The sequence below is a fragment of the Parasteatoda tepidariorum genome, chromosome 1 (genome assembly GCF_043381705.1).
Source record: "Parasteatoda tepidariorum isolate YZ-2023 chromosome 1, CAS_Ptep_4.0, whole genome shotgun sequence".
Classification (NCBI taxonomy): domain Eukaryota; kingdom Metazoa; phylum Arthropoda; class Arachnida; order Araneae; family Theridiidae; genus Parasteatoda; species Parasteatoda tepidariorum.
In genome coordinates, this window is record NC_092204.1 from 37,989,559 (window position 1) to 38,061,647 (window position 72,089).

The following is a 72,089-nucleotide window of genomic DNA, read 5'->3' on the forward strand; positions in this document are numbered from 1 at the left end:
ATTTTTCGCCAGAATATTTTTAATATTTGTTTTTCTTTTTGTATTTTGTAGAGAAAGAAGAGAACAAAGACGGTTTTGAATAAAGCCAGGTGGTGATTTTCACATTCTTTCTGAAATTCTCTCGAGTTTTCTGTTCCATTTTATTTTTGCTTTTATAAATAAAAGTTCAATTCAAAGTGAACTTTGTGGTTTGGTGAAGAATAGCTGAGCATGCATTTTCTTTTCCTTTTTTTTTTTATTTTGGCTGAGATTTTAGGAATGAAAGATACAGTGAAAATATGATAACTATGTATTCAAAAACGAGTAGTGAACGTCAATGATTAATTTCATAGAAAACTTTTTTTCCGCTTATGATAAGTTTTTCTTAGTTACATTTTGCTAAAAATGAATGACATGTTTCAACATTTATTTATTTAAAGAAAATATATTTACGTAATTCAATTTTTCTTTACAATTTTTCCTGCTTAACATAAATTAATTTAATGCTACAAAGTTCAATCACGTCCGCTTTCTCAATGATAAGCCTTAAAAAATAAAAATACAAATTTCTTGTTATCACAGCGCAGATAATTTCACATAAAATCAATGAGAGCACAAAATCATATGCAAAAACAAGTGTCCCCAGAAAGAGAATAATTGTAAATATTTTTATGATTAAATTTTACAATTAAATATTTCACAGTATATAATAATCCTTAGCATTTGTATTTTTCTGCCACAAAAAGTACACGAACAGTTGAAATGAATAATAACTATTCACTTCGATGTACCCTGACTTTGCGTAGATGTATGAATCAATATCATGAATCAATTGAATAACTAGATATCAATTGAATAACCAGAATAATGCTAATAAAAACAGCAAAAAAATAGGTAGCTAACTTAAAAATTTTTTTTAAATCTTTTAAAAATTTTTTACAATCTTTTTCATTAGAAGACTTTGTATATTAAATGGTGAGATAAAATCACCCTAAATTTATTTTCTGCTCTGTTTTGAAATTTATTTATTAAAGGGAATAAAAAAAAACTTTCGTAATTCAGGATGTCATAGAATAAATATTATTGAATTTCTGTTTTCAACTAAAATTTAAAGGAGAATTCGTCCTTTAACAGAATTGTTAAAGGGCGACTTAATTTGTCTGAAAAACAAAATCAATTATAAACATGTGTTTAGTCCAACTTTATAAAAATGATTACCCTTTTTATCAATTTAGTAAATTCAAATTACCACTTCGATTTACCGAATTTCCCAATAATTAGGATAAGTAGAAATTTAAAATATGAAATAAAGTATCTGCATCCATATAGTTGGAGAATACCAAGATCCTGATAACATTCTGTGATTGATTGATTGATATCCAATATTTATCTAAACAAACAAAACATGAATTTCATTTCACACTTAACAGGAACACTTACACACTTACAAGTGAATGGCAGGATACCAATTATTTGACATAATTTCCTATAGGCATAAGGTATATGTTTTTGTCTTTAGTCAATCTTAACTCTTCAAAGTGCAAAAATTATGTTAATGTTTTATGCAAAAATTATGTTAAATAACAATGCATTTTTTTAAATGAATAATTAGCGTTTAAAAGGTATGTGAGAGCTACATTTTGCACTTTTATGAAATTAATTATGCTGTTATATGCTAGCTAAGCTGCAAATGTTTTTAACAATTTTTAGTTTCTGTTATAAATTTTATTTATAGTAATTTGTAAACGAACTAAAATTAAGTAATTTTCTCTCTCTTTCTCTCTTCGTATGCCTGTTAAAGCAGAGGGGTGCGATTGTTTATGTTTTCCAGTGGCGCCATCTATCGCCAAGAATTTGACTTATGCCACACCATACTCACACCCGTTTATAGGGCGGGCCCATTCATACATTCATTCATTCTTCCACAGATCGTAATTTTGATCTGAATCTGAGAACGAAGGTAATCTTACTCTGAAAATATGAATCAAGTAATCAATGATTTCCTTAACTTTAGTGTAGTGAAACATAAACGAAAAAAAGAAACAAAATATATCTCAAAGTGGTACAATCAACATAATTTTGAGGCGGCGTAAGTAAAGTTTGAGAGAAACTTCACCTTCTGTTAACCGTTTTCTACCTGTCTCCTTCACCTCCTCAGCCTAAACCAGAGGGGGGGGGGTCGATACGGAATTCTAAATGATTGACCTCCATTTACTTTGTCTTGAATTTATCGAATATATTGGCCAAATATTTAAATCATCGTAGTGTTCAATTTGAGTCTTGAACCAAAAAATTGTTTGTTTAACAATCTAAAAACAACTTTCTTCACCAATTACACAGTCGACTATTTCTTTCACAAAGAGTTTAATTTGATATTCTACAAGTTGTGTGGTTTTCTAGATCGTGCAATTGTTTAAAACAATAGTTACTGTTGTGTTTTCATTTCAGGCATATCTGTCTTATTTATCGGAATGCCAACTAACTCTCGAAATTACTGTATCTCATCTATGGAACCTTAGAGTCTCGCGGAACACTGTTTGGGAACCTCTAATTTAGCCTATTGTGAAGCTGCTTATCATAGCTCTCTAACTAAGCTAGATAAATTAATTCCACCGTCTATGAAACTCCACAATATTTAGCTTTGTTATTAGTCCATATTAAGAGTTAATCCCAGTTCCTTTACTTCTGCTTTATTAACATTAAACATACGAAACTAACTATAATTTTACTTAAGAATTCAATTCACTGGTAATTCATATTTGTTCTTTTTAATTGTACCAAATGTAATTCTTATACTTACCAATTCAATTATCATAAATGCTCTTTTAGAAAAGCTTCGACCTATATAATCAAAAATTCCATCTATTTAATGAATTATATATAAATAATATAGACTCTTATCTATCCCATTGTCACTTATTCAGATTCATTGGACATAATAGCATTTATCGTATTTCTTAAACTAAGTTACATACTACATTAGCTTGAATGCAAGGCGTTGGCCCATTAAGGAAAAATCTTGACTGGAGATGTTTGTAAAGGTAATCATAGAGAAAAAGCCTTCGAGGTAATTTGAATATGTTTTGTGTCTTTATACATTCCAAGTTAATTATAAATATTAAGTTGGAATGTTAGTTAGTATGTTGTATGTTAGTAGAAAATGACATGTCGATACTCCTAACACTATGAATGATACAATGTTGATTATACATTGTATATACAGAAGTTATCTATGGTGTCCTAATTGTTTATAATATTTGCAGAGGCATCTTCACAGCTTTCTAATTTTGTAAAAATTTAATTTAAAACAGAACTATTTCAAATTGTCGATGTATACGTAAGATAGTCTACATAAGTAATCACCTAAAAACAAAGCTCATAAGTAAAAATGAACTGTTTCTTTTTATGATGATTTTTTATAATCTATTGCTTATTAGCTCCATAAGAAAGCACGTAGTTATAGCATGAATTAAACTTGAACATTGACCTAGTTGCTTACGCAGAACTAACAGAACTGTTAGTTCTGCGTAATATAAAATCTAAATCTTGGCCTGAAATATTTTTTATACTAGTCTTTCTGCATATTAGTACTAAGCATTGAGTACTTAAGTTGTAAATGTCCTAAAAAACAGACGTATGTCAAGATTTTTTTCATGGAAAAAATTTTAGTGTTGCAAATTGACAGTTAAGAATTTATTTTCGCATATTTGTACCACAGTATTTGTAGTTTATAAACATAAGTATTTCCTATGAGAATACCATTACGTAAAAGGGAGTCATTTTGCGTTTTAGATGTTGAAGACGATGAATAGAAGAAGAATCTTCTGATTTTTTTTTCATGTGTACCTTTTTCTGAAGATAATATAAAAATTTTACAGATTTGTAATGAGATCTACCACTTCTGGACACAAGTATATTTTACGAGTTTTATTCTATTAAAAGAAGATATTGCAATTGAGAAGCATTTTTTCCCGAAATAACATGCCAATGACATTTTTAAAGAAAAATTGGCAAAGTTTCAAACGACTTCAATATCGTTTCAGAAAATAGTTTTAGAAAATTTTTTATGTAAATATTTTTTTTATGTGGAAATGTTGTATCGATGTTTTCTATGTGGAAATGTTGCATTGATGTTTTTGATTTCATTCCATGAAATTATATTACAATAGAGCCATTAAAGCTGTTACTGCTTTCATACATAGCGAATAAATGTTAAAATTTTGGATGAAAACATGGCTAAAATTTTAACGATACAAAGGAAACTTTAGAAACTATCTTTTCAAATTTGCAAAAGCAGAAGTAAATCAATTTTAATTTCAATCGTTTATATTGGTTTATTATACAAGATTTAAAGTAATACGAAGTTTGTATCTTGAAATCATCATTTGATAAAAAGCTACAATTTATTTTTTAAGTATAACATATAATATAATTTATTGAATATTACATGAATATTAAGCAGACTATAAAATAAAGAATAAAATGTTACGCCATTTATTTTTATAAACTGCACGACAATAAATTAAAATCAGAATCATACAATACCAGTATAATCATATTTGTTAAAAGCTAAATATTCTGAAAGAAATCTCTTCTGTTATTTAACTGCACTATAAGTCTTTTGAAGCTAAACAAATTCTCTCAAGTGTAGCAGATAATGTTTTTGATCGTTCGAAACAGTCTCGTAAGAACTATTTGTTTCGGAAGAGCTCCCATGAGATCAATCTACTTCAGAGATTTGAAGAAAATTCGAATCACGAAGTCACTTTCTTCTATGCAAAGAAAAAAGTGAGACTTAAAGAAACTACTTCAAATGTCCTTTGAAAAATATTTCATTCTGGATACAATCTGCGTAGAAACATGAATAGAAGCTTTAAGAACACCTCAGAGAGTAGAACTTTGTAGCAATAACGCAATCGTGCAAAATGATAAAACTACACAATGAAATAAATATAAAAATTTCAAAATTTATACAGAACAACGCTTAACTTCAAATATTTACTGCTAAATAAATTTCTAAAAGAAATTTTAATTTTCAAAATCGAGTTTAAAACAAGTAAATTTTTGATTGATAAAATTACTCGTTGATTTACTTTAATTAACTCCAAGTGTTACTTATAAAAATTTTATAATATTAAACATTTTAAAAAGTATATAAACTTTTTGAGTACGTATAATATACGTGCTCGTAAAATCTGTGGAATCGAAATTCCTGTGATCGGTCGCTGAGCATACATGGATACTGAGCATGTGGAGTAGCATGGATACTGAGAGAAAATATAAACTTATCTTCCCCTTCAGATCTATGTCTAAATTGAGTAAGTGCCCTCCCAAGTGAGTGGTGCTGCCATCTATCCGTGGAGTTCTAAGCTAAGGCGCAATTTTTCCCCACCTGAGATCTCTTGACCAACAAAAGACGTTTCTTCCTGACTTAATTCGCAAAATGCCAATGGTTGAAGAGCCTGACTTGTCCAAGTGTCATTAGAAACAATAACAAACACAAGGTTAAATCTTATTTTGAAATCTGATCAATTTGTTTAAAGCATTTATTTTTATATCAACTAGCTTATAGGTACCAAAATCGTCCATTTTACAAACAGTATGAGTTATCCTTCACAAAAGTAGAGCTAAACTGGGATGAATCATAAAATAAAAAGCTTTTGAGCTTTTTTTTTCCTGATTCATCCCAGGTTGGAATCCTGGCGATGGCTGTTAGATGATACCCCAAGTAATATTCAGATCAATGAGGTAAAATTCTCTTAACAAGATTCATAAGTTCGTACAAGTATTCACCAATCACTTTGTGAAAGGTTCCAGTTTATCCATAAATCTTTTTTTCAAGAATGAACCCTATTTTTACAGAACTAATACGAATCCATTGTACAATTTCGGTAATAAAATAAAATAAAGTATCAAAGTGTTTTGTGAATATGGAAAAAAGATCATTCAAAAGCTTTAAAATGTTTCAAAAGAGTTTTAAACAAAACACTTAGTTTTTAATTTATTTAAGTATCTTTAGATTTTTTTTCCTTAAATAACATGGAAGCCAGCATTCCTTATACCAAAAACATTTCTACTTACCACTTTTTTTATGAAACATACTGAATACAACTAAAAAATAAAGAAACTCGACAGCATTTTGCATTGCATTTAAAAAAAAGATCAAAAATTTCAGAAACACTTGGGGAAAGTTCTCGATAACAAATTAAATATGTGCATTAAAAATACAATTAACTAAACTGCAAAAATATAAAATTCGCGAAAGTTTCTCATTTTTCTTTTTGTCGAATTGAAATAATTTAACTGAAAGTTAGAAATAGTGGCTTGTTAAAAAATGTTACTTCAATTAGAATGTATTTGGCAATTGGCATAAAAAGTTGTCAATTTCTATTTCAAATAAAAACTTTAATTTACTATTTTTATTAAGTTTTAAAAACTTCTAGAAAATTAATTTTTAAGTCTTCTTAGAAGCGATAAAATTTAATTCCTTTTCAATGTAACAAAAAAAATTATTGCAGAAATAAAACATAAATAATGTAAAAAGAATGAGGAATGTTTTTTTTTATTCCTTGTTTTAAAAGTTATCAGCTTTTGTTGGTTTTTATAAAAGTAAGAGTGAAGTGAAAAAAAGTAAAAATGAAGACAATATATATTCTTGTTTGCATTAATTAAAAAAGTATATTAACACTGGTATTCTTTATGATAGTTTACCGGAATATGTAAGATATACAAAGAAAACATCCTATTTTCATAACTAACATCATTCATTTGCTTAAATCAACTTGAATTTTTTATAAGATATCAAAAAAAGTACTTTTTTTAAGAATAGCAATATTTACCCCCTTCAAAATTGAACTAAGCAAATCATTTTATTTTTATTCAGCATTTTGGAACATTTTACCACTAGTGTTCATAAATAACTCTATTACATGATTTCTTTTGGCAGAAATATTTCTCACTGAGTAAAATATTACTTGTGGACTTCTTTTATTTGCTTATAAATGAAATTTTAAATTAACAGAATGCCAGACCATGTATTGAAAAACAGTGGAACGACATGGTAACCAATCTGGTAGCTAACAGCGGCTAGTTTTGTTGGTTTTCTTTTATGATATTATTTTTTGGGGGGTATTTTATAAAATACCAGTAAAATCTATGAAATATAATACCAAAATACTAAATATAATTCCAAAACAAATATAATACCCTATGATATAACATATAATGCCATATAAGAAAATACCAAAAATATAATACCAATAAAATACCATCTTGTGTTAGACGAATTGTTAATTGTACCATATAACCATATTTTATTTTTTACACGACGTCTAATTATTGTGTGCTCGTATAACTGTAAATACAGCAAAAGCAGTAAAGATAAATACCTAAAGCCCTTTTTTTCTACATTTTATGAAGAGCATCTCACTTCTTATCAATAACCTCTTCACTCTAGTTTCATCTGAAAAAAAATAACCTGGAATCTGGGTCAATTCCGCAGGGTCTTTTAAAATACCACTTCAGTTTAGGTAGCACGATAAAGTTTAAAAAAGTTCAAAAGAGGATGAATGAACATGTTTCTTTACTTTTTCACTTTAAACAACAGTATATAGAAATTCTTTTTTTTTCTTTTTTGCACCACACGTTTCGTCGATTTCAGTTCTTGGCTTTACATCAGGTAAGTGAAAGAACATGTTGGTAAAGCACATGGTAGCGAGACCATTTTTGGATTCCAGAAATACATCCGAATTCCATGATTGATGACTCGGTGCTATAAATTTCGAAGGAAAGAGTGGCTGTAAATTAATCTTTATTCATTCTATTTCATCATTTGAATTTCTTTATTGCTTTCAAATATACATTGATGAATTTTTCATTAGAATATATCATAATATAAAATAAAAAAGACTTATGGTCGTAAATAAAGTGGAGGCGGTTTTATTGATTTATCGTAAGGGAAGGGAATTTTAGACAAATCTTTAAGTTTTTTGTCAATAAAGTCTGAACAATTAGAGCAAAAAAAGAAGCACCGCTTGCTTAATTTTATTGCTCAAAACTAATGTTAAAGTAATTACTTCCGAAAACATTCCACATCTAAATTATTTGAAAAACAATGAAAGTAACAAAGATTCTTAAACACCATAGTTATTTATCATAAATATTTCATAAAGCAAATTTTTCAAATTTCCTTTGTTTAAATTATTTTATTCGAATATTTTGGATTGACATAGTTTCTCATACATTTTATTAAAATGCTTCTATAATAAATTTGTCTATACATTTACATATGCCCTGTGCCATATATTTGACATTTCAATAATTAAAAAAGTCTTGGTTTTTTAAACTGCGCATCTTAAAATATTATCTCGATGTACTCATATCTAATTATATCATATCGTGAATGTGCCTCATATGTACTCTGCTAAAATATGCATTTAATCGTTGTAATATCCACTGAGGCTTATACAAAACGTATAGAATAGCATTGAAATCGCAAAAGCAGATGACTTTAATGGATTTAAATTTGTGTCGATGGCAACTAAATCTAACAATATCATATACATAATTAGAAATTTCTCGGAAAAAATGGTTAAATGACAATTTATTTAAATGTTTGCTTTTTTTTTACCATATTCCAACAAAATAGACAAATTATAAATAACTTAGTATTTTAGCTGTTAATTGCTATCTCATCCACACTTGAATGGCAGCGCCATAAACGTGCTTAACACAAAAATATAGTATTTCCCATATCTTACGATTGGTGAAACAACCAGCTAAACTAATTAAATCACATTCCCTAGTTTGCTTAGTTAAAAAAAAAACTCTGCCACGACATAACTACAAAGCCTAATGAAAACTCTAGCTCAAAAACCCTTTTATTTCCTTTTTCACAATTTTGAAACCATAAAAAAAACCATTTTGCTGTATATTAATGGTTTTTAAACCATATTAGGTTTAAATAGTTTCAAAACCGTAAATGTAGAAAATGTTCTTTAACGTAAAGTCGTAAAGTTTGCGACGTTTGATGGAGTGGACAGATTGCTGCAGGCTTTTGGGTTTTTTTTATTGTAATTTTGAAATGAAAATAATTTCAACAATGGATGTTTAAATACGCATACACACATATACATAAAATTGGATAATGTTTTAATTCTTCGTTATGAATGCAATAAAAAATGCATTATTTTATCTTTTTCTTTTTAAAATGTCCACTATGTTGTGAGAAAAGCTGCATTTTAAGAAATAATAAAAGAATCTCTGGGGATAAAACAAATTATGACATGAAACAATATACTAAAAATAAGAGGCGTATTTTATTATATGCATTCAAAAAGAACTCGATGTTGTACGCCAAGCAATTTTTTATATAAATTTCAGATATTTGATTACAAAGATAAATCTCATGAAATGGTTGTCTTTTCAAACTTTTTTCCGATAATGCAATAAAGCTTCATGCATTTTCAGTGCTATGAAATTGTTATTTGCGACCAATAGGATATCGAAGAGAAGATATATTTATATATTTTTATAAGAATCTCTGAGAAATATAAAACGCTTCCAGTTATTTTGGATCAATAGATTTTCTGTATAAGCTTTTTCTAGATATGCTTATTTGTTTTATCTTTACCTGATTTAACTTTCAAGTCGATTTTTGTTCTTCTTTTTTTTGAAAAAATTACTTATTTTAATGCATGTTTGTTACTCGCTGCAAAAAATGGATGTTCACCGTTGAAAAAAAATTATTCAATATTTCATCATGTTGAGGTGTTTGAAAATTTCGTCAAAAGCATTAGGCTTATTCATATACTGTTAGAAATTTCTCGAAAAAATCATTAAATACCAGTTTATTTAATTGTTATTTCAATATTTTCGAACGAAACAGTCTAAATGTCATAAATAAGATGGTATGCAAACTGTTAACTGGGAGAAAACCTGTTTATTAACTGCTTTCCCTTAATACGGTATTAAAATTTACAACCAAAAATTACAAAAAATACCAACTTGACCCACCTGGTGAAGCCACTTAGTTCATATAGGTACATATTATAGCAAAGAGTGCTAATTTGTCAATCTCATGACCAGCAGAACGGGGGTTCGAGTCCCGCAGTTGACACCACGATATTAAATCCATTCTCTTCAGCATATAAAGAGTTTCCAGTGTCCTGCATTCCCCAGTTTCTGACACTGGGCTGTCAGAATGCGATACTCAAATTCACGCATAGATGGCAGCACCATAAATCTGCTAAACTATCTCCAATGTATAGTAAAATCTCTTTTTTACGGTTTTGAAACCATATTAATTGTAAATAGTTTTAAAAAATATTATTTTGTATTATGTTTGTTTTTTTAATCCTACTAGTTGCAAACGATTTCAAAAACGTAAAGGTAAAAAAAATTTATTTACTGAAGACTTTACTGTTAATTAAATAGACCGACATCTGCCGAATATTTTACCATAATTTTAGAATGAAAATTTTAACAGTGTATGCTAAGCCATTTTAATGAAAACTTATTTTAAATTTTTTTTAAATTTTCAGCGATAATATTAAATTCTGCTCACTCCTAAAAAAATTTTTAGTTAGAAAATCATTCTGATTCAAAAACAAACATAAATTGAAACTATGCCTGCTCAATAAACTGTAAAAGAAATCTTTGAAATTTACGAAAGAAAACTATCAGCTGATTTCCTAGTATAAAAGAGCTTATTTTCAAAAAAAAATACTGTTATTTAAAAACAGATGCCTGTTTTTGAAAATATAAGTACTGTTATTTTAATATACAAACTTCGTTATTGAAACAAACTCTGTTATTTTTACAAAAATTTCTATAAAATAACTACGCCAATATTGTGATCGGCGCTAGCTGCTTTGTCCTCTGAGCTACCGAAGCTCGGGAGTCTCAGTAAGAAGAATCGTAAAATGTTTTTATCTTAAAAGTATTAATTTTTGAAGAAGAAAAAATTATGTAAAATAGTTAAAAACAATAATAGCTCACCTGTATAAAAATTTCCAGCAAATGCTTTTCCAAACAATTATATCTAAAATGTAATAATCAGGTGGAGTATTAATTTGACAATAAAATCGAATCACAATTTTATTTAAACTGTAGGGGAGAGTGGGGTCAATTGTAACATTTTTTACTTAACTATTTTTAACTAACAAAAAATCCAATATATTATTAGTATTAATTGACAGACGAGTAAAGTAGACTATCCTCTACTAGAAAAAAAAATAAATACCTTATTTTAAATGTTATTATATTAGTTATTAACAATTTTTGACAGTCGTGCACTTGTTACAATTGTCCCCACTTACGGGGTCAATTGTAACAGTTCATAAATTCAACTAAAACATAGTTAATTATACATATTATCATAGTTGTGATATATTTTTTTATTGATCAAAATAGTAGTGATATTTTAGGAGTAAAAATAATAATGAGCAGAGACCTAAAGGGTTAAACTTTTAACTTTAAGGGGTTAAAAATTTTAATTTATGCTGTGAAAGGTGACAAATAAAATAATGCACATGCAACATAATATAAATGCTATAGGAAACTATTGGTGGTTCTTAAAGAGTTAAGTAATGGTTTGTAAACATAAGATTATTTATTTTCAGCTGTTACAATCGTCCCTTTACTTATAGTTACAATCGTCCCCAAGACGCCATTTCAGCTTCATTTGTTAAAAACAATACTAGTTAATTAACAAAACATTTTTTTTATTGAAATGTTAATTAAGGTGTCCACTTACATATTCGGTTAATGATTTTTATTTGTACAAACAAAATTACTTTGTTACAATATAATATTCTAACATCAAAGAAAGTACTTACGTAGCGTGAAAATAGCTTTTGTGATTTAACTCTTTCAAAATTACATAAAAATGGTTGCCAGCAGGGGTGTACATGTAGATTTATTAAATACTCCTTGTGCGCCACCTAGGAACCAAATCTAGAACCCGACACTCAAAATTTTTGCTCAGTTACAATCGTACCCTGTTACAATTGACCCCACTCTCCCCTATTAAATAATTTCTGAAAAATAAGAACAAGTATAAAAAATAATCGTAAAATGATTTTAAAAAAAGGACAGTTATCGTACGGTAAGCAAAAGTGCATATTATTTATTTAAAAGTATAATTTGAACTGACGACTTTGATCCGTTTATGATTCGGATGAAGAATTATCTTCGGATGAAGATTTCTCTTTTCTTTTTTAACATAGCTTTAAATCGTCAACTGTACAGGACTGGAATATTTCGCAGTGTGTGTTTACTAAATGTAAAATACTAATGTTTACTAAATGTTACTATGCGTATAAATGTAAAATACAACTGTTTCTGAAAACTTTCATTTTGAAATGTGCTAACAATATTAACATTAAAAAAAATTACAGAAAATTTCTTTAGCCGCAAAAAAATATTTTTTGGTCCAATAGCAAATCTGCACTTTAATGCATTTAACTACCTATCCAGTAAAGAGTAATTTAAACCAAATCCAAATCAATAGTTACATGAATTTAAACTGGATCACAGATCACAGTAACAATGTTAGCAATGATCTCGCATATAAATTGGCCAAAGTATCTACAAAATATATTATCCTGCAGCAAAAGTTAAAAATGACTTGAAAAGAAATGTACGAGAAAAATGACATAAGGGTGGACTAAAAGGAAATACTGGCAGTCAGCTATACGAAATACATACAGAAATTCCTATAAAAGATTTATTTTTTTAAGAGAGGAAACTTTTTTTCATACGGTCATGGATCTTAAATATCTAAAACGTTTCAACTTAATTGACGAGGAAAACTGCGTCTGTGAAGAAATTGATTCTCTTATTCATTACTTAAGAGACTGTACCCTCACAACTTCCTGGAACACAAGAATACCATCCCCAGAATATAACATCAAATGGAGAAACTTAATTTAAAATTCTGTTAAGATGCATAAGGAACAAATGGACAGTTAATAAAACATCCACTACCTCATTTCTGATGTTATTCGGCATTATAATTTTTATTTTATTTCTCATACAGATTTTATTTTTTATATACATGTTCTATCTATTATTTAATCTTTCTAACTAAAAGATCATCATGCATTTTTAAATACTCACAAAAGATTCAATTATTCAATTGATTTTAGATTAGTGTATGTTTTTATTTGCGTATGTCTACCTGCTTTTGTCCTCTTTCTTTGTAATTTTGAGGCTATGTTTTATTTGGTTTTGAGAATTTACTTAATGTATGTTTCTTAATCTTTTCCTTACTCTTGTATTCTCTAATATTTTCATCACTCATTCTTTATGCGTGTTGCATCCTCACTCATTATCAGCGACGCTTACGTAAATCACTATTTTCTATCTTTTTTTTTAAGTGCCAAAAAATTAAACAAATAAAATTGGAAAAATTACTCTTGAGAAAATGTCACACTGGAAATAAAATTTAAATTTGGGACCTAAAAAATTTTATTCAAAATTTAATAAATAGCTTAATTTTTTTTTAATTATAATTTTTCTTTCACTTTTTTCCTAAAATTAGATATAACTACAGTATAAGTCAAAGCTAAACTCAAAAAATGTTGGCAAAGCCTTTATTACAATATAATTATAAATTATAGCGATAATAATTATTACAACATACAATGACATGCAATGACAATAATTATTACAAATACTTATGACAACAAACAGGTTCAACACACACATGTGACGTCGCTTACAAGTATCCAATTAAATCACATGGTTGCTAATAATCACTTCACTTCTTCTCGAGTTGTGATGACTAAGCTGACGTCACTTCCCTGAAAATCCATCTGTCCACTGGAAATCCGTCAATGATCAATCAGTTACAGATGCAACCAATAGGAATACGTTTCACTTGGGATAGGAATACAAATAGGCCAATAGAAATTGCGCAGGTGGAAATAGACTGAATGGTATTGAAACGCTGATACAGTTCAGTTTCTGACTTGGACATCTCTATACAAGATTGTACTCAGCATATTTTAATTTTCCTTAATGAATTTTATCTATTTTAATCAGATATAATTTTGTTAATTTACAACTGTTTTGACTTTCCGATTTCCATTTTCACGATCTTTTAAGCACATCCAAAAAAACTAAAAACAGAGTGCAAGCTCTATGGTTCAAAAATATCTTTAGGTGTTAAGTAAAGTAACAAAAGTAAAGATTATTTCATATTTTTAATCAATATACTTATGATTCATTACTATTGGTTATAAGTATTTTCTTGTAGTGATGATTAAGCTCAAATTTTATTTTGTTTTATTTCATAAGAAAGACCTAAAATGTTTAGTAATCACTTTGTATAATAGCGTCATTCTAAACCAACAGAAACCAGCATAACCTTGGTCTGTGTTCATAATACATTTTCTCCAATCGGGTATTAATTTTAATAACTAATTAAGCCTCTTAAACTAAAATGTGAGTTTTGTAGCCATTATTTTTTTGCGCATATATTATTGTCAATTTTTGTACTGCTTTGAAGTAACACTGGTGCAAAACCGTTGTAAACTGTTGTAAAGGAAGAAATTTAGAACGTATGATTGCATATCATACCACAACGCTTGGAAATTTATTATTTCTTTTCGGAAATTTAAATAGTAAGTAAATGAAATTTTTCAGGAAAAATAGAGCATGCCCTCATAGAATATGAAAAAAAATTAACAACCATTTAAACTTCAACAAATCGAATTGAATCATGCACAATTATCATCTAGGTTTATGGATACACTTACAAATACGTTTTATTCGTTTATTTTTAACTACATTTATAGTTAAATTTTATTAATTTCACTATTACTAGAAAACTATTACATCAAAAAATAAATAAACATCTATTAAATAACAAACAAATATCTTTTTCTCATAAAAATAAAGACCATTATTGATTAAAAACTGAAAAATAGTTCTCAAACACTGAGAATAAAGTAAGGTCAAAACTACCATAAAATGGTAAAGTTTACCAATTTCTGTCTATAGGAGAACAAAAATAAATCTCGGTAACATTGCATAACTGTTTTAATACTGATTTTAGCAAAATTAACAATAAAATATTGTTTTAAAATATATGATGAAATTTGGCAAATGTGGTTAAAATTGACAATTTTATCGTGAGACCTTAGAGCATGAAATAGAAACCATTTATTTGTATTTGTTAACTAAATTTGTAGTAATAAGAATTATAATTTTGAGAACCAGAGATTCTGATAAACTGTTGCCATATGAATACAAAACTACTAAATGAACGAAAAAATTAACAAATGAACGTCTTAAATACCGTATATTTGACTTTTTTTTTATAATCAGAATTCTGTTTCTTTTTTTAATTAGAAATGTCTTTAACATAAGGTACAATAATTTTATCAGATTTCAGATTTTCGAATATCTTTATTGCATTAACATACTTTTTTATTTATCTCCTATAGAAGAAGAAACTGATCATAAAAGCTTTCAAAAATTTCATTAAATATCCGTTTAGCTAAAATGTTGTTTGTGTAAAATCTTATCTCTTTCCCGGTAAGTCTACTTTTGCTTGTTTTAGTGATTATTTGATGGATATTAAGTAACACGTGGTAAGAGCAACACGTTTTTAAAACGATGTATTAAAGATGAGCTTTTCTAGAAAAGCAAACATTATGTTTTTTTTATGATCAATAAATGATACGGCTATATCTTGTTATGTATCACCTGGAAAGCAATGTCTTATTATGCGACATCGTAGAATAATATGAATATGTAAACGAGATTTTTAGAAATATCGTAAAAAAAAACTTTTAAAGACCCTTGTAATTGAAATATTCACTAACACTCTTTTTTATGTGTAAAACAGTTTTTTTATAGGTTGACATTTTTATTTCATAGTTTCGTTACGTCAAAATTAGTGATTAGCAAATTTCAGCTTAGCAATTCCGTGTTCTTATGCAGATGAGGTTAACGTCTTTTAATTTTTTTGCTCTTCTATCCGTATTTGTGTTTTCAAGAGAGAAAAAAATGTATAAAAAATCAGCCATGGTTTGCTCTACTGTAATACTTATGATCCGTCTGAGATTTATTTATTTTTATTTCAGAACTGAGGCTAGTGTAAAACAATTGGAATTAACAAAACCACACGGTGAAAAAAATTATTTTAAAATTACCGTACTGTATGATAACGACAAAGTTAAAATTTAGCAAATTTCCTAGCAATTCAGTGTTCTTATGCAAGCTACGTCCTCCTTTTTTTTCTTGTTTATTCGTATTTACGTTTTCAGGAGAAAGAAAAATTTTGAAAAATCAGGCAACTGTAATATTTACAACCTACCTGAGATTTTTTTTCGTTAATTTAAGAACTGTAATCAGCTTAAATTAATCGGAATTGGAATTAGCGAAACCTCTTAAAGTTAATTTCAATTTTGGCGAATTTCGTGATTACTCGAAAACTTTTTGAGAGAATCTTAAAAATTTCCAAACAATTATGAATATTATTTATTCAAAAATAGTCCAAGGCACAAAAATGTTTTAATGAATGCATTTTTTATTATTGATTTTAATATAAGACAAACGAAATTTGAATTGTACGGTATACAAATTCATGCAACGCTTTAAAATTAGTAATTTAACATGACAAAATACAAAATTTGAATTAAATCATTTTAAGAACTTCTGATTTATCCAATTTTACGAAATAGCAAAGTTGAAACTAGATTTCTTGAGAATTATTTGTATGTTTTGTGTCATGTACGTTTTTGTGTCTGTTTTCTTAACTTAAAATATCTTCTGCACAAATTAATTAATAAATTCAACATAAGGCTCTTGAACCATCAAAATTGAATTTTAGTCCATGAAAATCAAAAAATTAGATCAAAAGTTATTCCGGGTGTTCACTTTCTTTGTGCACTGTGTATTTCAACTTACGCTAGTATGTTATGACACTGACTTAGATATATAATTTTCAAAATATACATATATTTTTTAAACTAATTTAGTAAACCTTAATTCATACAAACTAAATCTGCAATGTTTTTTTTTAAAAAAAACATTACAATAAAGCTATATATAAACATTACCATAACCAAAACCATTACAATTTAATAGTACATTGGTTTAAAATAGTTAGTTTGTATATAAAATGTCACTAAAATAATACTAAAGCAATATATTACTTCAAAAATAATAGTTTAAGAGTAAACTTAAAAACCTAATACTCTATTTTTATAAAAGACAAAATACAAAAAAAATTGTTTTTTAACTAGCAACGTAAAAATATCTCCCTCAGGATTTGATATAATTTAAGTCATCCTTTTTATTTGATTTCATAAAGGTTTTCCTATGTGACACAATATAGTTATAATATTAAAAAAAGATATTTTGAAAACTATTAATTTTAAGACGATTAATTTAAAATATTTTGAAATTATTAGTATTTCACTAACTATATGAAATATAATGTTTCAAGAATTTTAAAAGTCATTTTACTATCAACTTACGATTATGTAACTTAAATTACATTTCAATTCTTTTCATAGCAAATAATATTTAATAAGACGAAATTAGAAATAAAGTTTCATTTTCAGCATTCTATGACTTCAAATATATTCTAATTTTTATTCATCTATTCACAATATTCCTCTTTTATTTTTTAATCAGTTTATTAAACATCCATCCCTGTCGCACTAGATTCCCTGTATCCAAAATAGTTAGGAATTTGGGAAAAGTGGCTTAAAAATTATGAGAGAGCGAAAGATAATGAAGTTGGTTACACAGCTTCACCACGTTTCTCTTAAACTTCGCTTTCTTATTGCGTGTCAAGACCATTATTAATTATATCACGCTGCGTTTTTTTTTCCTTCTTTTTTTTTCATTATTTTTCAGTCATTTGATTTTTGACAATCAAAGAACTTGACAATCTTTTCTGGCTCAGTTTAGCATGTCATTTGACTTGTAAAAAAATTTGAACAAAACATAAGAGCATGATGCTGTTAGCATGATTTTTAACGCAAAGTAAGAAAAAGAAGCTGGGGATAAACTACGCCAAGTGTGGTGACATGATGTGTATTGGCCAAAAGCACTATCCTTCAGTTCTAGGTATTTATTCTAATGAATAGTTATCATAGACCCCAAATGCCAAAGGTTTTTCAAAATAACTATAAAAATCGATAGGTTAAATTGCATCTTTGCTATTTGCGAATAGAATGCTTGCACTCTTAATCCAAATATTGCCAAAACTATTTGTTGAATTTTATTCTTATTACATTTTTCAATCTGATTAAAGCATTTGCAAAGCTCCGAAACGGAAATTTATTCCGCTTTTCTTAGAATTCTTTCAACTCAACAGAAAACTTACTTTTCGTAGCTGTGTCGAGACCAAACTAGAAAAGTTAAATAGCTATGGTGATTTTCACTTTATTATAGCTGGCATAACTTTTACTTTAATTCTTTCACTTTGTGGAAATAGTTCGTGGATTTTTCTGCAATGTTTACTTCAGACTACTTCTTTCAAATTAAGTTCGTTTTTTTTTTATTTTATTTAACTTTCTCTCAACAGTAGAGATTTCGTAAGATACTGAAATTATGAAACGGAAAAGTTTACTAGACTTCTTGGCTGTGGAAAATTTATGCTCCGTTTATACAAAAGATGCATAGTTTCATTCTGCCTGAAGGATTACGTATCCGGCTTCAACATTTGTTACACTTCACTCTTAAAATAATTTCACACAATGTACCGCAAGTTTTATTTAAGTATTTATTGTGCATAAAGGGTTATATAATACATTTCAGACTTAAAATTTATTTTTAATTTAATACCACTCTTTGAAGGCAGACTGAGTACAGTCGAATAGGAGATTCCTGTTTGAAATACTCAAAATATTAATTTTAACTTCCCTGGTAGCAAAATAACTCGAGTTTTAATAGGATCAATATTAACAAATCTTGACCGAATAAGGGCTAACGGGCTATTCAGCAAAAATAGAATTGACAGATTCATGCGATGTTTCAAAGACATTATTCAGTCCATATAGGTCCTATATAGAAACGTCCAATTTAGCCTGTTTTTTAGCTGCTATTCAGTCAACTCAAGCCTCTTACTTAATCGTCAAGTTCACCCAATATTTTATAGTCACCATTTAGCCGAAATAGGCCCTCTATAGAAATGACTGATTCAGTTTAAATATTTACCCGCTTTTTATCCAATATTGGCCCTATATAAATTTGTCAGTTCCATCTGATATTTTATAGCCATTATTTAGTCAAGCATAGGTCCTATAAAGAAACCTACAAATCAGCCTATATTTTTAGTCCCTATTCAGCTAACATTAGGATAAAGATAAGACGGGGAAAGTGGAGTAAGACTGCGTAGCTAAGATTCGTACTAGGTATATTTGAGCTAAACTATCAGATTTAATCAAAATATTAATAGTTTAGTAGTGTACAATACATCATATTTTAAAAATCAGAAATACGCTGTCATCATAAATACACAGTCTTATATCAGTAATGGGGTGAAACTGGGTACACATGTTTATTCTCTAGGAAGTTTAGAAATGCTGGAATTTCAATTAAAAAGTAGCGAACATTTCTATTTTATATTACAATTTAAGAAAATTATGTACGAGATTCACAAGTGATTTAAATTTAGGTAGAAAAGGATAATTACCCAAAATTGTTCGCAAAAAATATTAATTAGCTTTTTGTGCTTTAAGGAAGCAATTAATTTTGTTCTGGTGTCCGTAAAACATTTTTTCAGTTTTGGATGTCGTTGTGTTCTTCCTCCACAACGCTGCAGCTTTCGTGGGCATAAACTCACGTGGAGGGGGGGGGGAAGGCAACCCGGATAGTACACGGTGTTATCCCAAGAGCAGAGGTTATCAAAACGCAATAGAAAAGTCCTATCATGGTACAAAATCCTTATTGTTAAGGTATGAGTATTCATTAAATTACGTATACTAAGCTGAATTAAGAATAATTTTCGTAACTATAATGACTAGTTTAAAAACAACAAAACACTCTCTCTCTCTTTTTTATACATACTCAGAAGTACTGAAGAACTTTTTTATAGCCAATTTTAAGCCCACATAGAATCCATATAAATTTGCCTAATTTGGCCGATAATGTTCAGACACTATTTTAGCCTAAATATGGCCTATGTGTATCAGTGCTCAATAATATTCAGCTTACTTTTATCCTCCCAACGAATGTTTTTAAAGTTATCTTCTTGATAAGATTTTTCTATAAGGCATAATTTGATAATATATCATTGAAAATTTTATCACTATGGCAAAGTCACTTGAAGTAAAATTTACAAAATCTTAAGACTTTTTTCTACCTATTTTCACTAATTTTTCTGAAGATAGGAAACTAAACCCTTAACTAGTAATACCAAAGAATATCTGACTAAATTTATAGCTCTCGTTTAAAACAAGATGTGCAATTATTTGCAAAGGATTTTTCATGTAAGAATTAAAATTATTCCCACCATAAACTCAATCAATTATTATTGAAGAGTTTTTCTCTTAAAGAACAATAATTACATTTCAGTAAGTGGTTTTATGTATGAAATTTTCCAGTTCGGTATTACCCGTACAATTTTAAAATGGGGTAATTGTGAAAAGTGTCCACCAATGCAGTAAAGTACACATCTTTGGTACATAAAAAGGATTAGAACACGTATTTGTCGTAAACTAAAACAGAAAGTACAGTGTTTGACTCAGATGAAAATTTTATACTCATCTGACATTTTCATAAACTTTGGTATGATTTAAAGAACGGGTGATTGTGAAGCCTAATTTTTGGTGATCGAACAATGAAACTGGACATGAATAATTCTTTGTTTACAGATTCCTTATTCACTCTGAAGTTCCAGATTGCTTAGTGTTTTTCCAATGGAATTAACATTCACTCCAAACGGCGGAAATTTTGAACACTGTTTGGATGATTGTGAATTGCAAATAAATCAATTCTTAAAGCATAGAATACTGAATATCTAATATACGGTGTAAAATATGTTGAAATTCATAAAGCAGAACCAATTTTTAGTATCTCTCCCTGTAAACATTTAAATGGCATACATCAAGGGCATTCAAAATTACCAACATAATCATAAAAATATTTTCATTTCCTAAATTCTGAATCTATTTTCATTTCCTGAATATGAATTTATAAAACTATTCAAGTCGGTTCTATTTGGTTGTAGAGGAGACGAAAGCAAATTTTTTTAGTGCTGATAAAATACAATAATAAGAATATTCAAGCTGCTTTTGTGTCCTATGAACAAATAAAATTACTTAGTTTGATTGTATAACTTTTAATATTCAATTTCAAGTGCTAAAAGCACATATAAAATTTTCAATTTAAATTTTTCTTCTACCTCCTTTACAGACTAATAACATATACATGCATTATGAAGTGGGAATAATAACTTCGGAAGAATATAGCATTAATATCTCATTCTATCTTATTGTAATGAATACTACAGACTATGTGCCATGATCATGTTTGATGACATGATTTGATCATGTTTGACGCCATGATCATGATTGGACATGATCATGTGCTATGATCATGTCCATTCAGCACATTTTTACCTGAATTTTTTAGTATATTAGTCTGAAACTAAGATATATTTTTGTGAAATACATGTGCAATAAGTATTTTTTTAACTTATTTCTTTAAAAAATGGTTGTTGGAAGAAATTTGGTTTTAACGTATGACATCTATCTGAAGGTTCAACAATATCTATATTAAATGTCTGGAACTTTTTTGTTTACATACGTTTTGCATTGAGTAGCTGCAGAGATAAACATCGATATAAAAATGGTTGTCTTATATTTTAAATGTGACTAAATTTGTTCAGATAAAAATTGAAATATGAGAAGTATCACAAGGTACCCAACTCGAGAAGAAGTTCCATTATGGCGTGATAATGAGAAAAGAATTCAAAGTAGTTAAAGCAATTAAAAACTATACATCCAGTGGGAAAACGCGCTATGATGCTGAAAATCCAAAAGGAATTGAAACAAAAAAAACAATGAAAAATAAAAATTATGAAAAAATGCGACAACCGAAGCTGACGTCTTCATAGGGTACCAGCTTCGGAAGCCATAAATGCAAAACCTTCTCTATTGAGAGAGCACGACAAATGTCTAAATTGCTCTCTCTCTGTACCCCAAAGGTTTTGCCAATGTCCAGGGAGAGAAAATACACTACAAAATGGAAAATACATTAAGCAAATACAAAAGTATAAAATCAAGACTAATACATAAGAATAAAACGCTCAAAAACTTGCTTGAAAACAATTCCTATAATCAAATTACGCTACTGACTACCAATGAAACTACTAAATTAAAACTAGCAAAAAAACAGAGCCTCATAAATTGTTGCGCAGAGGGAAGAAAATAAAGAAAAAATGAAGAGAAAAAAGAAAAGAAAGGAAAAAGAAAGAAAAAGAAAAAAAGAAAAGAAAAAAAAAAGAAAAGATAGCTTTAAATCTTAAAACTTTGTAAAAAAAGGTTAAAAAAACAAAATTAAATATTTTGCTAGTTTATATCGTTAATTAAAGAAAAACATTTCCAAAAAATGAATATAAATTTTTTCCTGTGTTGACTTATTTACTCATAACATCTGAAATAAACATCTGAAAATCGAAATAGAGTCAGGCAACTTTGAAGTACTTAAATGCACTTTGTATTATCTCAATCGATTTCATTTACAGAATCCCATATTTTATCTATTTTCAATTACATTTTGTACTTATTGAATTGTTTAAATATATCAAAGCAAAAATCTATTTCTTAAACATTCTGACAAGTTCAATTCGCCCTTACTCAGAATGAATTCGGTTATTATAATTCTTACTTATTGGATTAACGATTGCAGCAATGTCTTAAAAGTAGCTGTGTTTTTTTTTCATCTCTAAACCAATAACATACGTAATTTCAGTATTAATCAATGATGAAAGATAAAATGGCCATTTATATTAAGAAACTTGATATTGGTTTTTGTTTAAAATCGATAAGTTGTAATTACAATCTTTGTTTATATTATAACGGCTTAAATCCAAGAAAATAATTTTTAAATATTCGGATTGCTTTTGGAAAAGAAAGAAGAAAAGGTATTTTAAAAAAATCTGAGATCGTACTTTTAATTAACTTACTATTTGAACATAGAGGAACATCACATTTTTTTATGACATTTCATATTACCTTATTTTATATTGTCATATTTATGTTGCATTAAAAGTAATATTTTGATTTCTTATTTTATGTTGTATTTTTACGTGCAATTAACTAAAACTAAATTTTCAAATGCGTAATTTGATTAAAAAAAAGTAACTGTTCATAAAAATTTTTAAGTAGATTTTTGCTTAAATAAATTTTTAATCGACTTTTTTTTAAGTTATTACAAATTCAGAAAGAAAATTGGCTCAGTAGATTAAAACTTTGTTAAAAACTCTATCTCAGACGATGATCCATTCGAACTCTGACATACAAAGAAAACTATATTATTATTGTACGTAATGCTGAAACTTGAATCTTATCATTTGAAATATGGAACATTTATCGAGTTTGTAAGATTAAAAAAACGATTTTGAAGAAAAAACGCATTTCAATTTTACAAGATATTATTATTTCCTCCCTTCAGGCACTGATTTAAACAATTTTGTACTTTAATCATTTCCAAGTGATTAAATATATATACACTCTATAACAAAGAAATTGACGCACCAAGAAGGAGTTGTCCGATTGAAACGAAAATTGGTGGATAGGAAGACAATGTACAGAATAGTAAATGGCGTGGCGTGGCATAGCGTGGCACACGGCGTGGTATAGAACGATAAGGCTCCCTGATGGTCTCTTGTGGTATTTCCTGCCAAATTCGATCCTATTGTCGAACGATTGAGGGCCGGGATGCGTATTTACAAAGACTCAATGATACAGAGCACTTGGCGCGATAAAAAACATCTAAGTATTTTTGGTGCGAAAAAGAAAGTTGCGCATGCGCTGTAAGGAAAAGGCATATACAGCAATCCTTTGCGTTTGGGTTAGTTCCGTTGTTGACACTTTTAGTCGCTCGCTATTTTAGTTTGACAGTTTGTGACATTTAACCTGGTTCAATCTTAGTAGTTTATTAAATCGCATGGCTTATTTCATTAATTTTTTTTTTAAATATTTGATTCAAAAATTATTCAGCAACTATGTAATAAATCAAAATTTCGTAAATTTTTATTTTGTCTATTTTTACATTGATTACTTTTTCTGTCAATAGAGGGCGGCATCAAAATAATTTAAATTTTCAAATATTTTTCTTTTATATTCTAATAATTTGTATTTGTCTTAAGTTGTTATTTTAAATTTAACTAATTCTTTTTGCATGATTTTTGAGGGGTAACTTAACAATTAAGCCTATTTTACTAACAAATTAACTTGTATTATAATTCTCTCAAATCGTTTTGTTGCAGCTCGATACTAAAGTATTGTTATGCTAATCACAATTCGTCGATTTCATTTCGGAAGACGATAAAATATTTATAAACTGCTGTTGAAATATTGTACACATTTTCACGATTTCTTAACCTTAAATTGAAATGTAAACACAACAACGCATTCTGTACGGGGTTGCAACAATCGAAAGAGGATCTGTGGGTTTACCACAAATCTGGCGANCGTGCAATAGTGAAGGCAGGATCCCCCCTCTGCCCTGTGCGTCTCCAAACACGTCTTCGATTATCGTCAGGACACAGTTGGAAGAGGGATTCGTCGCTAAAGACTATACGTCCCAGTCGGCATCATTCCAGCCATATCTGTTCAAAACATTCATGCATACGAAATTTCAAAGCAATCGGATGATTGCTTCTTGGTGCGTCGATTTTTTTGTTATAGAGTGTACTTTTAGAGTTATTTTCTCAATTGCAGAGTTAAAAGGTTAAAGTAATTGTGTAAAATTTTTAAGTATTCTTAAGTAAAATTAATATATAATTTTATTTAAAATATAAAAGCCACCCCTATCCCTAATTATAAATATATTAATATACTTAAGAGCGATTAAGCGCAGTAAAAAATAGATGTTCGAATAGCGCGAAACTTTTTTCGATGTTGATGAAACCGTTTCCTGGAATATGCTCCGAGCAAAATCTTCGTCAATATTCGTCTAGAAGTTACCAAATAATTATCGTAACTTCTACAAGAAATGAAATACGTCAAAATTAAAAAAATATCTCACCATTCTATTTCTTCTAAAAAAAGGAAAGAAAAAAACCTTGACGTACCAATTTTCATAATAACCATTTTATCGTGAAACTATAAAAATGGTTCAATCTCTCCCCTCAACAATACAAGAACAGAAAAATTACACCCTTGTCCAAAGCGGGATTTGAACCCGACATCCTCCTGGCACGAGGCCAGCTCCTTGACCACCATAGAGCCCGAACGGATATTTTGTCACTTTATATTCAATGGTCTTGTCGTCATTGTAGTTTCGTAATTCCAGTTATCAATCTCCCACAATGCACTACGATGAAGTTTCTAAATGAGAAAACAATTTCGGCATAGATTTGAAAGTTCACGTTTCCTCACAAATCTCGATATTTTGTGACGAAATGAGTCTCATTAGTCTTTTTTAAACTATCCACTTTTTGATAATACTTAATAAAAATAATATTCAAATACATAAGTGTATAACTAGTTTCTAGTCAACTTTATTTTATTTTTACATTTCAAAATTGATGACATGAAGACTTGGTATGAAAAACTGGTATAAAATGGTATGTTGTCATATGATTTCCTAAATTCTTATTGCTCTAAATGTTATGTAATAACTGAAATACTGCCATATTTTATACTAAAGAATGTATTCATAACTCTATGCAATTTGATTTATCTATAGCTACGTTAGCATTTTTAAGAATAAAAAGTCATTAATATATCATTTCAAGATTTACGTAACAAACTTGATAAAACACTTAGGTAACACTTGATAAAACACGCCGAATTTGAGATGAATAGATGACCTAGAAAAAAAACTGGAAAATGCTGGCAGGAAAAAGGTTACCCTGGAAAAAACTTATTGAGAAGGCCAGGGCCCACCCTGGGCTGTTGAGCCATTGATGATGATGATGATAGTAAAGGTAATGAAACGAAAATTTAAATATAGTAAACATAACATGTTACATTGTATTGGCCCTGCGAATAAAGTTCAGAGATTAATGAACGAATTGATGGTATAATCCAGTTTTATTTGCTTTTTATTCCCCTTTATTAAAAGTGATAAAATATTCCAATAATTTTTTCCAACTTAAATGTGCGTTGAAACTCTTCTTTCATTCAAACAACAATATTGAGTGAAATTTCATCAATTTCGAATTGATTTACCTTTCAATCAAACTACAGATGACTGAAACTTGCAATATTTATTTTTAAACTTATATAAAAGGTGATGCAAAATTCGACTGAAAAATTCAGAGAAATGTTAAAAAGTATTAAAGGATAAAAACTTCTGAAAATATGCGTTGCTTAATCTGATAACATGAAATCATTGGGAAGGACAGCGAAAAATAATAATAAATTTTAATTGTTTTATCTTAATTAAGTGTAACGGTATATGTCTTTCAACTTTGTGCATGATTTTGTAGTGTTGATTAACACTGATTTATTGATTATTTACTTTTATTACCCTTTACGAAGAACGGGTATTTAACTAGTTCTTATAAAAATAACGAAAACAGCGAAATATTAAGAAAATCTACCAAATACTTGTTGAGTAAAGCCTGCTTAAAAATACTTAAACCAGTTTGATTGTCGAATCAAACTTGGCATTTCTAAAAATCGCCTTTTTACCACCCTCCAGTTTTCTACGACAATCAAACAGATGTTATTGTACTTACTCACTTATAATTTGCCAGGTTTTAAAGTTTATTTTTTCCCTACTTAAATATTGATTTTAGCCGTGAGGTTAAGGTAGGGGTAAGGTGAGGGGTTAAGGTAAAGTGCTGTCATTAAGAAGGAGTTTTGACTTCTCAGTTTCTGCCCGGCCAGTTTGAGTATCCACCGTTTTCACTTCCCAGATTAACTGCTACCTACATTAATGTATACTAGATAGTATAAGAAGTAAAAGTGGTCGGTGCTCAATATTTACTGCATTTCTGTCATCAAGTCATTGATCTCAAAACTTAGATCAAAACCTTCATCTACCTTAAACCGACAACACGCTCCTACGAGAGGGCTTAACTTATAAATATTAATTTTACTATCTCAGAAGTTTATATTTATTATTTCATTTTTGACAAGAACTTAAAATAAAAATGACTTCAAACGTTTAGAGCTTTTATTTTTTCGAATATTTTATTTTCACTTTAAATCGTTGAATAAGCATTTTTTTTTATTTAAAGAACTTCAAAAAAATTCATCATTTATTAATTTATCCTAACCTACACTATTAAAATGCTCTTTTTTGGAAATAAAATATAACCAAATAGTAAATTTTCATTCGCATAACGCCGCTTTTTTAATGACGAATTGGATTCAGATAATAAAACAATAATAACAATTAAGATAAATCATTAAAGCAATATATTCCAAAATATATTGAATTCCTATTTTTAAGAAAACGTTCCATTTGAGGGGTCGCATCAAACTTCTTTTTTTTTTATCTTCAAGCGGAAATAGAGAAGGATTTGGATTCTCAATGCAGAAAAGAAAATAATGGTTGAAGCTACGATCAAAGAACAATCAGTGCTTCGAAATTTTTATCCGAAACTGCATACTTTCCATCGCTTTTCAAAAACCTGAGAAAACTCAGCCAAAAATCAATATTGAATTGAAACCCTCGAGTGATTCTGTATCCGGAACCCATAATGTAAATATGCCATTAAATATCAATACAAACTTACCTGAGTGTTCGTAAAGGTAAATATATGGTAAGTTTAGATGTATCTCAATTTGAATAAAAATCATAGCATCGCTTCTGAAATAAGGGAAGTAAATTTAAAATCAAAACTATAACTATAAACTAAAGATATATTCGTTGTTCCAATGAAGTAGATAGTTCATATATGCATTGTCTACAAATGATAGTTTTGCATAGTGATTATCAAATTCGTATATTGAGTTACAAAAATTATAAATTATTTAAACTGTATCAAAGTTTGAAGCTACGTCAAGTTAAAACAAATCAAATGTTTATTTCGGAAATAGCTTGATGCAGTATATGGTCCATTTATAAGATTACAACAAATTAAAGTTTCAGCTTCGATGTAGATTAAATCAAAAAACCTTAACTTCCAATTTCATATAAAGCAATTATGAATAAAAAAAATTATTTTTGATGTTATTCACTTAAAATGAATAAGTTACATATTTTGAGAACTATTGGGAAGAAGAATATAACTTATGTAGTATATGCTATCCTTAAAGAGTCTTCCTAGTACAACGCTTTATCAGTGGCCTATTTTATGAACATTTGGAAAGAAAAATATATTAAATTTAGAAGAGTATAATTTCTTTAAATGCTGTTCCCTGTACAAGGCTTTATCAGTGACATATTTAGTGAACCTTTGGAAAATATATTAAATTAAATAGAATATAATTTCTTTAAATGGTCTTCCCGTACAAAGTCTTATCAAGGACATATTTTGTGAAACTTTGGAAAAATATATTATATTTAGTAGAATATAATTTCTTTAAATGGTCTTCCCAGTGCAAGGCTTTATCAGGCACATATTTTGTGAACCTTTGGAAAGATATATTAAATTTAGTAGAATATAATATCTTTGAATGGTCTTCCCAGTACGAGGCTTTATCAGTGAAATATTTTGTGAACCTTTGGAAAATATATTAAATTTAGTAGAATATGATTTCTTTAAATGGTCTTCCAAGTACAAGGCTTTATCAGTAATACATTTTGTGAACTTTTGGGAAGTAGAATATATTATGCTTAGTAGAATATGATATCTTTAAAGGATCTTCCTAGTTCAACGCTTTATACCGCACAAAAATATCTGAATTATATATTTCCAATTTTTTTAAATGAAACCTCATTCCTTATTTAATTTAGGTTCAAAATGAGAATCTGCTCGTATTGCCTCTTCATATGAAAAGTTTGCAGTTTTCTAAAAGATTTTTCCCATAATCATAAAACAAAACCTTTGTCGTCAATGAGCTTACTGCTATATATTAATTTTCAAATATTTAGAAATTATTAATATTTCAATTTTCTAACATTTACTGTCTCTTTAATATTGTTACTTTAAAATGTATATTTCTTTGCTGAGCACTCATAGTAGATGTTAAATAAATGTAGTTAGTGAAGATTCAAACATATTTTATTAAATACAGTTCCACATCGATGCGGCAAACAACTGAAAAAATAATTTATTTTAATACAGCTTAAACATAGTAAAGTGACATCGTTCATCACTCGGACGCAATGACATAGTGACGTGACTTAGTAAAGTGATACACTCTTTCAAAAATACATGTCTTTTGAACAAGTTCAGTAATTACATGCTCACAGAATGACGTCACTCATGTAATCTGTGAAAGAAATATATTTCTTGCAAACACACGACCTAAATTCAATTCTGATAATTCAATATGCTTAGAGGAGTAGCACAGCCACTCCCACAATATTTATGTATTTAGTGTATCGTAAACTCTCCGTTTATCGTACCTGCCATTTTTGTGAAGGTGTACCAATGTAGCAGCAAAATGCGTCTAGGTTTTAATAAAAGGTTTTGCTATTAGTGACTTTTAAACGTTGTTTTTAATTAAATTTAGCCTACAGCCATGTTTTTGAAAGCATATCTTCCCAGCTTGCGCTGAAATCACAGAGACGTTGATGCCGACGCTCACTGTGAACTCATCCTTTCATTAAATCTTATTTCCTCTATTCAGATTATTTTCCTGAAGATGAAAATTTAAAACCATCTCTTAACCTTTTTCATCATATTTGAAGTAAATAACACAAAGTATTAGTTGTATGTTTATATAGTCACCAAACTGAGGAATTTGTCTTTGTATTGGAAATAAAAATATTACAGCAGAAATATCAAGTGAGAAAGCAGTCATAGGCATCAAAATGAAAACAACATCGAATGCTACAGCTATTTCAATTCAAACAAGCTTTTTCGATCGCCATAAATGAGGCTCTAAAAGTTCATTAAGCTATTATTGACACCAGTGACGCCTAATTAATTGTGATAATAGATACTACTGGTATTATGATAATTGATACCCAATATACTAATATAAGAATCGTTTTTACTGCCGCTTAAAACAGGATATACCTAAAATCTATATAAATCAAAAGTTTCATGAGATATGTGTATTTCAAAGTGTTACAGGTTTTTTTTAACTTAATTTGAAAAAATGTTACAATGTTTACTGTTTCTATAATGTTAAACTAAATTCGAATTGCAACGCTTTTCAAACGAAACTGCGAAAGCAGTTCTAGGTGTTAGTGAAAGCAGAAACCAGGGAGAAGAGCCCCCATTATATATCTAATTTACAAAGTGTTCTTATCTTACATCTAACTTTTTTAAAGTTTCTAATCCACGATCAATATTGTGAAAAAAATTCAATTGAATTGGGCATAACAATTTGCCTTTCGACAGTTTCAAACATCTTTCTCAAAGAGAAATGTTAGATCACATAACTATCTCTTTTATTTTACCCTTCTTTTACATTCTGAGATTAATTTATGTTGCACTTATAGTGTCTTACAGTCCTACTTTAGAGTGATGGATCACCGGCAGGGATGATGAATTCAATATCACTTGAAATTCGATGAAAAAGATTCTTTTCCCATGAAATTTGACAGTAAATATCGATTACACTTAGGACGATTTTTTAGTAATACAAAATATGTCAGTAATATAATGTTGATAATTTTTGGCATTTAACTTCGAATCGAAATTTTAAAATAGATCTTAATAACCTCTTAACAGTTTGATATGTTTTTATGTTATATATGTGCACAATATAAAAAAGTCCGTTATTTATGGTATGTTGTGATTCACATCATAGATATTCTTAAATTTGAATAATCAATTAAGTAATGACACTTATTCATTTTTCGAAGTTTAAATGTTAATATAATGTTGATGATGTTAATCTAATGTTAATAATTTTTTCCATTTAACTTAATAGTTCGAAATTTTAAAATAGATTTTACTAATCTCTCAAAAGTATGATATGTTTTTTTGTTATACATGAGCACTAGAAAAAAAATGTTATTTATGATATCTTGTGATTCCCGTAATGGATATTCGTAATGACACTTAGTTATTTTTCGAAGTTTAAAAGAGAAAAAAAAAATTAGATTAAAGATATTAAAATTGGTGACGAAATATTATGTACTCTAGTTTCTTAAATATTTTAAAGTCAATGCATACAATTTCATTTCATCTTACCTTTTTGTTGGAGCTGCAATAATGAAAGATGCGAAATTTAATCCTATTTCCATACTTTATGAACTCGATTACAAATATTATGGATCTACTTAAATGGAAAAGTAATTAAAATTGAAAAGTAATTATGAAGATTTTACTTAGATAATTCAAACTATGCATAAAATTAAAAAATTTCCCCGAAAGGCATTCATAGTTTTACTGAACATACAATTTCATCAACAAATATATTTAGCTCTTTGTTGCTAATCCATTTATTGTAATTCATTGCATTCCAGCATTCCATACTAATCCATTTATAGTTATTTTATATTTCATTCTTTCTAGTGTTGCTGTTCATTGCTTTTTATTTACGCCAAAATCAAACGATTTTTGAAAGCCAATATTTTTAATGTTTTTACCAACACTGCAAAAAATCTCGGATCAAATTGCGGTAACATTTCAAGAAACAAAAAATCTTATATACCATAATTTTTATAGTAGTATTTTTCATGAAATCACAGAATCATTGCAATTAAATAAATATTACTGTAAGAACTAATGATATTTATTTTTATGGTGAAAAAGGATTTTACGGTAAAGCGGAATTTAAGGACGATGCACTCTTGGTGCCAGTGCATTTCACAGTAAATCGGAATTTTTTACAGTACGAAATGGTGTGTTATAACAGTAATTAAAAATACTCGTTGCAATATTAACTAATGTAATCCTTTTTACTGTCGGCTTATTGTTTAATTTTTGTTCTAGTTGAGAAGTAAAATATGCCTCAATTCAAACGTATTGTGGAGATGTAATGTATCATAGTATACTGTACATTTTCATCTTTGATTATTATAATATGATTGATAAATAAGGGTAGCTAGCATCTCGTACCTATAATGATACGAAAAAATTCTCCTGAGCTCGTAATTTATAATAATGATTAATCCCCAATATTCATCATCTGTAAAATCGTCAACGGCCCTTGGTTTGAAACAGAATTTTATCTCATAACTAATCATCTAATACAATCGGCAGTAGGGAAAATTCCCTTTAATGCCTTTAATAACCATCTGAAACAAAAATTGCATCTGGATATTTGAGCTAAGAACTATCATGCGTGTATTGATAATTTAAAATTCTGGATTTTGGTTAAAAATAAGATTACCTGTTTCATAAAATAAAGTCAATTTCAATAAACAAATTTTTCTTCATTGCTAATAAATGGATTTAATCCTTAAAATAAACAACAAATACTGTGTAAGGCATCCTTCAACTTCTCTCACATCCTTTTTTGCCATTGTTTCATATTTTTCTTTTTATTTGCATGCATTTCTCTATTTCGCTTTACTTCCAACTGAATTACAAATTTCGAAAAGGGCTTATCTCGGATATTTTTTGAAATATGATTTTCCATTTCGCTTTCACGTAAACATAGACCGATATTTTTTTAAAAAAGAAGGTCCCAACAGCTATTTTAGCATTAGCTATTTTTTTTTTGTTTGCTTAACAATATGATAAAATAAACAAAACTATGTCGTAGAATATGTACATCTTATTATTTGTTCTTTTCTCAAAAAAAGATGCATTTTTACTAAAGTCAAAGTAGAAGTAAAAAAAAGAGCACAGCTCTCCTGCAACAGCTAGTTTAAAAGGCTCCACTTTTATAAAACCAACGCCGTGGAAGCTGTTTCACAAACTAAAGCCTTTTTTTTCACACTGGTGAATCAGTGCCTCTTTCCACCAAGGTCTGCCACGAATCACCCAAGAAATAGGATGAATTTTAAAAAAGAAATCATCTTTGTACTGATGGCTTTTCACCATTAGGGACACTATTTTTATTCTTCATAACAACCGGAATGGTTTTTTGTTTAGATGAAGAAAAAAAAAATTTTAATAAGTCATAATTCATCAGAAATTCAATTGTTTTGAGTCTTTGACGCACTTTTAGTTTTAGAACTAATCCCTTATTAGAATTTACAATTCATTTGACCATTCGATCTGAAGTTATGTGGGCTTTAAACCGCTGCAGGAAATAGAACCGTATTTTTTTATGCACTGAGGAAACAGTGCATCATGCCATTAAAATCTGCTACGCTTCAAACCACCAAAACAATCAGATATGAATTTTTAAAACTCAATGAAAGACGTAGAATTCACTTTTCATAATGAACAAAAAGGCTGTTTATTTAGAAAAAAAGTTCCAAAAAGTCATGATTCATTAAAAATTCAATTGTTTTCCTAAACATTTTAGATTCTTGGAACTGATTCTTTTATTAGAATTTGCAATTCAATTGTAATAACCCTTTTAAAAATATTTGAGAATAAAATGTATTTAAATATTTTGAAGAAATATACATCTTTTATTTTCATAATTATAAATTGGTCACTAATAATTGGATTTTCAACAACAAAACTCAATGGGTTTTACATAGTGCAAGTTCCCTTTCGGATACTTGAATAAATTTTTCTTTAAATTATAATCTTTTACATTTAAAATAGAAATGGCTTCATTAAAGTATCTGCTATGTATTGTGGGCATTTAAAATTCCAAACATATTCTAAAAGGAAAAGAAAGGGCTTGACTGAGAAAAAGTATTGTCCTTCTTATCAAGTTGGGACGAAAGCAAATAATTTCTTTACTGAGTTCGTGCAAAAAAGTATCGGAAAATTCCACAGTAAAAGATTTTATTTAGGTCAGTATCTAGTGAAAAAAAAGCTAGAAAAGCCTGCAAGAATGAAAATAAGAAAGAAACTCAATTTGGCATTAAAATTGATCCTCAATCTAAAGCAATAAAAAAACTGAAAGATGCAATATTTTGTGTTTATAATTCCTGTATATTTATTTTTGCATTTTTAAACCAATTGCTTTACTTTGTTTTTTTAACTCTCTTAAGAAGAAAAATAAACATTGTTTCTTTAACCCTTTTAAATATTCAAAGATAATTACATTGTATTTATTAAATTAGTGTTTTGTATTCATAGTTTTAAAATAAACGTTAACAAACTAAACCTTTTTTTAATGAGAGGCAATTCATAGAAATGTTGATCATAAATTTTCCCTTACGAAGCTTTTAAATATATTACCGAAGCTATAATATATTTACCATTTCTTTAAGTAGTTTTAAAAACTACAGGCTTTATCTAATGGGGAAAAAACATTTTTTAATTCTTTATTTTTTTTACCTCTCATATTTTAAGTATAAGTTTATAAATTTAATGTCAAATTAGTGAATAAACAAATTTATTTTATGTAGACATTGTTTATGTTGCATGCACAATGCGCCAAAAAAACATACAACCGTTAATAACTTTTGATTTAATGATCGGATCTTCACGTTTTAAGACTCAATCTAAATCGTTTGAGGGAGTGACTTCAAGTATGCTAATAAATTGGTGCAGATGATATTTTAAGTTAAGAAAACAGACATATAAACGTACTTTCTCCGAATAAACATACCTCTTTTTCGACGGATTCAGCATTCTGACCCCCAAATTATAGGAGGTAGCCTCAATCTGGAAAATATGGTCCCAATAGTTTGATCAGGAGAATGGTCCAAAGTTCGAACCCCTTAATGTTAATTTTACTATTTGCGTATTTGGCCGTATCACAAGAGCTTTTTAGGCGAATTGAAAAATTTTCTCACACAATTACAAAATAAATACCCATGCAGAAAATAAATTTTAATACATATTTATTATTTTTTAACATTTTGTCTAATAATAGTTTAAAAAATTTGAATTGTAAAGAATACAAATTTTTGCATCCATTTTTACGAATGCAATTTTAAAAGGCAAAATACAAAATTTGAGCAAAATCGGTTTAATCGTTCCTGAGAAATTAAATTTTAAAAATATGACTTCGATTTCTCAGTAACTATTCGGCCAATTTCGCTCAAACTTTGCATTTTGTCTTTTTGAATTGCATTTTATATTTTAAAATTCAAAATTGTTTCGACCGTTTTTTCGCAGTTTAATTGTTTGAATTGTATCTGAATTTAAAATATAGTCAGCATTAATTAAAGAGTATATTTCAGGTCAGACCCCTTTTTTAAGATTGAATCCTAGAATGTGAAGATCCGATGATTGGATCAAAGGTTATTCTGGGCGGTCCGTTTTTTATTTTGAGCACTGTAAATATGTTGTAGATTTTGAATAGGTTGTATCTTATATATTTGCGTATGTTGCATACCAAAAATGAAACGAAACATTTTATTGGTTTATCTTTTAAAAAGCCTTGGAAGGGATTATTTTCCAACAAATAAAGATGTTTTTATCTCGTTAAAGAACTTACAAAAAACATTTTATTCATCCTGCTCATTTTTATCTTTTTTATCTGTCTCTTAAGGATTGAGTTTCTTGAAATGACGTATAAGAGTTTATAGAACCAGATAACTGCTGTAATGGCAAAAAACATCGTTTTAAAAAACAATTTTAAGACTCAAAGTACATTCTACAAAATTGAAACGTAAAAAAGAAGTACATTTATCTATTTATTTTCAAAAAGTCACTATTCAATGTCTCAGAATAAAAATTTAAAAATAAATTTCATTTTTCAATGACGTTGAATGAAATATAAGATTATTTATTACTTCAAATAAAGAATGAGATTTAACTAACTTCAAAAGGAAAGGAGAGAAGCAGAAATCAAATTTACCGATATAAAGTAAAATAAAATTTGAAAAAAAATGCGTCATAAATTAGAATGACCAATCGAAAGTTAACAAAAGTTGCAAAGAAAAATAAATATAATAAATGTGATTTTAACTTGTCAAAGATTATAACCAGTTTCAGACCAGTGCTGCCATCTATGAAAAAAACATTTTAAGAAAAATAACTATAGGGAAAATTTAAGAACAATATCCTTAACAGGAAAAGTTTATAAATATAAATCAATAAAGATAAAAGAAAATATAAAAGAGTATTAGATTCATACGTATATATTCATATATACAGGGTTATTCATAATTCCCTCCGCTTGTAAGCGCCATTTTTCTTTACTGCAACTGGCTCCAGTGGTACATGTTACTGCCATCTACCAGCAACTGCTTAAATTAAAACTTGAATACTTTCGGAATAATTCCTGAGTTCGTTTTTGCCATATTCGTCTTCGTTTTTTTACTATAACGCTTCGAAACCCAATTATGAATTACCCTGTATATATAGTATATGTATGTATGTATGCATTCATATAACTATATCCATATATATAGCACAATAAAGACAAAAAGGGAAAAAAAAAAAAGAAAAAAGAGTACAATTAATAAGTTTTATTTGAATTCGCTACTCGTTTCACAGATTTCGTTTTGTGCTTCATTTTGTATTTTCCTTACATTTTATCTTCTGTTTTTCGCATGATATATTTTTTACTTAATATGCTCTATTTTGTTTAAATTTTTTTTATTCTTTTTGTTTCAATTTGTTTGAATTTTTTTGTTTTGGCTATATTGATACAATATTAGAAAGCACTCCTTTTTGCTGATATAATAGTGTGAGCTGATGAAGAGATTATATGTTTTCAATTTCCGTCTTTTTGATATATATCTTTTTAACTTTATTTTTTAATATTTATTAAAAATATTCTATTTTAATAATTTTTTTCTTCTTTTTTCATTAATCTTCATTATTTTCCATGTTTTCTCGATATTTTTAATATAAATATATACAGATAGATAGATAGACAGATAGATATAGGTAGATAGATAGTTGGATAGATAGTTAGAGAGAGAGAGAGACCCTGAGAACTTCATTCACTATGTCATTTCTTATGTGACCATTGCCCAGGGAAATACTGTTGAAGCTCTCCCCATCAAGTGTGTTTGACAGGTAAGTCAGCAGTCAACGAAATCAGCTAGTTACTTTAAAAAATTAAACTGAGATTTAATATTAACTATTTTATAACAGAGGTCACGAAATTTTCCCTCTCCAGCTCTTCTTTGGCAATCAAATATTTAAGATTGAAGCGTATATTTCATGTTTTAAAATGAGAAGTTTTAAATTAGTTTAGACACGCTTGGAATATCGTGCCTCAATCTAGGTGTGAGTAGAAGTGCTTTGAAATCAAGCAAAAGCATTTTTTTTTCTATTTAGAACAAGAAATGCTGAGGCACCCACTATTTGCTTGTGAAAAATGAATGCAACCCTTAGTTTGATTTAATATTATAGTTGCAGTAAAGTGTTTGGAGTTTTAACTTTCTATATTCTTTTATGGTTCCTGTCACTAAGAAGTTCTTCAAACTATAGCTGTTAACATTTTAAAAATTGCTCATATTTTTAATAAAGATAGAATAAATTAGAGGAGAGCAAAAGATTTAATCCTTCTAGTGTCTTTAGTATTGAAATGAAATTTCCTGCCATGTTCTAAAAATTATCATATTTCAGAAGCTTCTCGCCAGATTTTACTCGATTCTTTTTATAAAATTTAAACTTAAAATAATTTAAAATTTAAAATTAAAAGAATTGTTTCTCTCCTAATTCAAAAATTACTCTTAAAACAACCCATTTAAATATTAATAATATTAAAAAAAATGTAAAAAATTACCTATTGATAAACGAATTTTGCAATCATGTGCATTAAAGTTCTGTCCCAGAATTATGAAGAAATACGTAAAAAATGAAATCAATGTTTAGAGATCAAAATTTCTGACAATTCTCCTAGCTAAACTATTGAAGCCATAGTTTTCAGATTGTGGCTACCTTTATATTTTTGTAATCAAAAATCCAAATCTGCTGGAAAAAAACTGTTAGTTTAGGGAAAGTAAGTTTTTATCTCCTATTCCTTGACAAAATCTATGGTTTGCACGAACTATTTAGCATATTTGAGCGAAAATTTTAAAATCATTAAAACTGCGCTTAATTAATAAAATTAACTTAGTTAACTATATTAATCATTAATTAATTTATTAAATTAACTTTAATTAATTTAGATTTTGATTAACGTTAAGATGCGAAAATCCCATATCAAGAGCAAAATTCGCTTAAGTTTATTCATTGAGTAAAATTTTAATAAAACTTATCAGAACTAAAAATATCAGTACTAATTTCAGTTATAATGCAAATATTATATAAGTATTCGTTTTCAAAATAGGTTTCAATGAGCAAATAAAACATTTATTTGCCTTCAATTGTATTCAGTAACCGAAATTGTCAAAAACTCATTCTGTCGATGACAATTTTCGTCAAACAATTTTAGGCGATCTCTCAAATATTTTTCAGTACATTTTTCAGCAACACATGGTGGGAAATATTTTTACTACCTAAATACTATTTTACTACCTAATCCATAAAAAACCACAGAGAAAAATTTATTACTGTTATCACGCTCCTCATGTCTATAGGGACAAGAGCTACGGTGATATTCTGGGATCAAATGTGAAGGCAAAACAATTGTATTTTGGAAGTAGGCGATATCTATTATTTTCTTTCTGTTCAAATGCAATGTGTTTTTACGATTTTATTGAACCAGAATATTTTTTTCTTGCTTCTAACAGATAAGAGGAAGAAGGTTCTGAAGATTTTTGGTGAAAAAAATGAGATATTCGGATAAATATCTTATTTAGTCCTATTTAACTATTTTATTTTGCCAAATCTTTCATCCTAATAGTTTTTAGTAAATGCAAGTACAGCTGTCACAAAAAGGGGGATCACCCTTATAATTTTTGAACGGTTGGACAGATTCTTAAACCTAATAGTTCTAACTGGATGATGGTACTCTTGAGAAAAAGAAAATGGATCACAATTATAACTTCTGAACAGTTGATCAGATCCTTGAACTTAATAGCTTTCTGTAAATGACGGTTCAGTCGGCAGAAAACGCAGAACACATTTATAACTTTTAAACGGTTGATCAGATTCTTAATCTTAATTGTTCTCAATGTTCTCAGTTGATGAAAGTACAGCCGTCAAAAAAGAAACAAATCACTCTAATATCTTTTAAGCGGTTGGCCATATTTTCGTTCTATAAAGTGTTTGGCAATATCTCAAAGAAATCTCCTACCACAATAAGCTCAACGTAACAATTAACTATAACCGCTGTCATAAAACGTGCTTTTTTTCTGAAAAAAAAATCCCAATTTTTTTTATTGCATTCAATTTAACGTACAAAAATATAGCCTTAAATCAAGTTTCATACAATTCTGATAATTATGCCTTGAACAACAGAAAATATAATAGTTCATACTATTTTTTATTTACCGTAACTGTGAATGAAAAATAAAACAACTGTGCTCAACAAAACCAAGAAGTGGAAACTAAATTTTGGAACAAATGCCAAGATGCCAAGTTACTCCGCCTTGTAGGCAATATTTTTCTACTGTTGTAAAAACTTATGATTTAACGTGTGCTCCTTGCTTTATAAAATTCGATTTGAAAATATTTCGCTTAACAATGTGTTTGTGGTGTAATCAATATACTAGGTTCAAGTACCGAAGTTCATGCCCCGGCGAACCTGTAAACTTCAATGTATTTTTGTAATCTTCTTCCTGAAGTATATCGAACTGAACTGAATTTCAAGTGAGTGAAATGTATATATACCATCGTAAAATTTGGTTCCCTCTCTCAGTCTTGACAAATATAACACAAACTCAGCTAAATAAATTGATAGTCTGCCAGAATAAAATATTAAGAAGGACAACAAAAGACAGATGGTTCGTAAGAAATGATACAATACACCATGACCTGAAAATAGATGCAATAGACAAACATAATAACATAATAAATTTAAACACAGCTAAATTAAAAAACAAATTATTCGAAAAAGCCACCTCTTGCTCTACAGTAAATTTCGATGAAATATTCCTATTTGAAAATTTGACTGAAGACAAGAACATCAGACCAATAGCAGCATACTATTGCAGTGATGGGAATGAAAATATCTCCTGATGGCCATCGAAGCTGCAGAAGTTGTCCTCACTGCATCGACACCGAACTCTCTCCCAACCATGTCTTTGATTGCCCAGCCATATTGGCGAAGCTCGCCAGGATCCATCTAGATCCCCCGCAGCAACTCCTATATTCCATACAGATTTTTGATGCTGTCAAAGCTGTTTTAGATACTATTGGATAAATTTAATTTTCCTTGCACTACTGGGCAAGATAACAACAACAACAACAATAGCATATACATAACCTCACTTTCATCATACCTGCTTAGCTAAAGTTCATACTCTTACAATATAGTCTTATCACACTACTGCATATAATTACATAGTCAGAACCTCAATGATGCTCTGACCTCAATGGACATCTGAAAAACAAGCTGAATAAACGAAGAATTTCTACATTGAGAGGCCTTCAAAGAGCTATTAGAGAAGGGGTGAAGAAAATCCCCCAGAAAATCATTTTGCGGGCTTTAAAATCATAGCCGAAGCTTTGTGAACAAATCTATTATACCGGAGGTCGACATATTGAGAAGCATCGCTGAATTTATGTTATAAATTTTGGAAATAAAAACATTAAAAAATGATCCCTATATTTTTTTGTTACCCTGTACTTGCATTAGTTGCAAGTTATAAATTTTTAGTCTAGCCATTGAGTAAATTCTTTTAAAAAAAGAGCAACAGTTGGTAGCTTTAGAGATGTTTCGTAAGACTTTGAAAAATTTCGTAATTAGTTTGCTGATTGTTACTGTATTATTCCTTTTTTAAAAGAAAAACATGATGAATCGAAAGTATTGTTAGGGATTTATAGAGTTCAACATGAAGAAAAAAAAATTCAGATAAGAAATATCAACATATAAACATTTATTAGCAACATATTAATGTCAACGATAAAAAGTTTTAATGATAATTTGCTTATATTCTTCGCTATCATTTTGAACCTATATTAGAAAGTTATAAAGGTGTAATAATTTAATAACTTTTGACCGAATGATAAGATTTGAAGTTCTAGGACTCAATCTTGCACTGTAAAAAAATTTTGTGCATGGTTGACACCAGTTTTGATGCTGAGTTAAACTAAATTTTTGCAGTCGTACTTTTATTTTCTTTTTCACCCTTATAGTTTTATTTATTCATTTATTCATTTTTTGTTTGGTTGTTCTGACAACAAAAATTTTCATGTGCATTAGAATCAATTTCATGGATTCATTGCAAAAACATTTGCATCAAACAAGTTCATTTTTAGTAATATATTCTCACTAGTTCCTTCAAACAATTGTTGTTTATCAATTACTACAGTTCAGTACTCAAAAATGCCTTTAGTTTATTTCAACACCAAAAATGGGGGCAACTATACACCAAAATTATTTACAGTCAAATGGTTCGAGGTTCTAACCTAATTATTCAAGTTAATATGTGCATACTATAATTTAAGTTTAATCAGACACAAAATCGTACTTTTTCTGAATAAATATATTGGTAAGTATCTAAACATATTATTTTACGGTTTGGATTTTTAACCCTTTAAGCATGAGTATAGCTTCAAGCTGGAAAACGTGATTTCAATATTTTAAGCAGGAGAGTTTTGGTTCTTTAATGTTAATTTAACAGAAAGACAGCTTTATTTTCAATTGCTTCTTAAAAAATAAAGTAGTTGAGTAATTGATTACTTCGTTCAGCACGAAATTCGTTGGGAAACCATAAACTGAAACTATAGACGAGTTCTGTGATTCAGGATCGCGAATCCAGTGGTGAGAGCTCCAAATTATTTCAGCTTTAAAAAGAACAAACAATTATTCGAGAATCAAACTTTTTGAACTATCCAGTTCATAGTTCTAAATGAACACCATGAATCACTTACATAATAGTAATTCTTGTATCAAGATTTCAAACAGTTGTGAAAGTTAGTAGTCGTGGTAGTTAGAAAAACTAACTACCACGAAAAATATTCAAATATAAAGAGATGATAGTAGATTCATCATTTTCAGAAGATCGGGTAACATTTTAAACTGGAAAATTCTGTCTAAGTTAATCATAATTTCTATTTCCCATTGAATGTTTAATGTTAATTTTTAATTCACAGTGAGAGAAAAAACAAAGTAACAGGAAAATATTCCGTCACTAGAAAATAATTTTACAAATAAAATTGTGTTATTAAAGCACTTTGTCTATAACTAAATCATTTGTTTGCTAAAAAGAGAAAGAGGGAATATCTCTCGTCTAACAATTCAAGTGTCTAAACTTTTTAAACTTTTTAAGTTCAGTAACAGTTTCAACCGTTTTAACAATTTGGAGCGTACTCCACTGTCATTAAATTCAATAAAAGATAGGAAACACATTCGAAACTTAACTTTTGATAGTAATTCTCTGCAATACTTGTTCTATTGAAAGCAACATGAAAGAAATTTCGAAACATAACTTTCTCAACTATCTGTTCGCCATCTTTAATTCAAACTACAAAGATTTTTATACCTGTTTCAATTCAATCAGAAATCATTCATTAATTAAACGAAACATTTGATTAATCATGCATTCAAGACGACGTGAAATCCGATGACAAAAGAATAAATTACATAGACTCAAAATGCTAAGCACTAAGATAAAACTTAATTAATCACTCCGGAAGATTTGAATTTATACTAAGTCTACCGGAATATTGTATTTACCATTAACTTCAAATCATCAATCACGCTTAGCGTAAAAGAAAAGTCCCTTAAATACTTTATCACTGAATTCTAGAACTGGTATCCGAACGTTCCTTCTTTGAATGACATGTTTATGCGAAATTTAATAATGTGTATCTTCAATTTATCAGGGAAAAGTTCTTAAGAAAGGAAGTTTAGTAATTTATGGTTTTTCGCACATTAACTTGCTTCCTAGGTAATCATGGATTAGGTAGTTAATTTTTCGAGATAATAATTATCGATAAAATAATGAAAGCTTTTGAAATAGTCTTTCGGGGAATAGTATAAAACTTGTTTAGTAAAATGTTCCTAATTAAAGATATTAATCGGGGATTTCAACTGAATTTTTAAAATTAAATCATTGTAATTATTGTTTTAAATATTACCATTAAATGTATTAGTTATTTCTATAATCATGTGTAATTCTTATTGCATTAAGAGAAATAAACTTTAGTATTATTGCCATACAAATAAACTTTGTTGCAGTGTCATAGTGTAATATTTGAGCAGATTGCATCAGCCGTCATCATGTAATACTGAGAAGAATTTCATCAGTCACTGTGTAATTTTTTTTATTTTATTTTGTATTCAAACAAGGTAAACAATACTCAAATCTAATTTCAGATTGAAATTTTTCCTGTAAAACTGTTTTTCGTATTTTGAGTTTTACATTTTAAATTACACATTTCTAACAAATGCTTATAAATATTTGTCATCATCATTAAAGAGTAAACAGAAACTGCGGTATTATGAGGAATACTTCTTGGAGTATTCTTGTTGTAATCTTCAAACAAAGAGTTGGAGCTGGAAAAACTGTTAATTCATAAAACCTGTTGAAAATGAAAATCTTAAATTTGCGGATAATGCTATGACAGATTTTCAAGTGTGTTAAAATTTTTATCATGAGTACATATGTAAATTTTTTATAATTCATATTACTTTTATATATTGTTGATATTACAAATTTGATTATTTTCATTTTAATTGTGCTTCTATCAGAGGGAAGATTTTGCAAATAGATAATTTTTAAAATCTTTGGATTGTAATTAAACATTTTTGGCGAGGGGGGGTGTAGCATAAAAAGCTTCAATTAATCTTTTTATGTTAGTTCTTTTCTGAATATCCGTTTCTTTTATTTTATTAATTAAATCGAAATGCTTTCCACACTTTTAAATTCACATCCTGTCCTTAAACCTATTTTTTGGCTCAACTATGCATTAATTAAAATCAGGACATTTTTCCCTTCTTCATAGGAATCACTCGACCTATTTCATAAACCAATAGTAATTTCTAAGGTTTCCCTCTTTTCCCTAAATAGAGATATTTACGGATTTTACTTTGCAAGATTTTCCCTAACATATAACCGAGGAGCGAAACTTTTCGTGTACACTTTTCATGACTGCTCTGTCTAATAATTAAGAAATAAATTTTGTACCCTCCTTCCCTGCCTAAGACCTGTTTTAATCCTTCGCAACAACGTTATATATATTCTAGCTTTTAAAATTTCTTTAATTCCATAAGTTTAATTTATTTTTTTAATCATTTTAAATCCTATTATAATTAAATTAAATCGGTTTTTTAGTTTTTTTTTTACGTTTACAAAAAGCGAATATAAATACTTTTATTTACGATCAAGGTAACGGTTAAATTTTTAATTGAAAACAAGTGTATAACTCATTAAGTTTGTTTCTCGCAGGTTGCGTCAAAAGTTGAAATTATGTTTTTTTGCGAATAATATGCCATTTTTATAAATTGTGTAAGTTTGTAACTGTTACTCACGACAGTTTGGTGCAGTTTAACTTATCGAAAACCAGCGCTGTCAACGCTTATTTTTAAAATGGCGCAAAACGTTAATATGGTCAAAAGCTACAGTTTTGTTAAAATCATAAGCGTTTGTGGTCTAATTTTTTAATATTTAAAGCTTGATCCAATGTTGCATTACCTGGGCTCATAAAAATTTGAAACAACGGTGAATAAGACAATGGTTTTGATAATTTTCATCTAGGTGAAAAAATGTCGTCAAATTGGCGATTTTATAAAAAGTTTAATGACTGTCAAACTATTAAAGTTAAGATAATTCATCGCGGCAAGATTATAGATATATATAGTTTAAAATCATAAATCCTCGCATTGCTTCAAGTGTAAGACACTTGAACAATGTCTTTTTTATTTAGCTTGGGGACAAAACTTTGGACAAAAACTTGGGGACAAAACTTGGGGACAGCTTTAAGTCAGTGTGTCACGACTAATCGAATATCAAAATCTATTTTTAACTCTATTTTTCTTTAGGCTACTTTATTTCTCTTGCACCAAAAATATTTCGATTACAGGGTTATATTAAATTTTAGCAGATTTTTTTGGAATTAAGCTACAACCAGATTATTTAAAATTCCATGTAAGTAAAGCGAGGTAGGCTTTAGTTTTGGCTATATTATCTATGAATAACTCCCCAAATTTTTGATCTCATCCGATGCTCTTAGTGTTTACCCGTTAGCAACTATTCATACGTTAGCAACTATTCATACGTTAGCAACTATTCATTAACTTTTTGAATTTGAACTTTTTGGAGAGTTTTTGGGGAGTTTTTGAATGTCCAATGAGCCCTCAACCTGACCGTTGAGAATTTTACAAAATTGTTACGTAAAATAGATGCCCAAAATGAAGCCATTTTCGTCTCTGTACGAGAGGTTTTAAAAATTCATTTTGTAGACAGAATATATTTTTAAATGTGACCATATTTTTTCTTTGTTAAATTTGAAACTGTTTCCTAAGAAAGCAAGATGATTTTGTATGTTTGGTCGTATCTCAGTAGTATGCCTCTGTTGTGGTACAAACGGGATGTATATGAATTTTCAACATTGCTAATCAATGTAAGAATATCTTAAACAGAAGCCTTTAATTTTGCGACTTGATCAGTAAATATAAAAAAATGTTCAGATTGAACTACAAACAAAAAAATTAAATTGCCAGTTCATTGTTTTTTCTTTTTTGTAATTTTAAAAATACAGTTGTATACCGATTATCGTAAATATAACACCTACAGAGTTTAGAGGTTTAATGTTTTGAACTAAACAATGATGTTTTTATTTTTCTCGGTTTTCTATTTTGCTTTCTGCTATATTACTGACAAAAAATCCGTCAGATCCTATTAATGTTATGTTGTAAAATTAACTGAAAAACTGATAAAATTAACGGATTAACTTGGAATTCTAAAAGTACGTATGAGAAATCTTTTAATTAGAATCAATTGCCTAACAAATTTAACAGCTAATAGTAATTTTTTGCCTTGTAGTAATTATTGACTCAAATTTTAGCACATTTACCGTGATTGGTTGCATTTCCATCATTTGATACAAAAATGTTTTTGAAATGTTTGAATGAAAAATTGATCTTGTGTTTTAGTAGAACAAATTCTTGTTGAATTCATTATTTAATTTATGACAGAATAATTCAAATCAACAAGGAAAAAATAATTGATGCGACATACTTTAAATGTCATGCATGAATACATGTTTTATCAAAAACTTTAATGTTAAATATTACAAACTTAAAAAATTAACCAAAACATTTAGAATTTTTTTTTTATCTAAACAAAGATTCCAGCAAGTCTTTAGAAACGCCAAATTTGAACAGTTTTGATTTAAATTCATTTTGTTTGTTTATTTTTTATTCATGTTTCAAAACAGATTATAAGAATACAAATTGATTAGACAACACAACTATAACAAAAAAAAAATTTGCAATTTTCTAGTTTTCTGAATTGATTAACAATATCTTACGTATATTTAAGAAAACAGATCATTATATTAAATTCTAACTAAAAAATGACCACATTCGTTTATTTTTGCTTTTAGTTTATCTAGATCTTAATCTAAAGTACAGAAATAAATAGAAGTATGGTTTAGCTATGCAAGGAAAAATCTAACAAAGTACTGAAAAGACAAAAATGAAGTTAAAATAAGTAAGCAAAAAAACTCTTAATTACTTATAATTAAATTAATGAAATATTTCTATTTAATCTTTTGCAGTAAAAATTAAAGGCTTTTACTTTAAGCTCAAAACAAAGTGCCTAATCTATTCCTTTTTTTTCTATCTCGCAATAAACATTCTTATAAGACAAACAATTGCCGTAAAATAAATTAATATAAAAAAGAGACTGTTTGTCTAAGAATTAAGGATTAAAATTTTAGAAGCAAACTTTAATAGTCAAAACAAAGAACTCGCTGATTTGAGATTTAAAAAAAGTGAGCATTGCCCATTTGGAAAAAAAACAAATGCAAGTCGATAATTTAAAAGAAATATCTAGATTAAAATGCTAATTGCAGTTAGAAACAAACTACAAATAAAAAAACTTGAATCGTATATTTTACAATCCGTCATGCTCTAAAGGAATTTCTAAGCGAAATTAAAATTAAAAAATCAATATCTCTTGCATGCTTTGTATGAGTAATGCAGATATACTGTTTATAATAAGTAATAAGACATGGTAACACTAAACCAACACAATTAAAAAATTTATAACTAAAGGGTGTAAAGGATGTAACTAAATTGTTATATGCTTAATCTTAATAACATGCTACCCATAATTCTACTGTTATTCCAGTTAAAAAATAATGATATAAACATAACCATTGCGTTCACTACCATGGTGGCACAGGGGATAGAGAGCTCACCTCCCAATGAGGTGAATCAGGTTCGAATCCCGACGATGGCTGTTGAATTAAAATTCCACACCCTGTTTGCACCGACCACAGTGCTGCCATAAAATATCCTCAGTGGTAGACGGATCATGGATTAGAGTCCCCTTGCCGTCAGGCTAACCGTGCGAGGTTTTCGTGGTTTTCTTCTCCATGTAACGAAAATGTGGGTCAGTTCAATCAAAAAGTCCTCCACGAAGGCAAATTTCTCCCAATATTTAATCAAGGAGTTCCCTTGTCTGACCGTATGTTTTGTTTTTTTTAATTATAATTATGTTTTTTTTAACAGAAATATGATTAGTTTACGGTTCTGTAATTTTACCAGAATTTTTTTTCCCTCCATGATATACCCCTTTTAATTTGAAAGTCAAGAAAACTTCGAGTAACCATCTTGATGTTGCACGACATTCATGCCTATTTAACCTATTCATTCAGCTCACCTTCACCGCACAATTAGAATGTGATCACCGAAATATTTTAGGCAAACGTTGCCGTTGAAGAAAACCTTAAGAGATATAATTATTGTCCTTTGCCTAAATGTCAATTATTTTTGTCCACTATGTAAAAGATTTAATTACTAAAAATTAATTTTTGACACTAAAATATCAGTTTTAATATTAAAAAAGTACTAAGTTGTTTTCACACCCTCATTCTAGAGCAGCGTTTCCAAGTATGTATTCTGTGGAACCCTAGGGCTCCTTAAAAAAGTACATGAAGTCTAACAGTTAGAGGTTTTTAATTGCTTAGAATGTTAGGATTTATTTTTTCAATTTTCTTTTATTTATATCTAATTGATAATCTATAATTTATATAATATTTCGGTCGTTTACATGAAGTTATTTATGCAAATTTCTACTGAAAAAAGAAGCAAAATTTTTAAAAAATATCATCTTAATGCCTTAAATAAATTATAAAAAAGGTATACAATTATTAAAAATTCCATAGGAATTTTTCAACGCACTTTTCCAATCAAAATAAAAAAAAAACTAAATTCAAGAATGAAGAATTACGTTTTGCTGATAACAATTATCAACTTCTATAACAGTTCTTCCTTAAGAGCCATTATCCAGCTTATATTATTCATTTTCAGCGTATGCATACACAAAGAGAAAATTGCTAATAATAAATAATTCATTACTCGCATTAATTATTTCCAAAATAATTAGTAGTCTTTTTTTTTCGTCTGGTAAGCATATTCACAGTTACTAATAAACTTATTGTTTTATAATTTTGCAGTTCCGCCAAGAGAAGCTCTATTATTAACGGTTCTATAACCTGAACAAATTGAGAACTGTTGTGCTAGTGAGTATAAAATTTATGATGTTGCGCATTTACTTTTAAATTACAATTACGATGAATATAAATTATATGGTGTGACCAGTTTCTTTCCAACACTGCGCGGTTAGTAGCTTCTCGGAAAAAAATCTTTAAATAACGATATATTTAACGATTATTTTACCGTATTCTAACAAAACCCTCAAATAACCATAAATAAGATAGTATTCGAACTTTTAACTAAAAACCTTTAATCAAACTAGTCTTTAGCAATTTTAAAACCATACAAGTACAAAAACTTTTCTTTGACCTAAACTTTACGGTCAATAGGATGGACAGACTACTGCCGGCTATTTTACCGTAATTATAGAATGAAAATTCTAGAAGTGTGATTTAAGAAGTATACAAAGCGTAAAATGTTGCTGAGATATTTTTAAATTCTTATTAAAGAAGGGACAAAACGTATACAAAGTTTGCATGCAAATATATAAGTGACCTTTTTTCTGTTTTCAAAATTTGATAGTAGAGTGAAAAAATTATATATCGCACAATTTAAATCACAATAGACTCGTAGGTTCTACTGAAGTAAAAAATTAAAAAAAGGTATAAGCATTAATAAAATCTTTGCACACAAAAGCTAAAATATGTTCCAATAGGAGGGGAATTGCAGAATGGTTATTACTCGTAATAGTGGTTCAAAGCTTTTATACTTTTCTTGCAATCTTAAAAAAAACTCTCTCTGGGTAACATGTATCTTAAATAATTTAAATAAAATTATTCAAAAAAATTTCATTAGATGTAAGTCGTTCTTCGTCTGTCTTAAAGTAAAAATATAATTCTTCGAAATGTATCTAATTAAAATGCTAATAATAACTTTCATAATATAATCACTTCTAGAAGGATTTTTTTTCAGGTGTCATTTTCTTTTTCAAATTAAATCCTACAACTATACAAATCCGTAAAAAATTTAATTTAGAATACCTTATAATTCCACTTCAGTTTTTATTTCAGAACTAATTAAAATTAATAAGAAATTTAATTTCACTTTGGCACATTTTATTCAACTGTTTAATATTTCTTTAAATCTTAAATATAGAGCGTTTAGCTGAATGCTAATAAAAAGAAAAACAAACTATCTTTAATCCTAGCATTAAATTAAAAGTAGTTTTTAAACTTAATTAAAACACGTTTTTCGTTGAACCGAACCTTTTTCTTCTATAATTCACTTTCTAAAAAACTATAAAATTAAAAAACTTGTTTTTATATTTTTAATCTATCTAGTTTTTACAATTCCAAAAACTTTAGAGATCTCTATTTTAATACATTTAAATATTTTTTGTTTGATTGGTGATTAAAGTAATTTATGAATAAAACTATAAGAAGCAATCACACTATATTTTAATAAGAATTAAAATTTTTATTAAATTAACCGCAACCTTTTTGGTTTCTTATATCTGAAGTAACATTATTTTGAACGGCACAAATAATGTTTGTAAAAAAGTAATACCCAATTTCGTTTTTCCAATTTAGTAATTAGTTTAACAGATCTAAATTTGTAAACTTATATATATATTTATTATTAAAAATTAAAAAGAAAATCATAATTTTATATAATAATCAATATTTATTTCTTAATCAATAAACATTAATATAATATTTGATCAATAAAAATCAATGTAATATCTAATCGATAAAAATCGATAAAAATTAAAAATTTTCATAAAATTCTTCACATTATTCTTTTGAAAAAATCTATTGAAGTAAAAAGAACTTATCTGCATTGCTCATAGGAACTTCGTAAAATCAATAGGTGTTCCAACAAATGATGTATAAATCTTTGATTTAAACATATAAAAAATAATTTAATAATTCTTTAAAAAATGCCGCAATATATCTTCTAAATTTCTTAAAATATATACACATTTGAGACAAGAGAAAAAAAAATCATATTTTGATTACTGAAATTCACGTAATTTAATCAATAATTTCATATAATAATCAATATTTAGTATTTAATCAACGAAAAGCAATATAATATTTAATCAATAAAAATAAATTCTTTTTCATAAAGTTCTTCACATTATTCTTTTAAAAATCTAATGAAAGAAACGGAAATTATCAACATTGTTCACCAGAATTTCGTAAACCCAGTAGATCTTCCGACGCATGACGTATAAATCTTTGATTTAAACATGTTAAAAATAATTTTATATTAAAGAAATTCTTAAAAGGAAGTCGTAATTTCTTAGACATCAAAGCTTGAATTTTTAAAATATATACACATTTGAGAAAAATCTTAAAAAATAATATTTTGATTGCTGGAATTCATATAATTTATTTTCACTTTTATTGTTCTAGCTCTTCTTTTACTTACAAAATCTACGTTCGTTCTTTGATAAATGAGACACCAAACATTAAGTTAATTGCTTAAAACTTTCTTCTACTTGCGCCATGCAATTACAGGACTAGATTGTTAAAGGCTGCGGGGATACTCGAAATTCGATTCAAAACCTTAATTAAGGTTTTAACAAAACCCACTTAAAGAGAAACTGCAACATGCAATGACTATAAATTTTAAAACGTTTGGATTTTTAGAGCCTTTACCATAATTAAGTGCAAAAGTTGTACTTGGGCTTAAAAATAAAATGAAGGTTTATTACTTTACTTAATTTTCGTTAAGTTAAAACAAAATAACTTTAGATGAAATCAAAGTTAAATAAATATAAAATAACAAGGTATTTTAACTAAAAATAATAAAATATTTAGTTATAAAATATGCACTACTTAAAAATTACATGTTACTCACTTTTTTCTTAAACACCGTTAAAATATAACTGAATTCTAAGTATTTTAGGATAGTCTTAAAATATATAGGAGAAAGTGGGCTAATTTGTTTTACAAAATTTGTGAAAAACAAACATTATAAAATATAATATACAGTCAATAGTTAATTCCTATTATTTGACTCATGAAGTATTTTTTAACAATAGGGGAGAGTTGGGTCAATTGTAATATTTTTTACTTAACAATTTTTAACTAGCAAAAAATCCAAAACGTTATTAATATTAATTGACAGACGAGTAAAGTAGGCTATCCTCTACTAGAAAAAAATACCTTATTTTAAATGTTATTATATTAGTTATCAACAATTTTTGACAATCGTGCACTTGTTACAATTGTCCCCACTTACGGGGTCAATTGTAACAGTTCATAAATTCAACTAAAACATAGTTAATTATACATATTATCATAGTTGTGATATATATTTTTTAGTGATCAAAATAGTAGTGATATTTTAGGAGTAAAAATAATAATGATCAGAGGCCTAAAGGGTTAAACTTTTAGCTCTAAGGGGTTAAAAATTTTAATTTATGTTGTGAAAGGTGACAAATAAAATAATGCACATGCAACATAATATAAATGATATAGGAAACTATTGGTGGTTCTTAAAGAGTTAAATAATGGTTCGTAAACATGAGATTATTTATTTTCAGCTGTTGCAATCGTCCCTTTACTTATTCTTACAATCGTCTCCAAGACGCCATTTCAGCTTCATTTGTTAAAAACAATGCTAGTTAATTAACAAAACTAATTTGTTTCTTTAAATGTTAATTAAGGTGTCCACTTACATATTCGGTTAATAATTTTCATTTGCTTAAACAAAATGACTTTGTTACAATATAATATTCTAATGCCAAAAAAAGTACTTACGTAGCGTGAAAATATCTTTTGTGATGTAACTCTTTCTTAAGTACATAAAAATGGTTGCCAGCAGGGGTGTACATGTAGATTTATTAAATACACCTTGTGCGCCACCTAGGAACCAAATCTAGAACCCGACACTCGAAATTTTACTCTGTTTCAATCGTACCCTGTTACAATTGACCCAACTCTCCCCTACTTTAGACGTTTACTTGCATTCTGATTTATATCTGGAATTACAATTCTTTTTAAGTTTTTCCATAATAATTTTGTTAGAACTATTGTTTTCGTCCCAACTAGCCCCACTATACAGTTTTGGTGGCTATGGGACTTATGTGGGTAAACTTATTCCAACTTAAAATAGCTACTAAAGTAGTAATTTATTACAATTCAGAAATGTATATCTAAAGGCAAAAGGAAATTAACTTCAATCTAGACTTTATTAGAGAATAAATATTGGCATATTTAAATTATAATACTAATTTTCAATCGAGCATTTCATTATATTTGGAAAATTCATATTTGGAGAATAAATATTGATTTACTTAAATTGTAATACTAATTTGCAATGGAGCATTTCGTTATATTAAGAAGGAAATTTTAAACACAAATCAGCACATTTGAAAACAATTATTTAATTTGATTTATTTGAAAAGTATTTCGAAGTGTGTTCTTTTTTTTTTCATGAAACAACTTGTCTCATCAGCTTTAAATTGTTATTGAGATGCAGTCCTCGCATCTCTACCAGTTACCGGAGACGAAAGTTTGTTAATTATTTCTTCTTTTGATATTCGAGAAATGCCTTTTTTGTGGAAAAAAAAGACTAATGAATAGAAGATCTATTTCCAATTTTTTTTTCTAAAGAGTTGAACATCATAATCTTCTAATCTGTAAACAATTTCCCCTCTACCAATGTATATAACCTTTATTTTTTATTTTTGTTTATTTTATTTTTTTAATTGATTTTTTGAAAAGTCGTTAACTCTTATTGAGTCAAAGTTGGCAAGAAGTTTCAATTTACCGATATTGACCATTGTAATTAAATAAAGAAAAGAACAAAAGTTACTTACATTTAAATGAAAGAATTTACTTAAGTCATGTCCACACAGGCCTCCTCTTTTACACCACACAGGCCGTGGTGTAAAAGAGCTTCCACCACGTGTCTACAATAACCCAAAGTTGCTCAAGTGTTTGCCTAATGGTGCCTAATGGTGATTAAGATTTGAAAAATTAATTTCATTAAAATTTCTAATTAAAATGAATTTAAAGCTTGGTTTTTTAAATGATTCCCCAAAAAAACAGCATTTTGTAAATTTTGTTATGATTACTTATAAAAATCTTAAAGAAACATACCAACACCAATATCTTATCTATCTATATATTTATTCTATTTTTCAGTACTTCCTCGGTGAGCCATTCATTCTGGTCATAACTCAAAATACGCATTTACGAAAATGGACATGGTTGTAAAAGAGCTTTTAAGAAAATGGACCTAGATCAAAAAACGCGTTCAAGAGAATGGTCATAATATTTAATTCCGTTTTTCAAACTTTTCGACTTAAAAAAAAATTCAACATTCAGAACAAACTAATGGAACTAAACAAATTTCTGATGTAATGCTTCCATTTGCATAATCCGCTTAGTATTTTTTTTAAATAGTTATTTTTTAATAGACTTTTGAAATCAACAGTTGCTTTTACAAGCTTTTTACGCACTCTGAGTAATAAAACTCTCAATTTTGACTATTCAGTAACCCTTGAGCTGTATTTCGTTAATTTTGAGAATCATTTAGTCACGAAATCCCTTGATTTGGGTGAAACGTGAACTCTCAAAAATAAGACGAAAATATTTCCTAGACTAAAACCTTCATCGTAATGCATTTTGGGAGATTATGAACTAGAATGGCAAAACTGGGAAGAAGAGTAGGGGATCAAAAATAAATTGACGAGCAAATCCAGCCTTCTGTATGGTGGTCAAAGCATTGGCCTCGAGCAGCGAAGATCCCAGGTTCGATTCCGGCTGTGCAATTTGTCTATTTGTTTTATCTGTCTTCATAGTTTCAGTGACTTTGATCCACATATAACGTGCTCACAATAAAGTCATTATTAGAAAAATTATTTTTTTTAAATATATAGAAAGATGTAAAAATAAAAAAATATTTCCTTTTCTTTTGACGAAATTCGTTTCTTCGAAGAAGAGACGATAGTTATTAAGTCACATTTTCGTTGTTGTTGTTGTTGTTGTTGCTTATCCCCTTGGTCTAGAGCCCTAGACCAAGTCCAGAAGATCATGTCGCATCAGCAAGTCATAGACAGTCTCTCCATCACTCATCAGTTGCCTCACAGTGACACCAATGCAATCCAAAAGATGAGATGGAGAAGCGATGGCCGAGCAATGACAAAAGTCTCAAGTCTTTTCTTTCGCTCTTAAGGTCAAGCACTTTATATGGCCAGTTCTAAGTCTTGACAAAGCTGTTTGAGCAAATCTAGGACAAGTGCACTGCAGGGATAATCCGGGGCATTTGGCGGCATACCAATCATCACTTTTTCGTAACGAGCATATACTAGGAAACGATTTCGTCCTAAATAAAAAAAGTTTCCAAAAATTGTATACCCATTTTTTGCAGTGCAACTCCTATAATAGTGATGTATTAAACGGCCATTCCGCCCATTTTCTTAAACATGTATTTTAAGCTGAGTACAGAATAAAAAGGACCGACGGACTATTATATCTGATTATTGTTTTAACAAAAAAATATGGGTAATATTACAAATTATATAATCTGTAGGTATCTTTACAAATTTCTAAGTAACGAAATAAAGGTACTCCTTCATAGAAAAATTCTAGCGAAAAATAATCTTGCTTTAATAGTTTAAGAAAGATATTTTTGTAGAAGTAGTTTAGTTGGCATTAATTTGTTGTCCACTTCTTTGAAAACTTATACTGTTTCTAACACTTTGAGACAAATGTCACGCATGATAAAAAAAAAAACATTTACGCCTTCATAAGCACATTACTACAAAAAAGAAAATATTTATATTGAAGTCACTCTCTTTTCTGTCATATTTTTCTCCGCTGCACTTTTTCTAGATACATTTTTTTGCTGAAATAGAGAAAAAATTATCTTATAAAAATACAATCTAATTTTAAAAAGTATGCTTCGTCAAACACAAGTCCATTGTAAAAAAAATTCAAAACTAAATTTCATATGGTCTTTAAAGTGTAATTCAAATTTCGTACGTAAAATACTATCTCAAAAATAAACAATTATCAAAGTGTTCTGAGTGTATAAACAGTTTTTAAAGAAAGTATATTTTTGGCAAAAATAAATTACAAATTATGTACTTTAAAGCAAAACTGAGTGTGTTTTAATTTGCATTTTACAAAATATTCTCTTTTTAAAGAAAATTTTAAGTTTTATACCTTTTCTAAGTGTTAAAAGAAAGAAAAAATTCTACAAACACCCAATGTTGTTGAAATTAAAATTATGATGATGATGATTGTCCATTTAGATTTTATTCATACACACTTTATAATAGCGTAAATGAAATACTATACATGAAAAACAAATAAAATTCTACACATTTTTTTCGTTTTTCAAGTATAGTATTTCGCTGCACTTTTAATTTCCTTTTTTTAATTTAATTACAATATTTTTAAATTCAAGTTTAGTTCCTAGTTCGAACGAATATGACAATTTTAACCCTCAAACGAGCACACTAAAGTGCTTTTTGAAAATAGTAATAACTTCTCACTAATTTGAAAGAGATATTTATTTTTTGCACTTCAGCTTCAAAGCAGTAGTTTGAAAGTTTTAAATTTGAATGGGCATCATAAAAAATTTACGTAATAAATTTTTCCTTATCACAAGAATCTTAAACTCTTAAACTAGCCGCAAGGTTTATAATTTACGAGTTTTTAAGTTTTTGGGTATACACTGGGAGAAAGACAACGGACAGGCCTAAATAACTTTTGATCTAATGATCGAATTTTCACGTTTCAAACATCAATCTTAAAAGTAGGAGGGGGGACCTCAAATATGCAAATTAATAAGTGCAGACGATATTTTAATAACCGAGACGCAAAAACGTACTTTCTCTGAATAAACATATCCCTTTTTATTGAAAGACTTGATTTTCTGACCCCCAAAAAATGATTAAAAAATTATTGTTGAAAATAATAGCACAAATGAATTCCATTGATTTTTCCTAAAATGGCAAATGAAATTGAGAAAAAACAAAAAGAACAATAATCAATTTGCTAACTGATGTTTTGTTTTCGCCTTACAGCAATTTTTCTCGTGCGATCTTTGCAGAATTACTAAAACTTTTCATTAAAAATACACATAGTTGCCACAAATTTTTTTAAAAAAATTCATACGTTTTATTCATTATCTTTAAAACTTTTCTTTACTTTGAATACGAAGTAATGAAATAATTTCCATCAATTTTTTTGGGTGGTAGAAGATAATTATGTTGCCTTATTCCTTATCGTAATATGGTAAAGATTGATTGAGACTTGAGGCATTGTTTTTTTATTCAAAAAATCAAATTAAGGCAAAGGTATTTCGCAATAATATGAAGATATTAGGCACTATGTTATCACGAATGAAACTATTAAAACTCTATTTGCATAATATGAATTTGAATAACTTATGCTTCCAAAATGATTTCGGATTATTAATTTATTTTTCAAAATGCTGCCAATTAAGCTTAAAATAAAAGAAATTTCATGTTCAGCTTTGATTCAAACTATTGGAAGAACTTATTCATCAATAAAAAATATCTTATCGTATTTATTTGTTTTTACTTGCATAAATTAAATTACTAATTTTACGAGTCAAGTCTACATATTTCACAGCATGTCTAAAAAGAAAGAAATCAAACTAAAAGAAATCAAACTGTAAAAAAGAAGTCATTGAAAAGAAATCAAACTAAAACAAAAACTAATTATACAATTTATTTTTGAAAAAATAAAATTTTAGCATGCTGTTTAAGATATTAAAATATTTCATTACAAGCACTAAATGAAGAAAGTATTTTACTTAAAATTTTGTAGTATTACCTTTAGCTTTGATCACTTCATATGATCTTGCATGGAATAAACAAGTGTTTGGGTTCGTTTTTGTTTGCATTACCTCAAGTATATTTAATGTTCTGCATTAACTCAGCTTTGTTTGTCGAAACAACTACTTGTAGTTTTTTTCTTTACTATACCCCATAAGTGTTTAGTTGATTTAGATCTGGTGAATTATTTGGCCACCGTAGCATTGTAACTGTGCTTAGAATCGAGCCAAATTTTAGTTGATTTTGATGCCTGAGATGAAACTAAATCTTGTTAGGAAATAAAATCATTCTTAAACAAGTCTTCTCATGATGGAATCAGGTAATATTCGATAATATTTAAATAATATCTGAATTAACTTTTTCTTAGTTAATACATACCCTTCCAAGTCCATTTGCGCTCACGCAATTCCATACCATCACACGAGCTGCAAATTTAACAAAACATTTCAGAAACTCTTTATTTAATACTTGTTGTTCCATCCTCCAAACTCTAGCGCCACGATTGCCATAAGACACACAAAACATACTTTCGCCATTGAATAATATCTTTTTCTACCTCTCCCCCCCCCCTCCAAGTCTTATAACAATCTTCATTTGCACCATTTATTCTTGCAAGCCTTTGTTTTACAGTCATAAGTGGTTTTGTTTTGAGAACACGAGATTGAAAGATTTATGAAGACGTTAACGAAAACGCGAGATTTATGAAATACCTTACTGTGTATTAATTTCTTCTTCTTCCCATTTCCAATGCAAATATCATACACTGTGGAAATGATTTTTTTCAACTATAGAGTTTAATTTTCTGTCACCTCTATCCGAAGTTTTTGATCTTCGGCCACCATTGAAAGGATTATTTCTAAACCTTCTATTCTTCCGATATCTGCTAACGCTTGATTCAGAACAGTTGAAATAGTTGAGTAAGTTATGTTGATTTTTACCATTCCGATGTAAGTCATTAACTCGTATTCTTATTGATTCTAAACAAATTTTAAGCATAAAATTCACAAATAAAGTCTTTTTAAAGTAATCGTCTGCAGTTAATCAAAAATTTTCATTATCTACTCGTAAAATCAGTAAGAAAGTTATCATCGAATATCTTTTTACTTTATATTATATTTCAATAATTTGGACCAATTAAATTAAATATTCCAATATTTTGAAATTTAATAAGAACTTTCTAAAATGTTATCTTTTTTAAAAGTGGGCGAATTTTAGCTTGTGTTGTAATTTGATAGAAAATAAATTTCTAAACAAATACCATTTGCATACATGCATTAGATAAAACATAAAAATAAAGGGGTTTCTTTTTATCCGATGAAAAAAATGAATTATCCTAATATTTTGAATCAGAGTCGTATTTTATTAGCAAAAAATTAACCGAAGTATTTCTAAAGTTAGTTGAAGAAGTTACCCGAAGTTAAATATACTTCTTCTTATTATTATTTTATTAAGAAATTATGAATAAAATTTATTTTTCTATTTTAATCATTAAGTTAAAAATTATCATAACTGCAATTTTACTCTTCTCGCAGACGAAGAGTTATGTTAGTTTTAAGGTTAAAAATTAGGAGAAAAATTCTAACTTTTTGAGGTATAAATCCCAAAACTGCTGCATAGCCAAGCATTTTACAAGTTTGTACTTTTTTCAAGTATTTGTTTTGAACCCATAAGAAGGATAATATTGAAAGAAATCAGAAATGTTCTACCAAATTTAAATCAAAAGAAGTTTATACTCGAACAATGTTTTCATTTATTTTTATCTTCAAAAGAATCAGCATAAATGGATTACAATTCAAATATGAATTATACTGTAATGTAATTTTAATATTGCCTTATAACTTGAAGTAAAGAATAAGATTTTTTTAATAATATTTAATTTAAAATTTATAAATAAATTTATAGCAAAACAAAATTTATTTAATTACAAATTTAAAATTTGTTATATTGAGTAATAAAACAACTTCTTTTAATTCCCATTTTAATTCTACGAAATTAAAATTATCCACGCTTTTCACACCAAAAGAGGAATCCATGCGTTGAGCTTTTAATAATAATTATAATAATAATACAAAAAAATAAAAATAAACAAACAAAACGGAAGAAAAACTATTGTAACTTATGGAAGTTGTTTTGAAATCAACACACGTAAAAGAAGATTGAAAAAATTTCTCAACTATGTTGTTCAAATTATCCCATAATTTCGATTCATGGCAGAAAAAGAAGGTTACTAAGTTAGAAGGTTTCTGTTCTTCCTTAAACATTACTGCGGAAGAGTTTTCCTGATTGCGATGAACTTGAAATGAAAGCGAAAGTGGACAACTTCCTAACGAGTAGGAGAAAATGGCAGAAACAAGACTGTTCTTCCTCATAAGGGAAGTTCGTTGCACTGTGAAAGTGAGTTTATTTCCCTTTTGGTTGGATCTTATAGGAAGTGAGAACCTTGAGGATCACTGTATGACCTTCAAATGTACTTGTATGACCTCAAAAGTTTCGATTTCATTGGAAGTTGAATATCTCTCTTGGAATGATGGGTAAGTTGAATGTACTTGTTACTTCACTTAAGCCTTTCATGCCAAATGTGGGTTTTAAATTACTTGTATTACAAGAATTCGAAAAAGACGTATGTCCTGGTTTATTCCTTGATTTGCTTATAAACGAAGACACTTCATTTGATTATATGTTGTAGAGTGTACAAAATAAAAAAAAAAGTAAACTCTCTGAATAACTTTTCACCTGTTGAACGGATTTTCAAGTTCTAGAATTCAATCTCAATGGATTGCATATTTGACCTTAAATATGTTTAATAATTACTACAGACGGTATTTTAGTTTACAATATTAAGCACAAAGACGTACTTTTTTTTATAAACTTATCTTTTTTTCAACGTTATCGGATTCTTGACCCTCTAAATACGAATAGGAAAGCCACAATCCTAAATATATACTCAGAACAGTTTGGACAGGAGAATGGTACGAAGTTTGAACTCCTTAATGTTAATTGACTACGAATTTCCAGATTTCCAGGTATAATCTTTGGTCCTAGAATAAGAAAATTTTTAAAGCTCAACAAACCCAGTATTATAGTCATCTACCTAACCAGCAAATACTAGGATATGCATTTATAGAATATGCAGCAACCGTCGAATACAACACACTTCACCCGAATTCCGCGATTAGTGGGAATCAGTGCTACCCAACCATTCCGCCAAAGTCATGCATGCTGAAACACCATCAGCCTGCTTATCTCCTCATAAGATATGACTTCGTCCAAAAGAACAACACTGAATATAACTAACACTTACATGGCACAGTATTTGTGGTATCGCAATAGGGACACTTCAATGAATCAACAAATTCTTATTAACTTGCGTTTGCTGCTTTTGAATCAAAAAGAAGAAAAGAAAACAAGAATTTATTCGAAATTATTAAAAAAGTAAAGTTATATTTACATCGCGATACAGCCTCTTAATTGCAGTCATAGCATAAAAATAAATGTACAGCAATGTACGCAAAAGAGAAAACTGAACACCGTGAATAACTTTTGATCCTACGACCGGATATTCAAGTACTAGAAATAAATCTTATTGGTTCGACGGCCTAACCTTAAATATACCTTTTAATAAGTGCAGACGATTTAAAGATTCTGAAGATGACGCAAAAACGTACTTTCACCGTATAAACATACCTTTATTCAACGCATTTGGACTCCTGGCCTTCAAAATATGGGTAGTAGCATCAATCTATGGAATATGGTTGTTGCGTGTAAAATATTAAATAAAGTATGATGACGCAAATGTTATTATTGCAAATTAAATATTTTATTTATATAAGACGATGGATGGAATGTTTGATTAGTAGGTGATAGGTTTAATGATGGTTTTGGAATTATTTTAGATGATAACGCATCACAATAATACCATTATGAATTGGAATGAATATTAAATATATAGTCATTGAATGGAGAAAACAATTATTGATTTCAAAATAAAAACTAAAAAGTAAAAATTAAGGACAGAAATAGGATTAAGAGTAATTAAATTAAGGGGAACGTGATCGTTCACGAAAAAAGCTAGTACAAAACCATCATGGAATAGCAATAACCCAATAGGTTCAATGGTCACACGAAGTGAAGTTAACATAGAACAGATTAGTATCTCCAAATTTGTAATAAGGTGGACGCTAGAACTAATTAAAAATAAAAATCTAAGATAATAAAACAATAACCTTCCATATCCAAATACAAGCATAGCGTTTGACGCAGAAGTGATGCTTCCAATCAAAAAATATATGTATCTCCCAAAACAACAGAATGTTCTCACCACATACAGGAGCATTAAACAAACTAGCTGAAAATTGATAACAATCTAAATAATGCGTTCAGAATTCCTTTAATTCTACTTTTAATTGTGCATATCAAACTGGCAATTTTTAAAAAAAACATTTTTTCAGACTTAAACACGAAACAGGCAATTGAACAAGAATGTAGGAAGAATTTTAACAAATACCTACAATATTTTAAAAAATGGGTGACAGAAGAGTAGTTTTTTATTTTATTTTTAATTTATTTATTTATTTTATTTTTTTTTTTTGATTTTGTAAAGGTTTTGCAATTAAAAGTAATATATTATAAGAGATACAAGAAAAAGAAATTTAAATGGTGCTAAGAAAATAAATAAAATAGGCGCTTTTAATTTAAAAGAATCAAAAATATTAAAAAAATATTCAAATGTATAAAGAGATAAACATAAAGAACACTGAAATTACCGAAAAATAAAGGTTTTGGAAATTTGTATTAACATTGAAACCAAAGAAAAAGGTTGTAAAAAGGGAATTAATTTCCTCGATACTGACCAAAGTCCGCACCTCGGAGAGAAAGGACATGAGGTACTCTCTTAGGGGTATTGAAAACAAGAAAGTCTGTGAGAGAAATGTGACAATATTCAGAAAAACTTGTTGACTAAGAAAAATCCAGATAAGCAATAACCAATTAAAATTTAAGGAGCAGAGAGCTTGAAAAGCGGACGATTATGATTGACTAAGTAAGCCCCTCCCCCCAAAAAATGAAAAAAAGAAAAAAAGAAAAATAAAGAACGACTGCAGTTGGCGATCTCGAGAAAACAAAGTCATAAAATACATTCAATGGCATCCTCTTGTAAGAGACTGTAAGACACCAAAGGCGCGAGGAGAGAGGGTATTTCTTCTTTGCCGGAAATTTAATATCAGACCACAAGTGCTGTTCAATAGAAAGTTAAGATTCTTTTCGAAAAGAAAAGTGAAACTGTTTCGCAAAGGAAAAAATATGTTCAATATATTTACATTTAAATTGAGAAAAAAAATCCATTAATTTAATAAAAATCTCTTAAAAATTTAGTATAGAATAAACTCAAACTGTTATAAAATTATGATTAAATGAAGGTTTAAAAAATTAAAATGTAGAAGTTTAAAAAAAGGAGTAATTGTAACATTACACACAAGTAACTGTGACAATGGTCCCAATAGTTTGGTCAGGAGAACAGTCGAGAGTTAGGATATCCTTAAAGTTAATTTTATTTTTGGTGTATTTTGCCATTTGTCGAGAACTTAACAAGCTAAAATTTTTTTACTCACTATTATAAACTTCGTTTTGTCCTATGTCCCCATGTAAAAAAAAGCATTTTAATATCTATTTATTGTTTTATTTTATTCGAAAATTTTTTTTTGTAATGTATAAAAATTTTTACCTCATTTTGAAAACTTTAATTTTTTTAAAGATGTTGGTCGTGACGACATTGTGGGTGATGAGGCGAAGGCTATTATGGCCCTCTTTTGACATTGATCTGTATTACTTTGTATGTATATTTTACCACCTAAGATGTATAATATGAGGGAGGGCGGAAAATTATTTCGAGTTTTAGTTTCCAAACGCTATTATTCGGAAAAGATGCATGGTGTAAAAAGAGGAAAATTACTGTGTAAAATTTTAAAATCGGTTGCTATCATCCGGTCGCGCATCACACTCATAATTTAAAAAAACTGACAAAATTATGCTGTTTTATATAATTTTCGAATTAAAATTATAAATTTACGCTCATGTTGTTGCTCCTTATACTTGGAAAAGGATTTAAAAAGGTGAAATAAGTTATATTATTTATCTTGTTTCAATGCACACTGGTCGCAAAAATGTATTTGAAAACGCGAATAGCTCCAACTTTGCAAAAATTTCTTGTCAAGATTTTTTTAAGTTTCCCCATTAAGTTTCTTGCCAATTGAATTGTAATGAAATTAAGAAAACATTTATTTATTACACAGACTTTTAAATGTACCACAATAGAACGACGAGAAATTTTTCTTCAAAGCAAATTACCAAAACGCGAATGTATTTTTCGATGAAGTTTTCAAGATAGATGTAAATTGTCGAACGAAACAAATAACAAGGTTGTGAATTTTTCTAAAAAAGCTAAAGGAAAAAATTAAATGCTTTTCGAACAAAACATGTACAGTGTCTATTTACAAAATGCTTCAACTAAATATTGTTTATTATATTTTCTAGGATTTCGTACATTCATGATAAAGAGAGGGATTATTTCAAGCAGAAACTGAACTTGTTTTAAAAAAGACATGCTTCACAAGTAAAAGGCTTAAATAACTTGTTTGACGTGTATGACGTATTTTAGAAGCTTTTTGATGTCACCAGTGTTACCAATGTCACAAAATTATAAGTGATATCATATTAATTTACCACCCTCATATATATTCAGTAACCATGGGGAAGGTTACAAGAAATTACTACAGAAAACTATTTCAGTTTATTTGGTGGCAAAGTTTATTTTAAGTGCCACAAAGCAGTGCCCTGCACAAAGTCACTTCTACATTCTGTTAAGAAATCTTTTGTAGTTTTTTTTTCCTTCAAAGGAGGAATGTCTGCCTTTTAAAACATCCCCTTTCCCTAGAATGCATTCCTTATCATTCGAATCATAGCTAAAAGTAAATTTTCAGCATGAGCATTTGAAGTAACTTGTCAGATATTGTGACGTTCGAATTACTTGAAAGTCATGTAGGACAGGAATTAAAATATTTGTTCTTTTGATGTTGAATCACGTCGATACGTAACATTTCATTTTAATTGTGACTATTTTATACTGCTTTTTCTTTTTAAATTTTCAGAAGTATTGAGCTACCTTTATATATTAATGACTTAGCATTTTTTTGGCCCCAGTAAGCTACATAGAATGCGAAAGAGGAGCCCAGATTTGCTTTGTTGCATCAGTAGTACATTGAAATAGCTCACTGGTATGCATATATAGTATGCATACCATAGTATGTAGCTCAATGGTATCCATATATAGTCATTTAATAGCTGGTATGCATCAGATTATTTCAATTACTAATTTGGGAAAAAAAAGTTTACAGTAATGTCAAATCTACAAACAGCGACATAAAAGTGAAGTACCTCGTTTAATAACGTCTTCTTTTTTGCGTCGACGAATATATTGTTATCAAGAAAATCCTCAGCGGCCATGTCGTATGATTATGCGGCATGTTAAAGATCCTTTAAGTGCCTTATTGGCTCTTGGCATTTCCGGCAAAATTAAATTCCTACTGCACTTTAGCATCCAAATAGAGTCTCGGTGCTGCCATCTAGTGTGGCAGAAGCTAGACGTTCAAATTAACATGGCCAACGGTATCTCACCCATTGTGGTGGTCCTGAGAGAGTGGATACCACTTCTTGAGAACGCACTAGGTCTGCTCATCGAGAAGACTGATTGTGCAGCTCATAGGAAATTAAAAAAATATGTATTGTTATCAAGATTGTAAGAATTTTTTAACCCCCGAACTAATTTGACCGAACTAATTTGATTAAATTGGATTTATAGTAAACAATAATTGATTGAACTCATTTGTAGTCAGAGGCTGTAGGGATAGATGATTTCTTGTACCAAGCATTTTTCCTCGCTCTTCCTAACTTCTTTAGAAAAAAATTACGTACTACCTATATGCTTCAATAGAGAGTTTATATATAAATCTCTCTTAGAAGAAAACACTTATAGTAGTTTGCTCTAAAGAAAAATTCCTGAAGCTAAATTGTGGAATATCCTGCAATATGCCTCGCAATTATATTCCTTGACTCGTTAAACTGTTATTGTTTACATTGTTAATAAGCAAGTATGGGTTGAGTTATCAAGTGGGTAAAGAAGTTACAAGTTTATAAAATACACTATAATAATAACTGATCCAACAGGAGTAAAACAGGGTTGATTGATACAGTATGAAAAAATTCTTTGTCTACCTACCCAAATGAAAGTACAGATGTTAAAACGTTCACAGCGGAAACAAATTCTGGTAAATTAAGTTACCATACTGTGCGGTAATTACATTTCTTGTACAGAAAATCCACAATTCTGATTAATAAAACCAAACTATCCGATATTTAAACCATTAATTTATTAATTTTTCCGTTCATATGGTAACGGTGCACCGGACATTTTGGTTTTTAAAATATAACTTTACTACTGCACCTTTAGTAAAAAATACAAAACTTTAATACAAATTAAATCGAGAAAATACTTTTTATGCCATGCTCTAAGTAAGATATCGTGATAAAATTACCACGTTTTACGATATTTGTCAAATTTTATCACATATCGCTTATTTGGTGAAACAATGGCGTAACTGGATAATTATCGAATTGTGCAGGAGACCAAAAAAAAAAAAAGAAAAATTTAAATCATAACATCGTTTATACATCTCAGGATAACTCTCCTAGATGAGTCCAACTACCCTCTAGGGTTGTAATAGCAATTCTGTCATTGTTTCTATAAATAAATTTGGCCTTTTTATAGCTCTTAAACGTGTTTACTCTATTTAGGTTGATTTTGAAGTTACGTTATTGTTTCACCAAATGAGCGATATTGCAAAATTATATGTTATTGTTAATTTTACCAAAATCATTACCATAGCGGTTTGGTAAAAATTATAGAGCTTTTTAATGTTCCCATAGTGCCAAAAAAAATGCTAGTTTTATTATATTCTAGCAGTTTTGACCATACTTTTTTCTCATACCGACTGACGTGCTGAAATCATAAGACCAAGGTGAAATTTAATTACTTAAAATTTTCAAAAACATTATAAAACATTTTTCAACAATTTTTAACTTTTTCTGGACCATAGAAATTGTTGCATAATAATGTGAAACTAAAAGCACTTTTGATAATCTCACCTCTAAACCCAGAGACTATCTAATGTGGCGGCTTTTAAACCAGACAATAAATAGAGAAAAACCTGAGATAATTAGTGTTTTTTTAAAGCATTGGGCAATCGTTATTTATTGAATTAATAATATTTATTTTATTTGTTTCCCTTTTTTAAACTATAAATTAAACATAAGAAAAACTAACATATAGATTTAAAAAAAGAACTCAAAATCATTATGTTACCTACGTAAATTAAGATGCATACTAGAAACAAAAATAGAGAATAATTTGTTTGTTTATATGAGCTGTTCGCTTTTAACCTTTCATATCTACCTAATTTATGGTTTAGTTTGTTTTACTACTTTACGTTGCCAATCCGAGAAAAGAAATTTAATATTTTTTGAGACAATGTACGCAAGTGCCTTATAAAATATACATTTTTTAAGAACTGAATAAATCAAGTTAAAAACTATTTTTTCAAAAATGGCATTAAATGATTTGAAAAATAAATAATGCATTCTTACTTTGAAATTTAATAACCATTAAAATCCTACTTCTTTACTAAAAGAAAATGTGATACCATTAACATTACGATAACGCTTCTTTTATTCCAACAATGCCAATGCTTAAATCTTCTTAATTAGATCCATGGAAAAAACATTGAGATGTAAGTTTTTGCCTTCTTGCTTCTAAGAAAGGAATCTAATGAAAGAGTTAAAGTTATTTTGTTTTTTTATTTTCGATTTTACAACACCAAAGCTCATTGGGAGAGTAAGATATCGATACTAAATGTTGAAAAAAAAATGCATCAATCTCTAAGGATGAGAGAAGAGCTATTTTTTTTCCTTTACTTAAATTGCTCTCCTGATCAGATCATTTGCAAGATAAAAAAATATATATATATAATACCGTAATGTTGCCGTAGAAACCTCATCTGCGTTGTTTCACAAATTAGCAATTTAACTCAGGACTTTTGTTTGCTAATCTCAGAAATCCAATCTGTGTAATGATAGCGTAGCATGACCGAACATTAAATTCAATGGGAACTAAATGAGATTGTTTTTATTGCTCTCCTGATTTTGTTTTGTTGTGCATCTTTAAAATAGATTGAGCGTCAAGTGTTTATTCAGTTTATTCATTTAATCTTATTTTTAAATTACAATGTTGCTTGGATAGAATAAAATTTCAATAGTCGAGGGATTTTTCAGTAAAATTAAGATTTTTGAAAAACCAGTCGCTTCCGGCGACCAGTTGGTCTGCCTTTTTAAATAAGTAGAATTTCAAGTGTCTGAAGATTTTGAATCATACAGCCATAGATCAAGGCAATATATAAATGTAAACTAATATTGCATGAGCGTCAATGGTTTTAATTTTTACTTCTTATTTTCTCACGTCTTAATTAATATCTCGCTGTATTGTTAAAAAATATAAACAATTTAGTACTTGTGTAGAATCCCGTCGACCATTTTCGCCCCAAACCAAAAATTGGAAGCCTCCCTGAAAGTAAATTTTTTTGCAAATAAGCTGTGCTACAACTTTTTTTAGCCGACCAGTCTGTGTAGGGGGCAGGGAACTGTCCTTGCATCAGAAAGGTTCGGGGATCGAATCCCGGGCAAGGCATGGATGTTTCTTTCCCTCTATCTGTGTTCTATGTCCTTTCTCCTTTGTGTGTGAATGTGTGAATGTGACCCGCTCTATAAACGGGTTGTGGTAGTGTGACGTGGGCGACGCTGTTCCACCGCCGTGGCTTCGCCACAGGTGCCCACTGGGTAACGAAAAGAGAATTAGCAGTTCTGGCACTTTCTGTGGCCAATGGACAATAGCTCCAAGTGCCCGCCATTAAAAAAAAACAACTTTTTTTAATATTATGCTGTAAAACAATGAAAACAATAACTTTTAAAAAAAAAAATTTTTTTAATTCCGATAAATATGCACTGAATCTTTAAAAAAATATAATTTTTTGTTTTAATTCCAATAAATATGCACTGACCACAATATGAACCGATTTGGTATGAATTTGAGGGAATGGTTGCCAATTTTCAGGATCAATGGAATTTCACACATGCACCGACATTTAACACTATATCGTGATATTTTTGTTCCAGTTTAGATAATTAATATTATTTTTTGCGTAGGTCAATATTCTCATTATCCAAATAAAATTTAGCAACACTTACAATAATGCCATATTCAATAACTACCACTAAGTCGCAATATTCAGGATACAGTCGTATTCGATACACTTGTCTATTATCAGTAGTCGTTCAGTGATACAAGTATAAAATTATTCCTAACCATTTATAAATAAAATTCCTAACGATTATATCCCCCCCCAAAAAAAAAAATTCGGACAGTTTTCATTACAAATTAAATAATAACACAAGGTTAAAGAGAAAAAATTACAATGAAGTCAAATTAAAAATTTTAAAGATTATTGATTAAAAATTTATTTTTTTCATCGCTAAAGATCCCCAGAAATTCAAAAGTAATGTGTTTTAAGTCTTAGGCGTGGCAAAAAGAATTTTTTTTTCCTTTGACCTCCGTAAAAATGCTGTTTTTAAAATTTTTATCTAAATTTACTTTAATCTATGTTTTTTGAACTAAGAACTTAATCAACAATACTTGCAAATGCATCCGATTCATTTTTAATCATTCTATAGAATTGATATAAAATGTTCATTTTTCAATTTTTTTGTAACGTTAATGTGATACTGCTACATCACATGTAAAACAACTATTCCAAATCCGGCAACTTAAATAAGTTTACGTTGTTTTTGAACGTAATTCTAACCTTTTGAATTTTATGAACTGAGTTTATTTATTTCTGCTTTTTTTTTTAACCACGATTGCATTTTACTCTTTTTAACTAGCATTTATTTTTAAGATATCCATTGATCTTTTTGCTACCTGTAACCGATCTAAGGTAACCTCTGATCCACGTATAATTTACCGCTTTCTCCATGATTTGATTTTATCACAGAAGGATTTTGACTACATGATTTGATTTTGTCTTTTTTTTTTTTAAGCTTGTTTCGAACATCTTTTTTTTCTTGTTCTTTTCTCAGCTGTGTGTATGCCATTTAGGAGATTTTAAAGGAAACAACAAAACTCAAAATCATGAAGGAATTCCAATTAGTTTAATTCAGGATTCTTAATAGGTTGATGAAGTTTCGACGCACAGCATTTGGAGAGAGCACGTGGAATGCTTCCTGAATTTGGCGCACTTAGCTCCAGGTTGGCAAACTCCAAACTCAGTCTCTGATGCACTGAAAACCTAATCATATCCAGATAGACGATTATACATACAGTAGGAAATGGCGGATGTTTAACTACCCAACAAGCATCATTGGAATCTTCAGATATGAGGCTGTAAAGATGAGATCTGAACTTAAGGTAAATAGAGAAGAAATATTGGCCACATCTATTTCTGGACTCTTATTCATTTTGGGCAACAGACAATCAGTGATTCCTGTGTTGAAATCCTTCTAACATGATGGATCTTTAGTAACTTAGCTTAACATACTTCATTTAACATACTTTTTTTTTACTTTTCATTTGAGCATTTCTTTAACATTTTATATTAAATGCATACTTACGGAATATAGCACTGCCATCACATTCTGTTTTGTAAATTCCTTATGTTAAATCAATCGTAAGTACAATGTATTTTTGCTAAACACAAAACAGCTATACTTTTTTTTTAAAAAATCATGCACACGTGTATCAATAACAAAATATATAAATTTTCAATGACTATATACTGTGTAATTTATTATAAATACATAATATATTATAACTTCATAATAACTAAATCTGAAATGAAAGAAAGATTAAATACTACCACAACAATTTCTAACTACAAAAAAATTTAAGGACCGTACAGAATTAAAAAAGGAAAAATGAAAATCAATAAAATGATTCAAAAACCGTTCTATAAATTTTCTCCGGCCTGAATAATGCTTTAGCTTTAAGAATATTTTAATTTAATAAGCTTAAAGGATTTTAATCTTGAATGATACCGTTATTTTGTATGCCATTCAAGAAAAATGATTCAAAAACCGTTCTATAAATTTTCTCCGGCCTGAATAATGCTTTAGCTTTAAGAATATTTTAATTTAATAAGCTTAAAGGATTTTAANAAATCTGAAATGAAAGAAAGATTAAATACTACCACAACAATTTCTAACTACAAAAAAATTTAAGGACCATACAGAATTAAAAAAGGAAAAATCAATAAAATGATTCAAAAACCGCTCTATAAATTTTCTCCGGCCTGAATAATGCTTTAGCTTTAAGAATATTTTAATTTAATAAGCTTAAAGGATTTTAATCTTGAATGATACCGTTATTTTGTATGCCATTCAAGATCTTTTTACAACAAACCCTATCCTCAAAATTAAATTGAACTGGCATTTAAACAAACTTTAGCTTAGACTTTAATTGATTTAATAAGTACTTATGCTCCCTAAAAAGGCTTAACAACAAAGCAATAAACAGAAATATGAAATAGATGGGCTTTCTTCGTCCAAATAAATACTGTATTTTAAGCGCAAGTCAATTGTTCTAAATGAGAGTGGTTAGGAGGAGGTTTTACGCATTAAGCAATTTACAGGATTTGTCATAAGCTTATTATTTACAACAAAGAAAGTAGAAATTCGGTGAAATGGGGATAAAAAAAAACTCGCAATATTTTATTGTGGTTTTAATGCTTTTAAGTATATTAAATAAAAAAAGGGAATATTAATAAATTTATGGATATTATTTGATGGATGAAGAAATTAATAAAGCGGTTCTAGGTAGTTTTGAAGGAATTTAAATTACATTAATTGTTTTCGCTCATTTTTATAAAATTTTTAAAAAACAGATTATGGTTCCAAAAAAAATTTTATTTATTTGTTTTTTATTTTCACCTATATTATTTTTATTTTCTTTTGGTTTTTAAGGGGCTTATTGAATAGTTACAATGATACATTTAGAAAATAACTTTTCAAAAAGCATACATATTTGTATAGCAAGGACACTCAATATGAAAAAATAAGAACATTGATAATGAATACATAAAATTTACTATATTTAAATCATTTGTAACGTACTATCAAAAGCATTTGCTAACTAATTATATATATATAAATGTACGCTATCGAATTCAAAATATTGCTAGTGCTACTCACTTTATTTTAATCTCAGATTCTTCTTGATAAAGTAGATATTCCTAACTGAAAGAATCAAGCACTTATTAAAAAACACACAACTCTCTCAA